This window comes from Denticeps clupeoides, unplaced genomic scaffold, assembly GCF_900700375.1.
Source record: "Denticeps clupeoides unplaced genomic scaffold, fDenClu1.1, whole genome shotgun sequence".
In the NCBI taxonomy this organism is placed as follows: Eukaryota; Metazoa; Chordata; class Actinopteri; order Clupeiformes; family Denticipitidae; genus Denticeps; species Denticeps clupeoides.
This window is the reverse complement of record NW_021629749.1, coordinates 3,765-75,853: the sequence shown is the minus strand read 5'-3', so window position 1 is coordinate 75,853 and position 72,089 is coordinate 3,765. Positions and strand designations below refer to the sequence as shown.

At 40.9% G+C, this 72,089-nt stretch overlaps 4 protein-coding genes across 5 annotated transcripts in view; all 4 read right to left on the bottom strand.

Annotated features, from left to right (window-relative positions):
• Positions 1-22,199, bottom strand: part of LOC114773265 (otoferlin-like) — a 64,204-nt gene extending 42,005 nt beyond the window's left edge. The window contains 4 exon segments of the mRNA XM_028965790.1: positions 301-400; positions 3,741-3,829; positions 19,955-20,013; positions 22,012-22,199. Coding sequence (XP_028821623.1) covers positions 301-400; positions 3,741-3,829; positions 19,955-20,013; positions 22,012-22,090 — 327 coding nt within the window. The 5' untranslated portion in view covers positions 22,091-22,199.
• Positions 22,200-30,105: 7,906 nt separating this feature from the next.
• On the bottom strand, positions 30,106-46,829 carry LOC114773266 (epidermal differentiation-specific protein-like). Of its 2 annotated transcripts, XM_028965791.1 has the most exons (2): positions 46,207-46,829; positions 30,106-30,530 (listed from the first exon to the last, which is right to left on the bottom strand). In XM_028965791.1, the coding sequence occupies exons 1-2, from the start codon at positions 46,799-46,801 to the stop codon at positions 30,106-30,108; spliced, it is 1,020 nt and encodes a 339-aa protein (XP_028821624.1). In that variant the 5' UTR covers positions 46,802-46,829. The 2 variants fall into 2 exon arrangements, with proteins under 2 accessions (XP_028821624.1, XP_028821625.1); XM_028965792.1 differs by lacking the exon at positions 30,106-30,530 and having other exon boundaries at positions 45,769-46,829.
• Positions 38,368-39,815, bottom strand: LOC114773267 (epidermal differentiation-specific protein-like). The gene has a single exon (XM_028965793.1). It carries the CDS (start codon positions 39,786-39,788, stop codon positions 38,778-38,780), a length of 1,011 nt encoding a protein of 336 aa, XP_028821626.1. The 5' UTR covers positions 39,789-39,815; the 3' UTR covers positions 38,368-38,777.
• A 16,155-nt stretch (positions 46,830-62,984) lies between the features above and the next one.
• LOC114773268 (epidermal differentiation-specific protein-like) lies at positions 62,985-64,373 on the bottom strand. Its single transcript, XM_028965794.1, has one exon. It carries the CDS (start codon positions 64,318-64,320, stop codon positions 63,301-63,303), a length of 1,020 nt encoding a protein of 339 aa, XP_028821627.1. The 5' UTR covers positions 64,321-64,373; the 3' UTR covers positions 62,985-63,300.
• Positions 64,374-72,089: the final 7,716 nt, after the last annotated feature.

Genomic DNA, 72,089 nt, shown 5'->3' with positions numbered 1-72,089 from the left:
TTAGCTGCTATTAATTAGTCTTTGAGTGTTTGTTTTTGGTGAGTATGAACAGACATTGTTCATAAGGTATGTTCACTGCACATCATGCTGTATACTGTATGAGTATAATGCGAATCAGACATGGTTTGATTTTTATTCTTTAAAACGTTTCATGAAAACCCAGTTTCACCTGCATATTTCTGTTCCTTGTAGTTACAATTTATAATAAAAAAAGAGCTGATTCATGGGTTAATGGGAGTAATTTAGAACTCTCTCTCTCACACGCAAACACACACACACACTGTCTAAACAAGTTCTCACCTGGATTGCTGCATTGTTGTCATCAATAAGTGTATCAGATACCTCTAGCTGGCCCTCTTCAACCACCTTTTGAAGAACCATCCGGAACGTCCCTATAAGTCTGTAAAAAACACACACACACACACAAATGTATTTATATTTATATACAAATATAGTTTTATGAACATACACAGGAAGTATATAAATATATATTTTCCTGTGAAAAAAGTCAATTCCGTCTTTTCATTTAATTTCTGACATGAATCTGTTTGCTCGCACAGACTCCCTTGTGTAAATTTCATTTCATTCCCCTTCAGTACTCCCCCGCTCTTTCTATTCATCTTCTATTTCTGTGGCCGTGTCTCTGCTGTGCGAAAAGTAAATGTTGAGCTTTAGGGACAGCATGCAGTTGGGTGTGGGTGGGTTAGTTCAATAACTGAGATGGATAGTGACAACTGCCGACTGGATTGGACCGTCACTGGGCTTCCATGATCCAGGACCTGCTGCTCAGAGCACAAAGATACAGAAAGGGACATCCACAAGCACTCCAATAAACACACACACTCACAAACATGCATAAATCCACATGGTGACATAGGGCCACGGTAACATTTTAAAAGCCTTTTTTGCTCAAAAGAGGACATAAGTTACCAAGGTCTGCACCCAAATTAGATGCGCTCATCTAATTTCTCAGTCATTCTCTCCTCAGCCTTTAGCCTCAGAGTTAAACATGGTGAATAATTTAGATCCAGTCGTCAGTGTAACAATAGGGCCTAAAAAACAACTGTGTCCCTCTATAATAGGTATAAAGCGTATTCTCATACACTCTTGACCACTCTACTTTCAGTCCGTGATCAAAGTTAGCTTGAGACATATGACTATGTAATAATGGCAATGTATGTTTTAATACTACTTTAACTATGGAGAGGGCTACCATAATCCTGCATCTGGGGTTAGGTTTAACAAAATTACAATGGCGCTATGACTGGTGCAGATAAGAAATTTTTCTCATATATCTCAAAGTACAAGTCCTCCCAAATGAACAAAAATACAAATATTTTAATCCAGCTGTGACTGTATGTGTGCACATATGCAATTGCGTAACGCAATTGCCTATCGACAGCGATCTATGTGACTGGTCCTTTCGGCTGTCAGCTGGCATTCAGCGTACTCCGGCACCTGAATAATTAACACTGAGGATCATGTTCTGGCTCGTGAAGGTCTTTTCAAAAGACCTTTCATTCAATATTGATTCATATCTCACAGGCCATATACTTTCTTCTGCTTCATAATTTAACTGTCCTCTCTTCACATGTCAAACGCCTTTGTTTTTGGAGGGGTCAGAGGCTTCAGATTATGGCTGAGAGAGATTAGGCAATGCACCTCACACCTGCCTGGAAAATTTCCAATAGAAAAGAAACATTTTTTAGGGGCAAAAAAAGTGAACACAGTACCTCTCTTTCCTCATATGACTCCACAAACTTGTGGAGGACTGGCTGTGTGAAGGACCAGTTCAAACAGACCGTTCCTTTTTCATGAATTTTTGTGCCAGAGCCATTGGCAGAGGTCTGTCAGGTCTGAGTTTGATCAGGTTTAGTCTTGAGACCATCCTCTCCCACCACTGCCAAAATCTGTACTCATGGATGGCAGCCACCCAGCTAATGACATCCTCACTCTGCTGCCCTCTATTTAATCACCAATCACCATTTTTCACATGGTCTGTGTTTCCGTCCATCAACCATTTGCATTTTACTCCAACCATTTGAACCTCATTATTTTATCAACACAATATTTTAGTGTTGGACTGCATTCTTCTAAATCAATGTCAAATGAAAGCCGCTTACTTTGGGGACTCATAATGTAATGCTGAAATCACCAAAAAAGGCGGGGTGGGAGACGCATCCTCATCAGATCTGGGTGAGTGTTGTATGGGGACTCAATGTTCATTTGACAGCCCACACATCTCATTTTGTTTTGGCAACATGACATCTGCCTTTATTACCTTCTGCTGGGCCTCCAAGTCCTACTTCCTTCAGCACACCATTTCTACTGGTCACACCTTCATGTTCCAGACCCACCCTTCTGCTGCAGCTGGCAGATCACAGACCAGCCTAAGGCAGCAGTGTTTGCTAATGTCATGTATCTGTACATGGTTTGTTTTTTTTCAACCAAATGTGCAATGGAATTTCACTGCTTTAAAATACAGTTACAGTGCACCCAACCACACCTTTAAAATCCACTGCTCCTGGAGACGCAAAATTTGCTATTTTGAGGACGGAACCACATGGAGAGAAATTAGCAAGACACCTCCAAACATTTGCTGGATCACTCAGAACACGTTGGAAAAAGAGGCCTTTGATCAACTAAATAGGGTCCTCCCGCATTCTGAGTACACGAATTATCCATGGATTCACTTCTTTCACCACCCTATGTACAAATTGTGGAAAATGCAGGAAAAATACACAATTCTAAGAAAATGACTGGAGTGGCCAACATAAAATTAATCATTAGCTTTAAAGGTTTGCTTCAAGCTTGCAGCCGAAACAATACTATAAATAAAATGCTAACTTGTAAAAATTGTCAACAGTCCCAACATGAACAATGCTGTATCTATCCAATAAGAATGAAGATAGCAACCTGCGGTAGAGTCACTGAGCACTGGGGTGGTGAACACTGAGTGTGCGTGAAAACCCTCACATATTGGAGGTTCAGCTATTCAAACTTATCAACCATAAACAAAGATCGGTTTCATCCTTAATTAGCTCTCATCTCAACAGATGGCCAAGAAATTAGGGGAGTGTTCATCCTACAACCAGGTCTGCATTATTCAGCCAGATCCCAGAGTAAGTAGGGTGGTGTAGGTAGGACACACAAAGGCAGTCCAACAAAAATTCACACTAATCATTAAACACAGTTTTGAACACATTGAATGCAGTTTTTAACAGTTTTAAGAACATGGCTGAAAAATATAATGCACTGATAAAGTATTAACATCGGTTTTGCTGATCTATGAGTGGTTGAAACTCTTCAATACAGTTGTTTAATTTAAAACTGCTAAAAAGACACTAATGATTTCAGGATCTGAATTGTCTGTCACCTTCATATATACTATAAAGCATGTTTCTGCTTTGGTCAAACAGCATGTAGAAGCAACCACAAAACTGTTAAAAGTCTAGTCAAATAGTTTGGATCTGTCATGTGAGGAAACCACATATGCCCTGACGTTCAGATTTTTGCAGTTAAAGAGGCTCAGGGTAGGAAGCATGTCAAGCCATATCAGGCCTGAGTGTTTATATGTTGGAGCTGTGACTACTTAGTGCTTGCTGGGTGACAAGCCCTACTGTTTGAGTGAGTAAAAAAATGGTAAAAAATGATACGTTTGGATGATTTTCTTATTATCTTCCATGAACCTTTTTACATAACTCATTCATAACATATTCTTCCTTGGCTGTATGGCTTACCTGTTGGTGAAAACTTTGCTGTGGTTCAGCACTTGGATCTCCAACATCTCACTGCCATCGACTTTACTTCCAATTGGCCAGCGGAATACCTTTAAAAAAAAAAAAAAAAAAAAAAAAAAAAAAAAAAAAAACATGCTATACAGCATGGCAAAATCCACTTATATACATATGCAGTACAGTTTGGACACACCTACTCATTCAATGTGTTTTCTTTATTTTCATGACCATTTACATTGGTAGATTCTCACTGAAGGCATCAAAACTATGAATGAATACATGTGGAGTTATGTACTTAACTGAAAACATGTTTTATATTCTAGTTTCTTTGCTCTGATTACTGCTTTGCACACTCTTGGTGAGTGTGCAAAGAGGTCGTCTCGATGAGCTTCAAGAGGTCGTCACCTGAAATGGTTTTCCAACAGTCTTGAAGGAGTTCCCAGAGGTGTTTAGCACTTGTTGGCTAAACAAGTTTCATTGTAGTGCTTGATGGTTTTAGACTAAGGTTTTTGCCATTTTCCGGACTGACTGACCTTCATTTCTTAAAGTTTTTCTTTAGTTAGCTGATTGCGTCTTGCCATAATATGAATTTTAACAGCAGTTCAATAGGGCTATCGGCTGTAAAGTAACCTGACCTTTACACAACGCAACTGATGGTCCCATCCCCATTAATAAAGCAAGAAATTCCAATTAACCCTGATAAGGCACACTTGTGAAGTAAAAACCATTTCAGGTGACGACCTCTTGAAGCTCATTGAGAGAATGCCAAGTGTGCAAAGCAGTAATCAGAGCAAAGGGCGGCTATTTTGAACAAACTAGAATATAAAACATGTCATTTCAGTCATTTCACCTTTTTTTGTTAAGTACATAACTCCACATGTGTTCATTCATAGTTTTGATGCCTTCAGTGAAAATCTAACAATGTAAATGGTCATGAAAATAACATTGAATGAGAAGGTGTCCAAACTTTTGGCCTGTACTGTATATGGTAACTAATAGACAAAAATAATCAGCATTAATAATTCTTTGTACTAGAAAGAAAACAAAAAAATGTGAATGTGAAAACGCACACAAAATAAACCTGAACAAATAACAACCACCATATCTTCTTTCAGCCAAGTCTGTCACAACTTTAAAGCGTTTAATGAGCACAATTTATTAATAAAGACAAACAGTCTGCCTTAGGTTGAGAATGATATTATCTCCCATTGAGAGACGAATGCTGTGAAAATGATGAAAGCTGCAGGGAGAAGGATGGTGCATGAGAAAACTGGTGGATTATGGGTAATTGGAAAGCAGTCGGCTTCAACATTCTCCTCCTCAAACTACGGCTCCTATGTGGCTGATGTACTGGCTATGCTGAGGATCACTGTGGGAAACCGGCTTCACTACTATATATCATTATCACAACCTGGGGTTCCCATATGGCAAAAGACTCTTAACTGATGAGTAACCCTTCCCCAAGGGAGTGGTGAAGTGGGTATGTGCTGACTCATATTAGAAGACGTCGTTTGGCCCGCCAACACAAAATTACCACCAGCTTCATTAGGCTTCACAAATGGGATATTTACATTTACATTAGCATTTTCATAACTAATAGAGACAGTTCAGACCACTGCACTCTAAATTTGCAACAGGAAGGAATATACATGTAGACTGCTGGTCTAACATTTTAAGCAGGTCAATGTCTCATTTTACTTTCAAACTATAGATCAAATAAATACGTTTTATAAAGCATTCTAAGCTGTTGACTCACCTTTGGCAGATATAACGGCTGAGCACACTTGCACACTGGCATTCGTTTTACAACTGTGGCAAAAAAGTTCCCATAAATGCTTAAGTTATTTGGCTTCCGCTCTTCTTTCCAGTTCATCTCAAAGTTTAAGACCTTGTCCACATGGACACTCGAAATGAAACACATCTGAACGCCGTCCTCATCTTTGCTGCATTTTGAAGCTGCATTCGATTGGCATTTGCTCATCGCTGTTTAACGCTCGTCACTGTTTAACATTCAGCAGAAATTGACGCCAGGAAAACGTTGCTTGTACCGTTTATGTGACACCATCTGAACGCACAGCCAAACAAAAGCTGGTGCTGTATGCCCATGTGGACACTTTGATTTTTCTCCAATGAGCAGAAAAACAGTCAGCGTTCAGCTCGCCATCACCTTATGCCATGAACTGCCTAAGTCTGGAGACCGTGCTGGTCACTCCATGTTTTCAAACTTATCATCTTGTTCTTTCTTCAGAAGGTAGTGAACATTTGGGTCATTATCTTGTTGTAGGATGAACTGAATTTACCAGTAATGCAGGTCTGGACAAATGCTTTCTGTACAAAGTTTGACCTAGAACACGTGCATTACTGTCTGAAAATGTGGATTATGATGTGGAATCACTCTATTCCTTACACATACAGTTGGTAATTAATTAACTTTAGCACCATATATAGGATTATAAATTCATGCAAAGATGCACCCTCTGACACGAATGAATTAAAAAATGTAATGGGTTTTCCTTGTCGCAGGCTAGATCGGTCCACCAAATCCCCTGGATATAATCGGGCCCACCGATAGGCCAACAGACAAGCAATCACCTGCTTGGTCAGGTAATTAATTTTCTGTTTTATCCTGTCTTATCCAGAATGATTTACACTCACTATATATAGGGTCATATAGGGTCAGTCTCCTTGGGGCAGCTCGGGGACACAATAGTAGAAGCAGGATTTACAAACAATGTAATTTATCACCCTTGGTAAAGGAAGCATTTTACCACTACAGAATGAAAGATGCTTTGAAGAACATTTTTTTACAGCTGGAGTAACCTGCTTTATCAATATAAAAAAAAGAAAAAATTTTAATGTGGAAAAGGTGGATAAGAAGACTAAATTAAGTTCCGTATTGAGATTATCCTGCCAAACTAAGCTGCTAGAACAAGGGAGACGCTGCTTAGATCGTATGCTTGCTTGTCTCTCTGTTGCTCTCTTCTCTCAATGCAACACACATGCTGTGACACATCTAATGGTGTAATCAATACCAAATTCTCCTCCAGGAGGAAGTACAAAAAAAAAAAACCTCAACCCTTTTTCCTGGAAAATGGAATTAAATGGAAAATCTTTCCATTTAATTCCATTTTTCAGGAAAAAAGGGTTGAGTTTTTTTTTTTTACTGGAAAGAGCTCAAGACAGTCTGAATTGTATAAAGTGCTATTGTAAGTGACTACACAGAAATCCCCCCTAAAAAAAAGAAAATAAATAAATAAATAAAACAATAAATAAATAAAAACAATAAAATGTGGAATTGAAATACAGAATACTGCCCCCAGCATGGTGTCGGGCCTGATAAAGCCCTAGGCAACATTATAAAGAGCACAGTGCATAAACACACACACACATGTAAAAAGCATGTCGACATGCTGTTTGCAGACATCCCTGTGGTGAGTGAAAGAGGCGATCTTTCCCTTATGACTGTAAAGTACCTCCAAGATCCTCATATAATGCCATTAAAAACACACTCTTGCAGAGAAACTCTGTGTGAAAAGGGAAAAATTCTCTCTCTTGGAATAGAGTGGAAAAATGTGTCTTTCCTCTCACATACTAAAGTCACGATTCATGAGTGTAACAGATATATTAACATTTTTTTTAAATGTCTCAGGTGTCACACACATCACACCACAGCCTGTTGGTTTTATTAATGTATCTGGCCAAATTTAGACAGTGCCTGTGGGTTCTTAACCCCCGACTGTTCTGACAGCCTCTCTTGTTCTGTTCATACAAGTCATTTGAAAGATGCTAAACTGAGGTAAGGAGTAATTTCTGGTCTAATGAGGCATTTCATCAAAAGGATTAATCCAGTAAGTTGAACGTGAAGATATGGGTATGAAACGGCTGTAGAGAAAACAAAACAGCAAAATTGTTAAAAATAATTACAAATATTTTCTGATTAAAGAATTTTTTAACTACAATTGTATAAAGCTTAATGTCTGGGTGAGTGCACTTCCCTATGGCCACAGGTATTGAAAATGCATGTTTAAAATAAAAAATCTTTACTCATTAGTTATTTAATCAATAATCAACACTTCAAAATCAATAATGTTTATAGAATTATATAATCTACTGCACCAGAGACCTAAATATGGACCACAAGCTGACTATTCTGTGCCCAACCCCAACGCAAACACATAAGGGCTGAGAATCCCTGGTTGTCATAGAAATACATTCTTTGTTGGCAAATGGATAAACGGACTGCAGTCAGGACCAAGAGAAACAAATAATAATCCCAGTAATTAGCATTTGAATATGCTTCCAGTGTAAGGTAGTCTTAACACACAGGAAGAATGGCAGCAGTTTTACCTGAAAAAGTGAGTGCGGCGGTCAAGAAGATTATAGTTGTGTTCATTGGGAGAATGGGTGATCACGTTTATTCAGACAAATTTCTGTTTAATAGTTCTTTTTTTCCCTAGACAGCACCACCGAGAGGATCTATTACTCTCACATATGCACACATACAGAAAGAAAGAGTCTGTGTTTAGATTTTAACTTATTTCATTAATTAATTTTTTGGAGATGCATAATTTTTGTAAGTCTTTTGTCTGTTTTCAGATTTCTGCTGTTCAAATAGACCTACCTTTAAAATGAAAGACTTATTTCTTTGTTAATCAGAAGGGGACTAAATATTTTTTTCCTGATTTTATTAAGCAGCCATAATTATGTGTATGCCAATACCTAATTCTGTTCATAACATAAACCCATGTTTTTTAAAGACGTTGAACTTGATCTGGTCAAAATCATATACATATGAAATCGGAAAGTAATCAGTGATCATGCAGGAAACTGAATACTAGGCTATTGCCTAGGCTACTAGGCAATAGCCTAGTAGCCTAGATAGAGTCCCTTTCATCCATACTGTATGTAAGAGCATGTGCACTGTTCATATTATATAATTGCACGGCGTATTAGATGATAAGGAAAGACCAGGCTGCTTTTTTTATTACTGCTCTGAGCTCGCGCTCACTGCGCTCCATGCTATAATTGGGTAGATACGGCATTCATTATAAATTTGACAGTAAGTCTCCTGCAGCCATGAGATGCTTGTGTTATTAAAGGAGTTAAGTGTTTAATTAAACAAAAAAAAAATGATATCCAAAGACATTTTCATGTCAACGGAAGTCAGATGGGCATGCCAAGAATCTACACTTGGGGAGCTTGTACAAATGACCCCTGTACGTCTCAGACACAGACAAAGGCACAGGCATTCAATGGGTAATTGTGTGTTATGAGTATTATTCTATTATTTCAATCAAAACTTTTTCCCTTGATGAGTTCCCAAATATTTTGCACAAATAGCATTAATAGATGACAAACATAAAGCATGAAAATATCACTGCAATGCATGCTGGGGTAATTAGTGTCCATCCATGCCCCCTGGTGTTGCAAAATGCCCACTGTGTGTTCCTCATTGCTGGGAAGCACGTTCATTGTTCAGCTTCCCAGAAGTCACTTCTGAGGGTGTTATGCCACCAATTTTCGTTAGTCTTTTCATCTAAAGCAGTTTTAAGGAGTCGTGCTTTTCCATGTGACTTTAAGGGCCACATTCTGCACAAGCTGTGATGTCTGATGAGCTATGGAGACCTTCAGTGCTGGATGTGCAGTGATCTTTACATCAAACTGCATCTCTAACATGCATTTCTTTCTTGCTCTTGTGCTCTCCCATGCACTTTCACTAGAGACAGGAGCAGGAGGGAGGCAGAGCAGGACGGGGCAGAGAGGGCTACAAACAACTACTAGCAATTTCTGACTCTCCGTCCCTCAACTGTGTTTTTTCCTGCACCACTCCGTTCCAAGATGCAGTAGGAGGAGAATGTTAAAGAATGTCAGAAAGATGCCACATCAAAAAGCACAAGCCTGCTTAAGAAGTCTTAATTACCACATGCCAGTTTCATCTCAGCTACCCATTGATCCACCAGGATCTTAAAAGCCTGGTTCTCCACAACAGTCCCACCTCCATCACACAGATGGGAAGAGCAGAATAATGGAATTGGATTCACTGGAAGGAACGGTACAGCCTCCCCACTCTCCTCTCTCATGATCCAGTCTCAGCACAGCCACGAGCCGACGAATCCCACGCCGCGTTCCCTTCATCCCACTCTTGTATTCCCCTTGGGGCAAATTCACATGGTCACTGCTGCGCCCAGAGATTCAAAGTGCAGGCTTGCAACACCTCAGGAATGACACAATGCATTCCTATTCAGTAAAAAAACCCAAGTTCTCTTGTTTATGGGTGGATGGCTTGAAAAAAAAAAAACAATTATATGAAAACCGTAACATTTTCTTAAATGTCCGATGTTGTTCAGCTGATGATTCTGAACACCGGGGCAACTATCTTTTTATTTCACACTCTTATTATTGAGATTTTTTTAGAGATCAAACAAGGCTGGAAACCACAAGCACCCCCATCTCCAGCGAATTTGTCTTGTGTAAATTATACATGGCACACTCACACTCATTCTGATATCAAAAGCTCAAGCAGAGACTCCCTCATACATAAACAATTACCCTGTCTGTTTCAATGCTAATAGCTCATAATGAGAATGATGTTGGATTGACTGAGGTTCACTATCAGAGAGATTCACCAGAAACAGCAAAGCTGCTTCCTATTATTGTATTTATAACGCTATCTTACTTACTTACTTACTTATTTGCAACTCTTACTTACTTATTATTATTTTGATATTTATGTAATTTCATACTGTTAGATTTACATATCTTCATATTGATATCATCCCAATACTGCATGTTTTATTTTGGTTTTGTAGTGCTTTTATGTTTTCTATGTTCAGTTTATATGTACTCAAGTAAGAATTTCATTGTGCTTTGTAATTTGTACATATGACAATAAACCTGAACTTGAAAATTGTCATGCCATGCCGGCAGGCAGAGATGGGTAGTAACGTGTTAAATTTAGTATCTTTTTGAAAATGACTTCTAAAAGTTGGTTTACAACGCAATCTTTTACTTTTACTTGAGTACATTTGTGAATGAGAAACTGTACTCAACAGGGTGGTAGTAGCCTAGTGGGTAACACACTCGCCTATGAACCAGAAGACCCGGGTTCGAATCCCGCTTACTACCATTGTGTCCCTGAGCAAGACACTTAACCCTAAGTTGCTCCAGGGGGACTGTCCCTGTAACTACTGATTGTAAGTCGCTCTGGATAAGGGCGTCTGATAAATGCTGTAAAATGTAAATGTAAATGTACTTCGCTACATTGGGCAACACTGTACTTGTTACTTTTTTAAACCATTTAGATGGGGGCAGTGGTGGCCAAGGGGGCAGGGGTGGCGTAGTGTTTAAGGAAGTGACCACGTAATCAGAAGGTTGCTGGTTCAAATCCCAATTCACCAAGGTGCCACTGAGATGCCACTAAGCAAAGCACCGTCACGCTGCTCCCCGGACGACCTGTCATGGCTGCCCATTGCTCACCAAGGGCGATGGTTAAAAGCAGAGGCAGAGGACACATTTCGTTGTTTCTCTGTCTCTGGTGTTTCACAATGACAACCACTTCACTTTATTTTGGCCAGACAGACCCACCAGTAGATCTAACATCTTTCAGCATTCAGACGTAGTAGCAAAAAATTATGACACCATTTTACCTATTAGACGTAACCATGCAGTCATGGCCGCACACAAACTGGGGCAGGCAGAGCGGCTCAAACAGTGTTGCCAGACGGTTGATAATTATCGTATATGGACCATAATTTTACCCTCCGTACCATGCCCAATCAATAATTTCAAAAATCCCCTAATGAACAATCATTTTACCCCTTCATTTAATGGCAATTAGCCATTATGGTTATTAGCATGAACAGGTACAGATTTCTGTTTTCATCAGGCTGCGCAGACATACTTGTTGATGTGCAGTCGTCTCACGTGCCTTTACAGCTAATCAATGCACGATGTATCCCACGGTGATGAACAAAGTAAACAATGATGAGTGGTTTAAGTGCAGATTTGCTGGGGAGTTGCCCAGTGGACCAGGTACTGGACCCCGCGACCCCAATGCCAAGAGTCAAGGATATGCTCCACGGTGTAAGACAGCTCACCATCAACGATCCGTGGAGGAGGAGGGTCAGGAGCAGGTGGAGGAAGGGGTGAAGTGATGGGTTTGAGGCGGCTGATATGGACAACAGGGTGGACTAAGATGGTAGGTGGAAGTTGTAGGCGATAGGTTTAAGGGGTTGATATGTCTGGTGATGCAAAATGGACCGATGTACCGGGAAGTCAATTTATGTGATTCTGTCCGGAGGTGGAGGTTCTGGGTTGAGAGCCAGACCTGGTTGCACACTCAGAAAAGCATGCGGCAGGGATGGCACTGGTTGTGCTGAGCAGTGGTGCATCGGGTAGTCCTGGTCCAAGCCCTTTTTCAGTCTTGGATCAGATGGAGGGCTAAGGGAACCCCGCTGGCCAATACCTGGTGGGCAAAGATGGCTGGCCATAACAGACTTTGAAGGGGCTATGGTCTGTGGCCAAGGAGGTCGGCAAGTTTGGCCCACAGCAGGTAAAACAGCCACGACTGCTAATGGTCTGCGACCAAGCAATGCAGGAATCGTCCCAGCTGCTGGTTGGCTCTCTATGCCTGGCCGTTGACTGCCAGCATTTCACGGTCCCCCACTCCGTGAACCGTCAGGAGAAGAAGCAGCGTGGGTGGCATTTCTGGTCTGGGCCACATTGAGATAAGACTGTGCAAGTGCCCACATCTGATGTGTCCACTTCAATGATGAATGGTAGAGAGGGATCAGGGTGTTTAAGAATGGACACAGTAGCGAATCATTGACAGAGTTCCTGGAATGCTATGAAATGGTCCGGAGGAGGTCTTAATGAGGGTAGTGAGGTGTGCTGTGACTGCACTGTAGCCTATGAAGCGTTGATAGCGTAGATGAAATTTGCAAACCATAGGAACTGTGTTGGACGCAGGACTCCAGAGTGGGTGAATAGACCAGGATGTTGTCCAGCATATCATTCAGTACGTTGTTCACAAATTGCTGGAAGAAGGCAGGTGTGTTACAGAGTCCAAAGGGGATTACCAGGCTTAATGACCAGTGGGGGTTATGAATGCTGTTTTCCACTCGTCACCCACACGGATGAGGATCAGATTGTATTCTGATCTCAGATAGAGCTTGGTGTAGTATGTCACACCCAAGAGGGCGTCAAGGGCTGTGTTGATGTGTTGAAGAGAAGTAATGTTCTTGACAGTGATCTTGTTCAGGCCTTGGTAATTCACATGGTAATTATTTCTTCGAAACGAAAAAGAAGGAGCAGGTCTATGGCCATATCTCCTGGTTGGTGTGGTATTAAAATGATGATCGGGGTGATAAGGAAGGTGATGTGTTCTATGTGAGTGTACACCAGGAGTATCAGTGGTGTGGTATGGTGAGTGATTGGTTCTGAAGCCGACGGAGGCCATGAATACCTTGGGTGTTGAAGAGGTTTCAGGTGCTGTTGGTGAGAGAATGTGCTGTCCATGAAATTCCCTGTTGCCCCGGAGTCCACTAAGGCACTGGTTTTGTTTCTCTTGTCTCCAGGACAGTGGACAGAACCAGAGGTGCCAGGGATGAGTGGAGTGATGTGGCCGAAGGGCCAGCCGACCTGGCCACTCCCATCAGCTCCGTTCAGGTTTGGCCCAGTTACATGGGTACCCCCTGGTTTTATGGGTGGCCAAGGATCAGTTGAGAGGGAGAAGTCGGTGGGTGAGTGGACGCGGCAACGTGGTGGTGTGTCCGTGGGGCTACACCATCTCCCCTGTGAACAGGAAGTGGGGTAATATCTTTGCTGTAATTTGAAAATCAATGACAAAGACGTTACGTGAGCTTCACCGTTCCCCTCCATCTGGTTCCAGTGCTCAGAAAGCTCCAGGCGGGGCTCTGGCAGAGTGGGAACATCACCTGAACGCACAAGGTGGCAAAGTGCGCTGTGTTCTGGATTTTTTTTCTGTCTGAATACATTGTAATATCTCATAATTTTTTTTTAGAAACAATGAAACAGTACTTGAGTAATCCTATCACTAAATAGTTTTGTACTCTTACTTCAGTAATTAGTATTATTATTTTGGAGTAACGCTACTCATACTTGGCTATACTACCCACCTCCGCCGGCAGGGAAGAACAGACACTTGACATTTGTGAAGCAAATGTGTTTTGATAAAGAAAAACAAAAAAACACAAATAAACTCGCCTCATTGGCTGGAAACTAGACACAGTGTCAGATGTCAGACCATCAAGCAGTGTAAATACAATCATAGGAAACTCTAGCTTGTGCAGCTGTTTTTGTTGAATCGCTCTGATAGTGAATCTCAGTAAATCCAAAATAATTATCATCACAACAAGTGAAAGTGAAGTCATTGTCTTTGTGATACACTGAAGCACAGCACACGGTGACACAACGAAATGTGTCCTCACCATCACCCTTGGTGAGCAGCGGGCAGCCATGACAGGCACCCGGGGAGCAGTGTGTGGCGCATCTGTTACATCCTGGTATTTTGGGTGTGTTTCTGTTGTGTGTTTTGTGTTGTTTGCAGGTGCCTGGTGATTGTAAATTGAGCCCACCAGTACCTGCTTTGGGACAGACTGAATAAAAGGAGCCTCAGTCTCCTTTTTCGGGGCTGCGCTTGCCGTGCCATCCACCCTTCCCGCCTTCCTACCATTTCCCTTTGACATCACTTCCGGTTTCCCCTGCGCTTCCCCTAGGAGGCGACGCAACTTGTTGTGTCTGCCTGCTTCGGTGTTTGTTTGTTTTTCTCTGTTTTGTTTGCCGTTTGTATTTCATCTTTATTTATATATTTAGTTGTTAATAAAATACTTGTTAAAATTCGCCGTTTCCTCTTAGTAGGTTTACGTTTGTGTCCATTCTTTTGTTATGGGCCGGAGCCCCTAGACCGGCTCGTAACAGCATCGGGATTTGAACTAACATTTAATAAAACAAATTTACAACATGCAAAACACTTTTACCAATCACCGAAAAAAAAATTAATCTGAGCAGCCAATCATTCAGAAAGGATCAGTGGACCGGAAGTTCATGTTTGCTGACCAAAATGAGCCAACCTGAGTCAACTAAAATGATAGAAACTGAGCCTGAACCAGACTTAGGCCAAGATTTATAGCCCTTGTCTATTTAGTCTTCAAGATTGTGAATGGTATAAATTTAATGTTAACAAACATAATTATATAACCTCAGAGCATAAAAAAATTGGTTGAACCACTGGTTTAGAAAACAAACTTTAAATGGGTTTTAAAATGGGAGGAGTTCGATGATTGAAAGGAAGATAGTGAAGGACCTCAGCCACCCCAACAACGGACTGTTCTCTCTGCTGCGATCAGGGAAGTGCTTCCGCTCCCCGAAAGCCAACACAGAGGGGGAATGAGAAGGAGCTTCTTCCCGCAGGCTATACGAGCTCTCAACAACCACAAAACTACATGGAACTCTAAAACACTCCAGCATAGGGCTGCATGATTTGGGGAAAAAGACATATTGCGATTATTTAGATCAATATTGCGATATGCGATTGCGATATGATAAAGGACACTTGCTTGTATATAAATGAAAAGTGAAACATACACACTACTTATAACAACCTGAAATGCCCAGTACTTTCAAAATACAATATTCTACAAAATTAAATAAATCACTAAAAACTCTTTTACATTACTGTCGAACGACAAACCCTGTTACGGTTAAACAACTGTTTTGATTATATTTGGCCACTATAAAATCCCGTATTATAGTTCTTACGTTTAACCAAAACGTTGTTTGGAAGCTGACTTGAACACAGGGATGCATAGCTTTGCTAAGGTTAAGATTTGTAAACTGAGGTAAATTTCTTTAGGAAACCTTCAAAGAAAAGTTAACTAAACAGCTAAGAACAGTCTAAATAGTTAATGCCTACGTTTAGCCAAAACGTTGTTTGGCGGCTGACTTGAACACAGGGATGCATAGCTTTGCTAGCTTTGCTAAGGTTAAGATTTGTAAACTGAGGTGAATTTCTTTAGGAAACCTTCAAAGAAAAGTTAACTAAACAGCTAAGAACAGTCTAAATAGTTAATGCCTACGTTTAGCCAAAACGTTGTTTGGCGGCTGACTTGAACACAGGAATGCATAGCTTCGCTATCTTAGCTAAGGTTAAGACTTATAAAACGGGATTTTACAATTGTCCAGCCTTACCTATGAAATGTAATCCCTGGTTTGGAGCATACAGCGGTTTGTACAGCCCCAAGCAGCACAAGAGTGAGGCATTTTTATGCACTTCTCTCCATAGACATGTATATACTTCACGCCACAGCAGGGCCTATCGCAATATGGTGGCGACGTTGACGTACGTCATGCGGCGTCTAACCATATGTCTTCGAATCGAAAGTCATTGGTTCATTGTTTACTTGCAACATTTGCAATACTGTGGTCTGTAGCAGTTGCAGAAAGCATTTCACTGCACATCATACCGTGTATGACTGTGTATGTGACAAATAAAATTTGAATTTGAATTTGATGTGACCAAACACGTCACATCCGACTGAAGTGAGACTTCAGTCAGCTCGCAAACTTTGAGAGAATGGATCGGATATGTTGCCGATCCAATCCATGTACTAATAATTTAAATCGCAGCTTTTTGCGTTCATGTAATCGCACAGACTGACATCGCGATTACGATTGTGATTAGATTAATAGTGCAGCACTACTCCAGCACTTTCACTTTCAATCACTTCTGGACCAGAATCCTTGCACAAACTTTTTTACTCTTGCACAAATGTTTTACTTTTTACTTTGACTTCACTTTTTTTGCACACCTTCACCCTACCTGTTACACATATTTTATGTTACATTGCAATATACTTGCAATATTTGCAATATTGAGATCTGTAGCAGTCGCTAAAGCATTTCACTGCATATCATACCGTGTATGACCGTGTATGTGACAAATAAAATTTGAATTTGATTGACAGCTCTCAGCTCTTTCGTTGCAATTTAAACCCCCTCCTGTCAATACATCACACATGCAAAAGATTGCAAGCAGTGTTGACCCTTACTCAGTCCACAGTCATCTGCAAATGCACCGAGAGACACACAGATCTGCCCAAAGTCTCTCTGAAAAGTATTTATCATCCTTTCCCAAAATATCAAACTCAAACCCTCACATTCTGAATGCAAGCTGGATAATTCATTGTAAATTCCTGTATAATGTGGATTGAAGGGAATCAGTCATGATTTGAAGACACGGTTGAATGGATGCCATGTAAATTATCGCCTTGTCCCTCACCCCAGCCTCAGAAAACGCCTTGTCTAGTGTTTATTTATTGATTTTGACAGTTGTGAACATGCTGCGAATTGACTCAGGATTTGTAACACAGGAAGCACAATGCCTTTCATTTGCCAGTCGCTCAATCAAATGCAATGTTTTTTTGTTTTTTTAACTCAACAGAACCACAAGCTGCATCCCCATGTCTAAATGCATAACATTTTACTGCCTCAGGCATAGACATTTCCCCAACTCAAGTTAACAAACACCAAATGAAACGAAAGGGACAGTGGTTGACCTAAAGGACCATAAATAACACTATGAATCAAGGGAGGCACATTAAGATCATCTTTCCTGATGCACATGGAGGCTTCTTCTTGATCAGTTCATGCTTGTACCACTGTGCAATCTCATAAGACAAAGGTGCATAATCATGTATTGCGCCCCATGGTGGTTTAGTGGTGAAGTGCATGAGTCTAATGTGCTGATAATACATAGTTATATATATACTGTACATGTGGAAATAATTTTGTAATTACCTTAACTGATAATATAATGTACATTTAGGAGTAGTTTCCATTCATGGAAAAATCTTCCCTGAAGTTCTCTTTTGGTCTAGGACTAGGCCAAATCCTCAGTGTTTATCTGATGTTCTCTTTTCGGCTTGCTGTAACTATCTCTTCTTTTTTCAGTATTGTCTGTCTCCTGATCATCTCCCACCCCCCTCCACACCAGCAGTGCAACATCAGTGCCTGTTTCAGTGAATATAGCTGCAGTCCCTTTCAGTGTTAAAAAAAAAATCCCTACAGTGACTGTAAAGCGCTTTTCTTTGGGAACATAATAATAGGCGTAGAGTCTGTTTATTAAATCCATTTGCGGAAGCAATTGTACATATCAGAAAGCAAAGAGATAAGATGCTCACTTTGCCTTTGGGGCATAAATTAAATATCTCTGTCTTTCTTGCTCGCTCTGTTTCTCGCCACCTCTACAGAGAACGCACCTGCTCTTATCTAGCGCTACCGTGGACCGTTTTTTTCTTAAGCTGTCCTCTGAGATTCATTTTCGAGTGCAGCTTCTTGCAACAAATTGCAGGAGTGCTGCATGGTTGTGCTGAATCCAGCCAGTCAGTGATAGAGCTAGTGGAGCAGGCAGAGGAGCTGATAACTGCAGGAGCAGGGAAAAGTGTGCCTCGGTCCACAGGATGAGGCCAAAGAGCATTTGGGTCAGCCAGTGAAGGCGGAAGGGAAGGAGGACGTTGATTAAGAGACTGTCAGAAGTCGTCACTTCTCACACGATTCAGTGAAGGAGAATTCTTCTCACAGAGCGTTTAACAACACACACACGCATTTATATATGTATCAAAAACAGACCCACATGGCAATAAGGATTTAAAACTGGAACCACATATACAGACATTGTCAAAATTTTCATGACAAAAACTTCTATACATTTGATGCATGCAGACTGGCTGCACAAATATTCATAATGCATCATGGAGCATGTGTGTGTGTGTGTGTGTTTGTGCGTGTGTGGGCGTGTACGTGCACTTACACACTTCCTAATTATCCAAAAAACAAAGAACTTTATCAGCGCAGGAAGTGGTCTGAGGGGGTGGAGTGGAACTCTCAGCAGAAGCCCGGACAAAAGCTTGTGTTAATCCAACAGAACACCTTCTAAAAAATACAACACGTGGGTTATCACACTACACAATACCATAGCTGGCTGTATGGTACAAATGTGTCCTATTACAGGTATGGCAGGTAATTCTGTCCTCTAACAAACAGCTGTATAAATTTTACAGTAAACCCAGCACAGTACCTGCTGTACACAGGTCTTGAATCTTGAAATTGATCTCTTCCTCTGTAATGCATGGTTATTTTGTTTTCTTTGAGTTACCTCTTCCTATGCATTGAGTGCTTCTATTTTTCTCCCCAGGACATTATTACTGAATTTAGACAAAAACAAAAAATATATATAAAATACATGTGACAGACTGACCTTTTCTGCAGTGGCTGTTTGAAGGGCATAAGCAAGCAAAATACAAAGGGCATGTATTCCATGGCACAGGGGCTTAGCAAAGCAATGAGTGGTGTGATGCATGTATGAAGAACTGGCAAGCAACCAATAAGATCACACGGCGACAAAGGTATCATAAACCCTTTACATTTTCTAGAATGTTCTTTACACAATGACCTGAGGTTGTAGTAAAAAATTGATTCTTCAAAAGGGTTCCATTTGGTGCATTCTGTATCCCACATGATTTTCTTATTGGTTAAGAAGATTATTTTACTGATTTAGATTAAAAGTATAAATACATATATGTCATATAAAACACAGAAAGTGTTGTATTTGCCTAATTTGCAATGGGTAAAGCCATTGAGACAAGCAAGTCCTATGCAGCATTCACATTTGATCAACTGGCGAGACACTTTCATCCATAAGAGGACAAACAAAAGGGAAATGCTTTACAACATCTTAATTGTGCAGAGACATTTTTTCACTGTATGTGGCACTTCATAAAAGCACCCTTTTACCCCCGGAATGGCACCCATGGGGAGCATCAAGTTGGTACTATTCTGAAGGTGCCCAACAGGGAACGGCATCAATATTTTTGCACCTCAGAGGAAAGTCAATCATTATCAAGCCCTCCACAGTTAAAAAACCCACTAGGTTAAAATAGGTCAAAATGTATCTGTTTCACTTTAAAGTGGCACAGATACATTTAAGTCATGGGTCTCTTATTTACTTTCTAATTATCACCTCAGCACTTCAACGGTTTTCCATGTTAATTGGGAGAAACGTGACTCTTCTCCTTCATATTACAGCTGTAGGAAAGCACTGAACGCATATATTTTGATGAATTTAGCACCACCGCATGCAGAAAAGCAAAGTTCTGCCTCAAAGCCACCAGGAGAAATTTGTGACAACAAATTTCACTGACCTCGTCAAATCTGGCCTCGTCCTCACAGCTCTCCAGCACCCGAGAGTAGAAGGACAGACCTGCAGATCAAACAGTCAGCGGAGCCAAAATTAGCATACATTTCAAAAAGCTGTGGAACATGAAAAGCCAACTGTTTAACCATGAAACAGAGCACGATAATATAATGTTGATGCAAGGCACTACCACAAGTGCATCAAAATGTTCAGATTTGATTTGTTGAGCCATGTAAATAAATAAATAAATTAGAGCTTCATCGTGCCCAGGTCGTTTTTTAAGGAAATTCTGTAGTTTGGATGCAGCACTTGACATTCTACATTAAATTCTGAATACAATCAATAAGATATGACCCAAAACACCCAAATTCAAGGCCAGTCTTTCAATCTGAACCCTGATCAATCTTAATGACCCAGAAGACAGGCTCAACCCCCACTTGCAACCCCACTGAGCAAGACACTTAAATCTGAGTGTCTGCAGGGGGACTTTCCCTGCAACTACTGACTGCAAGTCGCTCTGTGAATGTAAGCGGACATTTGTGAAGAGTGATCGGCGCCCAAAGGTGCAGTCTAAGGGCTCCCTCTGTATGTAAACACCAAAAGGTTCAATGCTTATCGGGAGATGACAAGCCAAAAGAATCATTGCCCCCCAGAACTTCAACAAATCAAATTAACAGGCATGTCCAAATACAATGGTGATGGTCCACAACATGAAAGATATGTTTTAATATTTATTTATTTTGTGTGTGTGGACAGCTGATGTTTACTCTGCACACAGAAAAGGGGGAGCGCATGTATAATAAGCATATACCAGGAAATTAATCATCGCTGGATATGTAGTACAGCGCTGTGCCAGTACAGCAGCAGCTAAAAAAAAAATGCATTCATTAGTACAGTACATGTCGGGAGGTGTATCTGCGAATTAGTTTTTCCTGTCACCGTACTGGACACAGAAGAAAATATTCTTCCTGAATGGAACTGGACACATGTTAAACACTTAGAATTGATAAATAACAGATCACACGATCACATGAAGCATAATAGCATCATAATACTAATAACTAATTACTTATTGATGTATTACTGAATGCCAGAATACCACTTGTCCGTAGATGCGGTGCATTTAAATTTGCATGCTCAGCTCATAATGTAGTCAGAAAACACTTTTTTTTTTTTTTACTTTTTTATGGAAACTGTCAAACAGACAATTAATATATATATTTTTTTTCGTATATTTTCCCCTTTCTACCTATATGTCCTGAATGAAGAACATTCCCCTAACACATTCAAGAAGATTGAAAAAAAGTCAAAAAGATCAATTCCACCCCAATTCCACAACAACCACGCGTAGAACGTAACTTTCTCAGTTCCGATGATACAGACCACAATCGTTACTGGGTACAAGCCCCAAATGAAGCTGGAAGCATTTTTAATCAGGCTGGTACAGATGTTCTTTAATGACGAGGGCCGACTTAATGACGGCTCTGTCCTTAATTTGTGAGAATTGAACATGGTGCCGTGCTCTCGATTTCTTTGTTTTACAATTACGGCATTTTTCAGACGCCCTTATCCAGAGCGACTTACAATCAGTAGTTACAGCCCCCCGAAGACACTCAGGGTTAAGTGTCTTGCTCAGTGACACGATGGTAGTAAGTGGGGTTTGAACCTGGGTCTTCTGGTTCACAGGCAAGTGTGTTACCCACTAGGCTACTACCACCCTATTTTTGTACCAGTCTAAAAAACACCGCCATTCAATTCCATTCTCCTGTATTTCAAACGTATTTTCCCCCCAATGCTAACCAGTGCCTGCAAGCAGGAGTGATTCCACGTGTAGAAAATCTACATATACAACATACACACCTGGAGGCTTTACCTTATCGAAACGCAAGAAGATGCGGTAAAATCACTACACCTTTTTTTTTTTTTTTTGGGCAAAAAAAAGGTGTAGTGTCCTCGTCCATAAAACAGGCAGACAGATTAAAAAACGAACAACTTAAGGCGTCAGCGGAGAACCGGCTTTTCCCAACTTTCCATATAAACCTCGGCACGCAAAACCCTTTTTACCTCGAAACGTCACTCTGGCGATCCGGTCGCCCTTCCCACGCAGGTCCGACGCGCTCTTCAGGTGGACCGCCAGAGCCATGGCAACTTCAACCAACAAAAGAGTATTTTATGTTTCTTCTTCTTTTGGTCGCTCCTGCTACAGCGCGGATGCTGAGGCTGGCGGACCGCCTCCCCTCCACACTGGTGCCCTGCCGCCGGAGCCAATTTGCAGAGCCACATGACGCCGCGTCGGGTGAAGGGTGTCGAACTGCTCTATGGGGGGCGCTCCACTGTGGGCGCACGCTTCGAGAGCCTTCTGAATCGGAACCTTTTTTTTTTTTTTTCGTTTACGGCAACGTACAGACGCGGCGGTCTTTGAATTCGTACACGCGTTAAAACGATGTGAGCCGGGTTGCCAGATTATGCCCAATTGTGTTCGGTGCGCTTGTGACCAACAGACAGACACAAATAATGGACGAAAACTTCACCATTTTTGACGAGGACACTGTCAATACTACAGGCATGTATGATAAGTTCTGAAGTTTTATCTTTAAAAAATACAATACAAGCCAATACAATTTGTTTACCCATACTCCGCTACAATGGATGAATGATTCTGTCACAGACAGAAAATTGTGGGACGTGACAATTTCTACATAGGCACTCTTAAATATTACAGGACTGAGCGACTTTAAGTTCCAAGTTTACATTAATAGTGATAAAAGAGACAAATTTAGCGTTAAAAACCCCTTTCCTGGCAACCTGAGTCCTAGCAAAGGCTCACAAATAAATAAAGCGCCCCGCGGTCCTGGTCTCGTAGGCCGGGTTCGTGCTCCTGTGGTCCGGGAAAAAGGATGTTTAGCAGGTTCCGGGCCTGACTTTCCAGCGAGTGGAGACCCTCATCACTCAAATCAACGCGACATATGAACGTTCCCCGCCGGGGTGACTATAGACACGACTATAGATTACGTTATTAGAGAGCTATCAATAATCAATAGATGACTAGTAAAACTCATGGACCGTGCGAAACCGTTTTTTTTTTTTTTAACCAAATGATTTATGAATGTTCCATAGGACCTTAAAATTATTTAATTGACATTTGTGGCATTGAACTGAAGCAGCTTTTCAAGACGACTTATAATCAGTAGTGTTGTGCAGATTACTTTACCCTATTTAAAATGTAATTATAGTGTAACTATTTTTTATATAGTGTATCAATTATAGTGTATCAATTACTGTATGAAACAGCACTAATGACTAGTATAGGTCTATAGTTATAACATGCTGTTTCTCTTTCATATATTACCAAGAATAAGCAGTGTTCACTGGCATACTGCCTTCCACAAGGTGTCATGGTTGAATTAAATCCCTATAATCAAATTATATTTACTTATATATCAACTTATCAGATCCAGTCATTGTTTACATGGTTGTGTCTCTTTAATTTAAAATGATTTACATGCAAAATAGTATAATTTGTATAATATATTTGTGTAATATTTGTATAATACTGAATAGAAATAGAAATTGGAAGGAAGTTAGGAAGGAAAGGAAGGAAGCTTATGACAAAAGATGATGATCACTTTAAGCTTTTGATGGCTTTTGGTTGCAGGATACATTGCTCTGAAAGTCCAGCTCCAGCATCTGAACAGACAGGTTCGATATCAGACACTGGCAGTCTGGCAGCTCATCACAACTAACTAACTAACTAACTATGGCACTTCAACTGACTAGCTACAGCGCTTCAGCAGGCACTGCATGCTGATTGGCTGACACAAATATCCATGGTTCAGTATGTATCACTATATTAAACATTCTACAATGTCAAGGGTGATGGGTTAAAAGCAGAGGTCACATTCCGTGGTGTGCACTGTGTTCTGTGCTGTGTTTCACAATCACTTTGCTTTCACATTTGATTACAATTATATTTTTTTGTAATTAAATTGCGTAACGGTTTTACATGTATTTTGTAAAAGCGTTGAAAAGTAGTCAAAGACACAGTCCCCCTGGAGCAATTTAAGGTTAACTTTTCTGCTCAGGGACACAGTGGTACTAATTGGGACTTTGTAGTTATCTGGTTTAGAGCCGGTGAGACTTTGATGAAAAGTGGGATTGTTTTGTCATACGTTTCAATTGGAATTGTGGCCAAAAATGACATTTTCCCACATGCTTTTCTTTTTTGCAAATTTGAGTCGGGCCTGGATGTCATTCTTTGTAAAAGGCTTTTTCAGTGAAGTGTGGTCAGTATTGAGTTCTCTTGAGGTGAGTTTTTTTATCCATCAACTTTGTTACATTTCAACCTGTCTACACAGCACTAAACTCAAAATATGTCTGTTACTGTAATGCATCATGCCAGGATAACATTTTCTAACTGCAAATGTGTGATTCAGATTTTCTGGCAAGTGTGATTAATTCAGAGGTTTAATGTGTTTCATGTAAACCATGTTTCAAAGCCAGCAAGTGTGGATTCTTTCAATTGGAAGTGTCCATAAAATGACGACAACTTATAGGATAAACCACAAGCATTGCCCCTTTAAACAAAATTATGACATTTCTTATTTTATGCTTAATATGGAAGCTATGCGGATCTGGGGAATATGCCTACAGTGATCGTGCAACAATTTTCAGAAACACTGCATCATTTCGATTCGTATGAGACCCGTTTGCCAAGCCAGAGATGAGTGATCTGTCAACTGTGGTCCTGGATAAACGTTTGGAGCGATGCTGGGTTAGAGTCAAGATTTGGCTCTTTCAGGTCCGAATTCTCAAATATCCCCAGCTGGCTGAGATGGCAGTTAAAACGACACCGGCTTTCCATTCCACATACCTGTGCAAGATCACTTTTTCTCAGAAGACATGCTCCGAGTGGCTCTTTACTTTTTACTTTACTTTACTTTATTTAGCAGACGCTTTTATCCAAAGCGACTTACAAGAGGAAGACACCAGCAATTCTCGTTCAATTTCTATAGAATATTGAGTTTACAAACTAAGAGCCCTGATAAGGCTCAGACTTGTCAGTGAAGAGCATGCTCAGAGATTGTTAGGTGCTAGACTAAGAAAAATTATAATGTATTTATACATTGTATTGTTTGTGCAATGTGTACGCATGTGCGTGTGTAAGTGTTAGATTTGTCTGTAATATTTTTTGAATGCTACCAGGAGCCAGTGGAGGGAGGTAAGAAGAGGAGTAACATGGGTGTATTTTGGCTGATTGAAAATGAGACGGGCTGCCATATTTTGGATCATCTGGAGTGGTTTTATGGTGACTGCAGAGGCTCCAGCCAGGAGAGAGTTATAGTAGTCGAGTTTGGAGATGACCATTGCCTGGACGAGGAGCTGCGTAGCCTGTTGTGAGAGTGTGTTGTCCTCATTTCTACCAGTTAATGGCAAGAAAGCAAGCACACAGTTGACATTGAAAGAACATTTTGTCCAGTGCTTGCAGTTTGCAAACATGTGAATATGCCACTTTGCAAGAGCCAACAGTCAGTAGGTTCCAGTGACTATTTCCAGATAAACACACTACACTGTGTTTGCTTTGTTTTGGGGGCTTCTACGGAAACATTGATGTGTATGTACTGTATTGTACTCAAAACGTGCTTTTTGTATGTACTCTATTGTGGATTCTAAGGTAGTAAAATCTGCCTTCCATTTCTGCAAACAAATATACACTGCTCAAAAATGGAACACAAAAATAAGACATCCTCTGAATGAATGAAATATTCTTATTAAATATTTTGTTCTTTACAGAGTTGAATGTGCTGACAACAAAATCACACAAAAATGTATCAACCTATGGAGGTCTGGATCACAGTTATAATAGTTAATTTTTCATTAGTTTTAGTTTTTATTTCGTTTAGATTTTTTTTCAAATTCAGTTAGTTTTAATTAGTTTTTAGAGGCAGATTTACTAGTTTTTATTAGTTTTGATATTTTGAAATTGCTTAGTTTTAGTTTAGTTTTTATTAGTTACAGTGTTATAGTTTTTTGTAAATTAGGATATTTTTCAGGTGCATGAATCAAAATCACCAGAATAGCCTTATCCATCTTAGCTCCGATAAGGTTATTGACTCTTGCAGCTCCGGGTGTTTTTAATTTTGGTTCGAGTGAAGTGGTGAACTTTTTGAAGGTAATCGAGTCACACAGTCGTGTAGACATTCCAGTCTTAATAAACATATTTACCAATGCTTCTTCTCATTTGTGGTGTTCCTGCGTATTTACTAGCCAGCAGCGGTGGAAGCAGTCCATTATGGATGCTGTCGAATCACGTTCCTTTCCAATGTTACCTGGCCTGGCTACCGCTTCTCTTTCGGGGGAGGGCGGGCGAGAGGCTAGCTTGTTCAGGTACTCTTGGTTCGCCTTTTTGTGTGAGCTTTTCAAATGGACTTTCAGATTCGTGGGGGTTTTCCCCTTGAGAAGTATTCCACATATTGTATCACCTCCTTCTACAACAAGGCACTTACTTTTATTTTTGCCACTGTCATAATCAAAGAAATCCCAAATAGGACTTTCTTCCGACTTTCGCTGCAGCCTTCACAGACCACGTGTTACCATAATGGTCAAAAACCTGGCTTAAAACTGGCAGCGTGAAGTAAATAGATTTTAATTCAACCCAAAAGGCTAATTACAAAGACGAAAACAAAGGACGTTTTTGCTATAATATTAGTTCGTTTAAGTTCGTTTTGTATACACACAAAACAGTTTCAGTTAGTTTTTGTTTTTTTTAACTCTTTATTTCAGTTAACGAAAATGCTTTTTCAATTTTATTTTTTCTATTTTTTCGTTTTCGTTAACAATAATAACCTTGGTCTGGATTTGGAGTCAAGTAATAGGAACACCAGAATTGTGTTATGTGTATTTCTATGTTAATAGAAAATGTACATGTGTTAGTTAGCCTGAAGGGGGTGCAAAAGAAGTTACGGTTTCTGAAAGAGAGATGTAGACTAATGGAAGAGGGCTAGCAAGAGTGCAGTAGAGTAGCTCTTTTTTTGTAAAAACACGATGTTCACAATGTTTTTTTCTTGTTTGCCATCTGTTGTAAATAAACGGAGGAAAGTATAAAAAAAAGTATATCTGTGGAGTATATTGCACCTTTTGTGTAGATACACAACAAAAACACTCAGTGTGAACCTGCTTTCATCTGAGAAGAGCACAGGGCACCAGTGGGGAATTTGCCAATCTTGGTTTGTTTCTGACAAATGCCAAACGTGCTGCATGGTTTTGGGCTGGAGGCATATCCCCCACTTCTGGAGGTCGGGCCCTCATACCACCCTCATGGAGTCTGGTTGACCGTTTGAGCATTTGTGCTAATTTTTTACATCCAATCACAGAGCAACTGCAATGCTTCGCATGTTTGCAAACCATGACAGTTGGTGGAGTTGGAGAAAGGGGAGGTAACCTTTCCCCTCATGACAACATAAGGGGCCGAATTCCATATACGGCCATCTGAGCAAAGCAGACTGGCCAAGGGCGATAAGGCGTCTGATAAATGCTGTAAATGAAAGCACTCTTTACACCACTGCAGGACCATAGACAGACTAGGGGAACACATATTAATGTTGCAAAGTGAAATTTTCATGTCTGGGGACCTTTAAAATGTTCCTTACCTAAATTATTGCTATGCATTGCAATTGATTTTGTTGAGTTTTTCATCATTAAACATCAAATAACATCAAGGACCATAATCTGAAATACAAACTGAAATGCAGCTTCCCTTGTGTGTGTGTGTGTGTGTGTGTGTGTGTGTGTGTGTGTGTGTGTGTGTGTGTGTGCAATGGAGTGTATTGAACTGTCTGGTGGATAGCTGGGATTTGCGTCTATTTACTGCCTTGACAGAAACCCAGAAAGACGTCGTACAGAGACAAGACTGGCACAGTCCTACCTGCTAATTACTTTGTCCTTCCTGTCAAAGAGAGTGAGAGCGAGCACCCAGAGGAGCCCCCGCATGCACACACACACACACACACTTTTGTGCACACTATTGCAATGAAGTTTCTTTATTATTTATGTACCGTTGTGTTTTAGCTGATGTGATCATACGATTCCTTTGTCTAGGGTTATGTAATTATGAATTATACTGTTTTTTTTTTTCATTACAAAACATTTCGTTCGACAGTACCATGAAATATTCAGGAGCCAGGGCAACACAAAAGGCCAGATGACATAACATTTTGCCCAGAGCACTTTAACAAAACACAGAGACCAGAAATGTCACTAGATACAGCGGTGTGTGTGTATGGGTAGGAGAGTGAGAGACTCAGGGTACTTAAACACACATCAAACTTAACCTGACACCTTAAATTATTGCAGATTCTGACACTTTTAAATAAAATTACTGGCTGTGTCTTGTTGCCGTTAATGGAATTTGTGAATTTCGACTAAAGTTTAGGTGAAGACTTGATAAAAACCTGAAAAAAGTACTCATTGGAATTTATCATGAGCAAATCCTGCCCTCTGGAGTTCAAACACTAGATTACCACACAAAGGCTGCCGACAGCTCTTCGTGGAAAACTGGTGCACTATTGGAAGTGCCCTCTTTCAGCAGGACACCTGAATAAAATGGTTTCAAGTAGGTTTCAGGTACACATTATGTTTGAGGTGCTGACCTGGCCTCCATATTCTCCAGGTCTAATTCCAATCAAACATCTATGGCAAATGCTGAAAAGGTCAGATCTTTCAAAGGTCCCTTTGTGAAAATTTCCCTTTGTGAAATTATTTAACATGAATAAAATTTCCCCCAGCTTGTCTATAGTCCTGTAGTGGCTAGAAATTGCGATAGGTGTAAGTGCTTTGGCTATTCTGTTTGACTGTTCACATAGTGGCAGCTCAGATGGTCGGATCTAGAATTTGTCCCCATAGGCCTCTATAAGACATTAGTGGATATTTTAGCACAGTACAAATGGTTTTAAGTCAACAATAATGAAGAATAGCATCCAGCAAAAAATTGGGTAACTGGGGAGGGTTGCATTAAGACTGCATCAAATCGAAAAACTTTTGCCAAACCATTTTTGCCACTGTGACGATCCCTATAGGAGAAGATGAATGGAAGAACAAAAATGGGGATAGTGCGGTAAGTGCAATTTGCAAGTGCAAATTCTGAATTTGGGAACCACTTTGGCAACCCTTTGAAATGTAAGCTCATTCTTGTTTTTTTATGGAAAAATAAACAATAAATTATTTATATCAGTGGTTCTCAACCTGCGGCCCGTCACAAATGCAAATGCGGCCTGCGATGCTGACCACGTAAAAATAAATAAATAAATAAAATAATAATAAATGGTTTTACAATTCATTTTTAAAAATGTATTAAACAAATAAATGTATTAAACAAACTTTGAACAATATTTTTGTCACATAAAATCATTTTGGTATTCATATGTTCAACTATGAACTGATGGATGTTCAGGCAAGAGGACACAGCCAAACCACGCAGCAGTCATCCTCAGTTGCAGAAATGTGGCGAAACATCTCTGGACAAAACCTCAGATTATTAAGTTCAAAAGTGCTTTCCATATTTGGATCCACATACAGTTGCGAACACTGCAAAAAAAGGTTGAGAACCACTGATTTATATATATCATAAAAATAATTGACTTTCTACATGACTGTTAGATTTAAAATATGAATGGAGAGCATACCACATGCCACACACGACTAGATTATGTGACTTTTTGGGATCTGTCTAAAGCCACCTCTCCTAGCTCAGGTTGCGTATTTGTGTGTGTTCAGTTGTGTTTGGCCCTCGTGCCTTGTGATGTTTATTTTTTATTAAAATCACCACACATTTGTGACAATATGGACAAAGGAATGATTCAGCATAACCATTGTTGAAGTGCAATAAACCAAAGTGTTTATTAAAGAAATAAATGCCTTAGTACAAGTAAGATTAATGTTGTATTATGTAATATTAACATGAGCATTAAGCTGAGCATCACTTACATCAAATCACCATATGAGTCTTAAAACACTGATTTTGTTATATAAGTATAAACAACATTACGATTCCACAATAAAATCCCCCCAAAATTAATTAAATGTTAAGGAATTACATTAGTAAATTAGATGAAAATTTCACTTCTGCAGTCTCAGTAATGGAACATGCTTGGTTCCGTCCCCAACTTAAATGTCCTCTTCTTGGTATTCAGCCAAGATCGAGTTACCAGCCTGGCACCTGTATTCCCCGTATTCAGTCGAAGAGGTGTAGCCTGACTGGATCGTTATTTTGACTGGAACCTTCACATCAACCTCTTTTCTCACAACATTCACAGTGAGCTTGGTGTGTGGATGGATGGTGGCTGGTAGGGAGATCTTCACACCCTTCTTTTCCGTCTTGGTGTTGCTGCTCCCCTTCTCCACGGTGAAGGTGTTACTCAGAGACACATTCACCTCTGATTTCACTAAACCAATATCAAACCCAAATGACATCCCCACACTTATCTGTGTAGCATTGCTGAAGTTGAAGCTCTCGGTGACAGAACCTTCATACTCCCGACTGAGCTCAGAGGAGAAGGTCTGCTCACGTTTTCCACGATTCACACAACAGAGGGAGTCGACTGATTTGGTGTTTTCTTCTTTCTTGTCCCAGAGGAGCTCTGCTGTTATCTTGGGTCTCCCAGGTTTAAGCGGAAGTGCATAAGAAATACAGTTATCATTCCAGCCCATATCGTTGTATGTTCGGCCACTTCTGACCACCATTGAACGTCCACTTTTGTCTCCATGCTGATACAGGACCCATGCTCCTCTGTCGACTTTGCAAGAAGAAGTCTGATCATTGAAATTGCCTAAACATAAGTTGGTCTCGCAGTTGAGGGTAATGCTCCTACCCCCATAGTTTGGTTGGTCATACAGTGTGATCTGAGGATCTGTCAGATCCTCTGTCACTTGTTCCATTGAAGAAATTACATCATGCCACTCCACTGATGGATATTCACCCTCCTCATAGAAGAAGTGGACACCAAAATAGTGGGTGTGTTCGTATAACACCCATGGCTGCCCTATGACCTTCACAGAGGAGATGCAGTCATTAAAATTAACATCCCGAAGGTCTGGAACATTCTCAGTGAACCCTCGGTTCACGCCTGTAAAGTTAGGATGCTCGTACACAAAGATCTTGTTTACTGTACTTGAAGCCATTCCCGTACTCCTGAAGGTTGTGAAAGAGGTGAGAGCGTAATCCTGAAAGAGGTGAGAGCGAAAGAGAGAGAGAGTGTGTGTGTGTGTGTGAAGAATTCCTGCTGTATTTGTAATGTTCTTACAGTGGGCTGAGCTGTAAAGAGCCAATCATCTTTTTCAAGCGGGTTTGCAATGTGTGCACTTCTTAAAAAAATACTAAAAACACATTCTGTTTTTAGTATTTTCATGTTTTAGGATCTTGACAACTTGCACAATTTCAGTTTTATTTTGCTATATGTTTGCAGATAAAGTTCCTTGAAAAAACATTCCTACCCATTGAACATTTGCACAGTTTGTGATGCCACAGCAGTCCAGGACTAGCAAGTTGCTGCACATCACACACACACACACACACACACACACACACACACACACACACACACACATTATTCCCCATCTGCAGCTTGTTCAGTGTGGACAATTAGAAACAAATAAAAAAAAGTCCCTCTTACTGTATTAGAATATCAAGACCCATTAAATGTAAGCGCTAATTTTTTTAGGCACAAAAATGATACAGTTCCATTAGAAATGCTTGCTTACATTAGTATTTGCTTGGTCAGGAATTTGAGTACAAGATCCAGGAACTATAGAACTCTAGATTTAATATAGAAACGGCAAGGAAGCAGCAGTTTTTATGTCACAATCATGACTTCCACAATATCAGAATATTTTTATGTTCTCAGGAAACCTGAAGACAGGTTACCACCAAACAGGAACAATCCATTTTAACATGGGGCAGTTTAAAAGGTCTTGACAAGAACATATGCATCGTGGGAATATTACAGTGTATTAATGAATTCTTTCATCTGAAATATAAAGAATTAGGTACACGGTTTACTGAGACCATGACTAAAGTGAGACATAGAGAGACATGGCATTAGGCATGCGCACAATCTACAAACTGTGTGATTATTAAAAAAAGGGTGAAGTACTTATCCAGATTCAAGAGAGAACCACTTAAACTAAATTTGATGTATTTCTTGGTATTTGGCATAATAAGCATTGATTTTTTTTTTTATCAGTAATTAAAATCTCATTTTGCTTTTTTGTTTAACTGCAGCTTTATTGTTGCTTGATCAAGACTTTCAATATGTGATACAAAAAAATAATTGTTATGTTTCAGGAATTTTTATGTTTTTGCACAACATCTTGCAAAATGTTTCAGTTTTGTTGTAGTTTGCAGATAAGGAACAGTTGAAAAAACATCCTACATTTTGTGATGCCACAGCAGTGCAGGACTTGCCAGGTGCTGCACATCACATATACCTACACAAACACAAACATAAGGGTTCTTATTATTCCCCATCTGCAGCTTGTTCAGTGTTGCCGATTAGAATCCTTTATGTTTTGCTTTTCTTCCTCACTTTTCCTGCATCCTTGATGCAGGAATGCATTCTTGGTGCATTCTTGTGTTGCTGTTTAGTTTCTGTGTTTCAGGACATTTTTGTTTTGCTGTTTATTAAAATTCACTTCTTCCACATAGAGCGTTTGTGCCTCCATTTCACCATGTTGCATAACACAAAGTTTAAATGTATTTTACTGGTAGTAGTGCATAATTGTCAAAAGGATATATTGTGATACATGGTATAGTTTTATAACCATGAAACCATGTGCAATAGGTGTATAAATCCACTCTGTACAAATAAACATACATGCTAAGTATTTACATGTTTTATTTATTTACATATACGTACTGTACAGGCCAAAAGTTTGGACACATTCAATGTGTTTTCATGACCATTTACATTGGTAGAATCTCACTGAAGGAATCAAAACTATGAATGAACACATGTGGAGTTATGTACTTAACAAAAAGTGGAGACCTGGTCTCCACAGTCACCGGACCTGAACCCAATCCAGATGGTTTGGGGTGAGCTGGACCGCAGAGTGAAGGCAAAGAGGCTAAACACCTCTGGGAACTCCTTCAAGACTGTTGGAGAAGCATTTCAGGTGACGACCTCTTGAAGCTGATCGAGAGAATGCCAAGAGTGTGTAAAGCAGTAATCAGAGCAAAGAAACTAGAATATAAAACATGTTTTCAGTTATTTCACTTTTTTTTTTGTTAAGTACGTATTGATGCCTTCAGAGAGAATCTACCAATGTAAATGGTCATGAAAATAAAGAAAACACTTTGAATGAGAAGGTGTGTCCAAACTTTTGGCCTGTACTGTGTAGATTGTCTTAATAGTGTACTTTTTTAATTCTATTAATTTTTGCTGTTTTTGTCTTCTACTGTCCACTTTCTGTTGTGACAATGCAAATTTCCCACTTGTGGGACTAATAAAGGATTATCTTATATTCAGGACTTGGGGCAACATTTTGACCAGGATACTAAAACAAACAACTAGTGAGAATGTCACATAGTGTGTGTGTTTGTGTTAGTTACAGAGGTGTGAGGGGGCTTTAGTGGGTACAAATGAAACGTTCTGGTTAGTGGCTGTGCTTTTGAAAAAAGGCAAACAATGATAAAGAAAAAACATTTATAACTTTGCATAACTTTGCCATATGCTGGAAGAAGCGAGGTGAGCTTTATTCATGCTTGCCTGGTTAAAAATCCCACAAATACAAATACTGTACTATAAATGCTTCCTCTGATCAGTTGTTTTGCAAATCACTGATGTACAGAATACTTAGCAGCATCTTTCTCAGCTCCACTGAGCTAATAGTCATTTAACTACAGTAGGTCTCAGTGAAGACGGACATGCAGCAGTCTCTCATATTTGCCACCAGGACCGAGTGCAGATCGTTCTGCAGGCGTTGGTCTCTATTATTTTGAAGCTGTTTAATACATTATAGGATAATTGCAATGTTCCTTTTTCACATTACTGGAAACACAAGTACACACACTAAAGTGTTTTCTGAACTGGAGCATTGTGTTTCCTTAGTCTCATTCCTTGAATATTTTAAATTATTCTCACTGATGCGTACATTTATTGAATCCAATCATGATATACTCAGATCTAGTCTGTCAACCAACATTCCTGCCCAGACCTGTGTGTGTATATTTGTCCTGTTAGTATTTTGTCTCTGCGCTTTATTGTGTTCAGTTATTGTTAAAACCTGTTCTTGTCACGGCTGTTTGGCATGGCGATGCAGGTGATCTGAAATGATGACAAGACTTGCCAATGAAGAAGGACGCATTCGCACGACATCACGAAACAGGGGTTTTAATCTGTGATGAAAAGGACAGGGGAGACATCCGGTAACAGGTGAACATGTAACAATGACCCGATGGTGAACAGACACAAACAGGGCAGCGTTATACAGGGAGTGCAGAATTATTAGGCAAATGAGTATTTTGTCCACATCATCCTCTTCATGCATGTTGTCTTACTCCAAGCTGTATAGGCTCGAAAGCCTACTACCAATTAAGCATATTAGGTGATGTGCATCTCTGTAATGAGAAGGGGTGTGGTCTAATGACATCAACACCCTATATCAGGTGTGCATAATTATTAGGCAACTTCCTTTCCTTTGGCAAAATGGGTCAAAAGAAGGACTTGACAGGCTCAGAAAAGTCAAAAATAGTGAGATATCTTGCAGAGGAATGCAGCACTCATAATATTGCAAAGCTTCTGAAGCGTGATCATCGAACAATCAAGCGTTTCATTCAAAATAGTCAACAGGGTCGCAAGAAGCGTGTGGAAAAACCAAGGTGCAAAATAACTGCCCATGAACTGAGAAAAGTCAAGCGTGCAGCTGCCAAGATGCCACTTGCCACAAGTTTGTCCATATTTCAGAGCTGCAACATTACTGGAGTGCCCAAAAGCACAAGGTGTGCAATACTCAGAGACATGGCCAAAGTAAGAAAGGCTGAAAGACGACCACCACTGAACAAGACACACAAGCTAAAACGTCAAGACTGGGCCAAGAAATATCTCAAAACCTTAGAAAAATCAGTCTTATGGACTGATGAAATGAGAGTGAGTCTTGATGGGCCAGATGGATGGGCCCGTGGCCGGATTGGTAAAGGGCAGAGAGCTCCAGTCCGACTCAGATGCCAGCAAGGTGGAGGTGGAGTACTGGTTTTGGCTGGTATCATCAAAGATGAGCTTGTGGGGCCTTTTCGTGTTGAGGATGGAGTCAAGCTCAACTCCCAGTCCTACTGCCAGTTTCTGGAAGACACCTTCTTCAAGCAGTGGTACAGGAAGAAGTTTGCATCCTTCAAGAAAAACATGATTTTCATGCAGGACAATGCTCCATCACACGCGTCCAAGTACTCCACAGCGTGGCTGGCAAGAAAGGGTATAAAAGAAGAAAAACTAATGACATGGCCTCCTTGTTCACCTGATCTGAACACCATTGAGAACCTGTGGTCCATCATCAAATGTGAGATTTACAAGGAGGTAAAACAGTACACCTCTCTGAACAGTGTCTGGGAGGCTGTGGTTGCTGCTGCACGCAATGTTGATGGTGAACAGATCAAAACACTGACAGAATTCATGGATGGCAGGCTTTTGAGTGTCCTTGCAAAGAAAGGTGTCTATATTGCTTGCTGATTTGTTTTTGTTTTGTTTTTGAATGTCAGAAATGTATATTTGTGAATGTGGAGATGTTATATTGGTTTTACTGGTAAAAATAAATAATTGAAATGGGTATATATTTGTTTTTTGTTAAGTCGCCTAATAATTATGCACAGTAATAGTCACCTGCACACACAGATATCCCCCTAAAATAGCTAAAAGTAAAACCAAACTAAAAACTACTTCCAAAAACATTCAGCTTTGATATTAATGAGTTTTTTGGGTTCATTGAGAACATGGTTGTTGTTCAATAATAAAATTATTCCTCAAAAATACAACTTGCCTAATAATTCTGCACTCCTTGTACATTAGACACAGGTGAACACAATCAAGAAAAATTACACAGGACAAACGTGAAACGACTCCGGATTTGCCAGCCAAAGCAGTCCACGAAGGAGGGAAGGAATTCCATACACTGAGTTTTTTGAACATGAGTGGACGATGAGGCCAGTTTGCAATCAGCACCTTGTTCACCTCCAGTCAGTCTCCGGCTCGCCCCACTGAATGGCTGCTTCTCAACTTCAAGGCCACCAGACATGGGAGTGTGGGGCAGGCGTCCTCGACCATCCGCAAATCTCATTGGGACCCTACGGAATATGATGATCATAAAAATATAGAAAACACATTGAATGAGAAGGTGTGTCCAAACTTTTGGCCTGTACTGTATAGATTTAGATTGTTTTAATAGTGTACTTTGGATATATTTTTTTATTCTATTTATTTTTGCTGTTTTTAGCTTCTACTGTCCACTTTCTACAATGCAAATTTTCCACTTGTGGGACTAATAAAGGATTATCTTATACTCAGGATTTGGGGCAACATTTTGCCCAGGATACTAAAACAAACAACTAGTGAGAATGTCACAGAGTATAGTGTGTGTGTGTGTTTGTGTTAGTTACAGAGGTGTGAGAGGGCTTTAGTGGGTACAAATGAAACCTTCTGATTACTGGCTGTGCTTTTGAAAAAATGAAAAAAAAAATTATAAAGAAAAAACATTTATAACTTTGCATAACTTTGCCATATGCTGGAAGAAGCGAGGTGAGCTTTATTCATGCTTGCCTGGTTAAAAATCCCACAAATAATACTTTAACTATAAATACTATACAAATACTGTACTATAAATGCTTCCTCTGATCGGTTGTTTTGCAAATCACTGATGTACAGAATACTTAGCAGCATCTTTCTCAGCTCCACTGAGCTAATAGTCATTCAACTAAGTTTCAGTGAAGACGGACATGCAGCAGTCTCTCATATTTGCCACCAGGACCGAGTGCAGATCGTTCTGCAGGCGTTGGTCTCTATTATTTTGAAGCTGTTTAATACATTATAGGATAATTGCAATGTTCCTTTTTCACATTACTGGAAACACAAGTACACACACTAAAGTGTTTTCTGAACTGGAGCATTGTGTTTGCTTAGTTTCATTCCTTGAATATTTTAAATTATTCTCACTGATGCGTACATTGTATGAATATAATCATGATCTAGTCAAATCTAGGCTGTCAACCAACATTCCTGCCCAGACCTGTGTGTGTATATTTGTCCTGTTAGTTTTGTGGCGGCAGAGGGCGGCCATGTGTTGGGACCAGCATGCCTTGCGGGTCAGATATGCGCACTCAGGGACTGTAAATAGTTAACCATGTTATGGGTAAATGTGTTCTGTTGGGGTTCGGGATGTGTGTTATGGGGATTTAATGTAGCGTAGCGTGGCGAGGCAGGTGATCTGAAATGATGACAAGACTTGACGATGAAGAAGGACACATTCGCTCGACGTCACGAAACAGGGGTTAAATTTTGATGAGCAGGACATCTGGTAACAGGTGAACATGTAACATGTAACAATGACCCGACGATGAACAGACACAAACAAACTGGTGCTAACATTAACATGAGATAATGGCATTAGGCTCTACTGATTATAATTTGAGATCCAACTTACTGTATCAACTTCTTTTTTTGAGGGGGGGCCCACACGACCCATAATCCGTCCCTGAGTGACACATGTATACACATGTTTCTTCATTCCTTTACATTCTGGCATTTATCAGACACCCTTATATAGACACAGTGGTAGAAAATGGGATTTGAACATGTGAATTTTTGTTTCATAAGCAGGTGTGTTACCCAGTAGTCTTTTTATGCCTTGTTTAATACAGTAGACTCTGCTCCTCTGGGTGAGAAAATGTTGACTGGGATGTGTGCATTTCATCTCATTTCAAATAATGCACATGCTTAGCCAATGGGTGGCACTAGAGAGCTCTATCACTTGAAGGTAGGAAGTGTCAGTGAATGAGAATGAGAGAGAGAAGCACACATGGAGAAAGACATAGATCAGCATTTTCTCGGAGTAGACCATTTCCATGTTCACAGAGTGCAATGTTTTAGTACTATAATAACTCTCATCACGGTGTGATGAACCACACTAAGCAATGTTAAAAGGGAGTCTCTAAGGAACCTGAGACTATTGGCGGTTTTTATATTATAAATGGTCATGAGTGGTCCAGGTTTATTAATTTGACCATTGTGTTAAAAAAATATCCAGCTGTCACATTTGTTAGAACAGCTAGCATATAAAAACCCCAGGTTACGTTATGTGTTTGTGTGCTTTGAATTTCTTGTGTGTGTGTGTGTGTGTGTGTGTGCGTGTATACATACTCATTGCAAATGAAAACTCTTCAAACAGAACTGTCTGCTCAACGGTCTTAAATTGTAATATATTGCATTATCTTAAAACACATGTGGGTAAACTTTTACTGTAGTCCAGGTTAATGCATCATAAAAAGAACTGTTTTATTAAAAGCAGTTAAAAGCTTAGCAGAAGTAAAACTGTGCTACTATTTTAGAATGTCACACCAGATTCATGAAATTACATGACCAACCTATAGATTCCCAAAGCAATACAAGATTAGAAGATTTTATTTTGAGCAGCGTTTAGTTCTTTTTTGATGTCATTTACAAGGGACAAACAGCCATATTTAAACGCCTAGTAGCAGTTTCAAACACTACTTGGCAGCGGAATAGAACATATTACTAGAACAATTTCTAGAAACTTTAAATGTCACATTTTCTAACATTTTTCTGATTCCCTCTACCATGTTAAATGTCCTCTTCTGTGTATTCAGCTAGAATGTTGTTTCCAGCATGGCACTTGTACTCCCCATATTCGACGTCAGCGATGAAGCCGGTGTGGAGGGATATCTTGACTGGAACCTTCACATCCACCTCTTTTCTCACAATGTTCACAGTGAGCTTGGTGCGAGGAGAGATGGTGGCTGGTAGGGAGATCTTCACACCATTTCTCTCTGTCTTGGTGTTGCTGCTCCCCTTCTCCACGGTGAAAGTGTTACTCAGAGAAGCAGTGACCTCTGACTTCACCAAACCAATATCGAATCCAAATGACATTCCTACACTGACCTGTGTTGCATTGCTGAAGTTGAAGCTCTCAGTGACAGAGCCTTCATACTCCCGAGTGAACTCTGTGCAGAAGGTCTGCTCATGTTTGCCATGATTCAAGCCACAGATGGAATCTATAACGACCGATTTGTTTTTTTCCTCCTTTTTGTCCCAGAGGATCTCGGCTGTTACTTGGAGGTTGCCAGGCTTGAGAGGAAGTGCGTGAGACACACGGTTGTCAAACCAGCCCAGTTCCTTTCTACTAACGCCACTTCTGACCACCATTGTATCTCCACCTCTGTTTGCATTCTCGTACAGGATCCATGCACCTCTGTTGACTTTGTAAGATGAAGCCAGATCATTGAAACTGCCAGAACATAAGTTGGTCTCACAGTTGAGGGTAATGCTCCTACCCCCAAAGTTTGGGTGCTCATACAGCGTGAGCTGAGGATTTCTGAGATCTTCTCTCACCTGTTCCATGGAAGAAAATGCATCATTCTTCTCCACTACTGCATGTTCACCCTCCTCATAGACGATGTGAGCACCTTGGAATTGGACATGTTCATATAACACCCATGGCTGTCCTATGACCTTCACAGAGGAGATGCAGTCATTAAAATTCGAATCCACAAGGCTTGCACAACTCTCTGTGAACTCCCGGCTCTGACCCTTAAAGTAGCAATGTTCATACACAATGATCTTGTTTACAGCCATTTCTGTGTTCCTCAAGGTTGTGCAAGAGCTGAGAGAGCGTGAATGAGGAGTTTGAATCCATTGTGCTGTATTTGTAATGTTCTTGGAGTGGGCAGAGCTTGACAGCGCCAATCCGGTTTTTCATGATTAAGTGTGTCGTTTTTACTGCGTGGTTAGATAACCATTCCAGGATAAGTGGAATAGTCTTGCACAGCCCTCAGCAATCTCAGTTACGGTGGAATGTGTTACATGATCTGAGACCTGATAATCAGTGGTCCATTGAGCAAGCCATTTTCAACAACTGAAACTTAAGGTTTTTATGTTCTTGTGCAATGCATTCCAACTTTATTTTCTAGCTACTTTTTTGATATGTGCATACATATCTGTTCATGTGACTGCAACTTGCCAGAAACCTCAACACAGCCATTTACTTGGGAAACCTGTTCATCCAGATTAGAGAGCATGTATGTACAGGGCTGGACAACATACTAAACGTTGTGCTGGTTGAAGTTTGAATACATTGGCATATAGAGTTTCTCTACATCTCTGACAAATGAATAATAGTTTTTTTTTCTTTTTGCTGCAGTGTCACTTCACATGCACTGTATATAATTAATAGTAGCAGGGAACAGGATAAATGTTTGCAATGACATACTGAAAAATACAGATCCACAACATTTTGTGCTTTTGTCCCCTGCTTGTTTCTTTGTCGTTACTGTCTAATGTCCCCCCAACAATGATGAGGGATTTTTGCTCCTGGGTAGACGCAAAGAGTGAATTGGAGAAAGACCCTAGTTTTACTGGGTGGTTAAAGCCAATAGCTAGCACTAACAAGTAAAGCTTTCTGTCAAATTATATTCTGGTCTGTTTAGTGTAGGGACTGCACTCCACACAGGTAGAGGCGTGTTCTGCCCAGAGGTAAAAGTTGCATTATACACTGTTATATGTGGAGTCTATGATAAGTTCTATTGAAGCAGATTTTCTGAGCAATGTCAGAACGGGAATTGGTGTATATGAAAAATTCTCAAAAATCTGATAAATTTAAGATGAAAAATAAACTTTTAGGATCTGGCAACACTGGTCACACGTATAAGCAGTACAACGCAGGCAAGGATGAAGTAGACTGAACATCGGTCTGGTGTCTGTTAATGTCTGTATGTGTTTGGTGTTTTTTGAAATTAGTAATCGTGAGAGTGTGATACACTGTCCTGTGCTTTATTTTATAACGCTTTATTCTTATTTATTGAGTTTTTTTCTATTTAAATTGAAGCATTCAAAGCAAAAATAGCATTAAAGAAAACTATTTTTTCATTTGTATTTGCTGTACTCCAAATTGGTGCATCCCTAAAAGAAATGTTGTTTTGCACTGGGGTCTTCCTCTTCACCTCTGTGGCATCACACACTTAGTCCAGGCACCCACAATCCATTGAAAGATGTCCATTTCATGAGACTCTGATCCAAAGGCATTATAAAGGTCCCATCTTCATTACCTCCTTCGTGCCTGATTGCATCTGATGCCAAATGATGTTGGGGTGTTCTAAGTTTTATGCAAAACCACACAGTCCTGTCTTTTGTATCGTCCACTAGGCTACTGCTAGGTATGTAAAAGGTATGGTGAGCTTGCACAATAAAGATTTTCCCTTCTACATTCAACAGGCTAGAATTTGTTAACCTTTTATTATTTGAATGTAAAAACACCGGTTTCTGGATGCTTGAAAGCTTTCTTTTGTCCGTATTGCCTAACAGCGACACGCACTGCTTTAAATGTCCTAAGGTCCTGGTACGCCAGGTTACAACATGAAGAGCTGTGCATATTTCTGTCAATATTTTTCCACCACTTAATTACAGACCACAGGTGATGAATGGGAAAACTTGCTGTCATCATTTGGGTAGGGCAATGAGTTCAGGTTATATAACCTGTTGATAATGTACAAATATTAACCATATATTATGAATTGTAATATTTTTTGTCAACAGTTAAGATGAATTATGGGTGTCAAAGGAAGCCTGTAAATGGAGCTATGTCCAAGTCCTTATCTGTGAGCTTCCTCAACAGTGTAGTCAGATAGGAAGGCCTGTGATCAAACAGACAGGTCCATAAGGTTGTGCCTTAGAAAACTAAATTGTCACGTACAGACAGAAGGCCAGGAGAGAACTCTGAGGTCTCTGACTTGAGGCTTTTCCCCCATATTTTAGAAAGTGCATAACTTCATTGTGGTGAAGATACAATTTTCCATTTAAATTCTTCATTACATTACATCCTTAAAAATGACGAAAGGTCATACTGCTTTCCCACTCTAACAAAAAAGCACACAAACCCTTTGCAGTACATAATATTGTTACACAGATCTGTTTTCCCCACTCCCACAGAATTACAGAATATTTACTAGTATACAATGTCTTGTAGCATATACCATGTGATGATGCCATGTTAAGTGTCATTGCCAAAGTATTCAGTTGAGGCTCTATGAACATGATTGCTGTGCATCACAATGACCAAAACGTAGCTCAAGTGCACGGAGCACACAACAAAATTTATCCTCTGTAATTTACCCATCACCCTTTTGTGAGCAGTGACCAGCAATAAAAACCTCCCATGGTGAAGTGTGCGGGGCAGTACCTGGTACCTCAGTGGCACCTTGACAGTTCGGGAACCCACGACCTTTCGGTTTCGAGTCAGCTTCCTTAGAGACTAAGCTACCATTGTTCCAGTAATTCCAGTGAAGAAATCTTGTTAATGCAGTCGATTTTGTGCATGGGTACCTCCTAAGATTAATTTTGTGTCTCACAGGTGCACAATCACTAATCCAAATTTTTAAGTCCAAGGTCACCAGAGACCTCTTAACTCAAGCCTGAGACCCACTTCAGTGCAGTACACACGCAGTAGTCAAATATTTGTATACTGGGACCTTTATGCAGAGTTTGATTAGGTCCAGCACTGCCTTTTACTGCCAACCTCTGGTTCCTGTTTGACGTTTTTAACATGGCGTTACGTCCCTGGACGTATGCTCCCACGTGTTCTGTGTGTCTGGCTGTGTTTTTGCGTCCTGTCCCTTTTAGGTTGACTTCGTGGGAGGAGTTGAGGCCTACCAGCTCCATCTGCCATTGGTCACCTCCACCTATTTAAAGAGACTTCAGATGGTGTTCGGGAGGTCCCCAGGGTCTGCTAGGCCCTTATGCTTTCGGGAGGTCCCCAGAGTCCACGGAGATCTGCAAGGAGCTCCGTTGGGGATCTCATTTGTGTTTCTTGTTGCTTTGTGTGATAGACCCTTTGTTGTTAGCCTGTTAGCCTATTATGTGCCGTTTTTGGTAACTTGTACGTGTTTTGAGATATCCCTGCTGTTATCCCATCCCTTCCTTTAGGCTGTTTTGATGTTAGTTAGCTGTCCTGAGTCCTCTGTCTTATTGAACCTGTTAGCACACTGTAAATAAAAGCACTGTTTGTATTGTTTGTTTGGTTGCATGTGTAACAGTGGACCTCCTCCTCTCCACACCCTTGTTGCGTTTCTTAGACCCCTAGACCTAGGAACGTGACACATGGAATAATCAGGATGTACTTGCTGAATAAAACAGATTTTTGTGCGATTTCTAAATCATTGCAAAATCACTGTTGATGTGAACTAGGCCTTCTAGTACTGGCAATCGCAGTTTACCTGAAGAATTTACCAGGATGTGAGCCCCAGCAAGTTCTTAATAGGCTGTGTGGAGGTGCAGGGCACTGCAGAGACTGATTTGAAGTGAAAGTGAAGTGATTGTCATTGTGATACATAGCACACAGTGTACACAAGATATTGCAGCAAAATATGCCAGAAACCTTTGCCCGAGAAGGACTGAGAGATAATGGTAACCATTTGGCTAATATAAAATGCAAAAATGTTAAATGTAAGCATACATTCAATGTTTTATTTTTAAAATAAATTCTGACAGGTTGTGATTTCAGTTGTTAGCAGCTGTAAATGTCAATTCCACAATTAACACAGAAAATGTGTAATTGCTCTCACTTTTTCAAAAACCTTTATGATGTGAAACATTTCAAAAATTGACACAGGACAAGCAGTTTGCTGTAATTTGCTGTATTGTGTCTGCTGAATTCAATTAAATGCAAGCAGGTGAAGCAGGTCGATCAGGACACAGAAGAAACAGGTGGGGAAGTTAATCACAAAAATGAGACTGTGATGCCACCTTGTGGGCCAGAAGTTGTCTTTATGCCTATTCCCACAACTTGAAGCAATGGCTCATAATATAGACAGTATACCTCATTTTCACTTGGTGCAAAGATAGGAAAGATATGTGTGCCATCAATGCATCCAACCACATTGGGAAATCCTGAAGGTCATTTTGAATATTAGGTTACTTTCATAGGGCACAGCAAAATGTCATTAACTGAACATATATATTTTTTCATATTAAATACATTTGAACACTACAGACCAGCAATTCTGTAAAATTCCTCTTTGATGACTCCCAGGGGTTTGTGGCCAGGAAACACTACACAAATGTGAAGCATTTCAGAGCGAAGCACACGTTCTGTACAGCTTTGCATACAGTGGCCTTACTAATATGCTCCGCATCCCCGATATTCTACAGTAAGCTTCCATTAGCAAAGAAACGTAAAGCTGCACATAGTATCTGCCTGGATGTAAGAGCATGGCCACGATGGGTGATGTTAGTAATGTAAGGACGGATTAGATTATGGATTTATGTAATTGATTGCAATGAAAAACAGTAACAATCAAACACAAATGTGTGGGGAAAAGGCAAGAAATCTACTCTGGGTCTCAAAATCTTTGCCTGTCGTAAATGTAATTCTCTTCGAATTAATACAGTCTTCTCATCCAAAAAAGGACATTCATTTCTCTTAACATTGTTTTTTGTGTGACTGAAATGTAGACAACGAATGATTAAGGGTAAGGCGAGAATTACCACTTCGTCTTTAAAAAGGGGAGGAGACCAACAGAAACTCATAGTTTAGAGAATTAAACAGGTTCCTGACCAGGTTAGGTTCACTGAGTAAGTTACCACGGTAAATGACTCTAAGTAAAAGTTACCTCTCTTTTCATTTACCCTGCTTTCTCGAGTTTGACAAACTGCCACTTTGAAACGGAAAACCCAGAGTTTCTCTCATTTCAGGCTTAACATTTTTCACTTGTAACCTCCTTTCTGAAACAGGCCTCTGGTGTCTTAAACCACTGGTGACTCATTTTGAACGTAAATGAGGATTTTCTTTCTTTTATTTGCTTTTAGTCACTGAGTTCTGAGAAAAGCCTGAACTGTTCTGAAATTTGTAAAGACAATAATGCTTCTGATGTCTAAAAAGACAATGCAGTTATGACGTTTCCACACATTCCAAAAATTAGATGTTTGTTTTCATTTCTTTAATCTGTATATACATATGTGTTATTTTATTCCATAATATATCAGTGATCTCATGATCCTCATAGGCATTGCAAATCTGCTTATCCAGAATATACATAATTATTGTGTATTGTCGGTTCATAGTCACCCTTTGATATCTCCTGTTAGGGGAGATCACTGCTGATCAACTTGTGTGGTTGTCTGCATGAGTTTTTTTATGCTGGACGCCCCTCCTGATGCAGCCCTCCCTGTTTACCGTGGCCTTGGACCAGCATGAACAAATGCACAGTAACATTCATCTCCAGTGGCATGGGATTGCATGTGGATAAAATAATTGTTCAGCTTGACCTTAGTTAATGCATAACTACAAGAAATTAACATTTTATGCATCAAACACAAAAAAGCTTAGTTTAATAATGCTAATCATTTAATAATAATAATCACTTCACTTGTACTTTACGCAAATCACATGAGGTACACCAATATATAAAGACTGACAGACTTACATTTTAAGCATTTTAAAATCAAGAAATGCTCAATAGGTTATGGTGTATAAGATTACAAAGTAAAAATTAAGTATATTATTAATAAGTAGTATTTAGTTTGCTGTCTATATGATATGGTTATAATTTTTTTTTTTTTTTACTTTTACTGCAGCCTTAAATGTCCTCTTCTTGGTATTCAGCCAAGATCGAGTTACCAGCCTGGCACCTGTATTCCCCGTATTCAGTCGAAGAGCTGTACCCTGACTGGATCGTTATCTTGACTGGAACCTTCACATCCACCTCTTTTCTCACAACATTCACAGTGAGCTTGGTGTGTGGATGAATGGTGGCTGGTAGGGAGATCTTCACACCTTTCTTTTCCGTTTTGGTGTTGCTGCTCCCCTTCTCCACAGTGAAAGTGTTACTCAGAGACACATTGACCTCTGATTTCACTATACCAATATCAAACCCAAATGACATCCCCACACTTATCTGTGTAGCATTGCTGAAGTTGAAGCTCTCGGTGACAGAACCTTCATACTCCCGACTGAGCTCAGAGGAGAAGGTCTGCTCATGTTTTCCACGATTCACACCACATATGGAGTCAATGACGACTGATTTGGTGTTTTCTTCTTTCTTGTCCCAGAGGAGCTCAGCTGTTATCTTGGGTCTCCCAGGTTTAAGAGGACGAGCCCAAGACACTTGGTTGTCAATCCAGCCTATGCTTGGAAATTCTCTTCCAGCTCTGACCAGAATTGAACGACCACCTCTGTTTGGATGCTCATAGAGGACCCATGCTCCTCTGTCCACTCGGCAGGAAGAAATCATATCATTGAAACTGCCAAAACATAAGTTGGTCTCACAGTTGAGGGTAATGCTCCTACCCCCATAGTTTTGATTCTCATACAGTGTGATCTGAGGATTTGTCAGATCTTCTTTCACCTGTTCCAGTGAAGAAATTGCATCATGCCACTCCACTGATCGACATTCACCCTCCTCAAAGTAGAACTGGGCACCCTGACAGTGGGGGTGTTCGTATAACACCCATGGCTGCCCTATGACCTTCACAGAGGAGATACAGTCATTAAAACTAACATCCCGAAGGTCTGGACAATACTCAGTGAACTCCCGGCTCACTCCTTGAAAGTCAGGATGCTCGTACACAAAAATCTTGTTTACAGGATTTGAAGCCATTCCCGTACTCCTGAAGGTTGTGCAAGAGGTGAGAGCAAAAGTGTGTGTGTGAGGAATTCCTGCTGTATTTGTAGTGTTCTTAGAGTGGGCTGAACTGCACAGAGCCAATCATCTTGTTTAGGAGGGTCTACCAGGTGTGCATTTTTTTCTGCACGTTTCCTCATAAAATTAGAAAGATATTTGTTTATTACTATTATTATCTTTTTATTTCATATCTCAAGTTTGGCTACAGGTGGGTCCACCTGAGGTGGGCTATTTAACATCAGGTCTTTTCTGTTTTAATAGCTTTAATTTTCTGTTATTTATACAAGTGATCTTATTTCATGGTGTTCATGTCATCTCATGGCCCACAGGGGGCACTGCATATACATTTACATTTACATTTACATTTACATTTACTGCAGTGCTCAAGAGACCAACAACCCAGAACTGGAAGAAAACAGTTTATCATCCAATATTAAGTCCTGTCAGCCATGTTGGACGCTGCTTCCTCATTTTTGATTATTTCATTTTGCAGCTAAGTCTTACACAAAAAACCCAAATTGCCCCAAAATTCTGTGTTTTATAAAAAAAAATACATTTGAATGCGAAAACAGTTGTTCTTTAACATTGAATTATTTATTGGGGTTGTCAGTCTAAATATTTAAAATAATTACTGACAGGATTAATAACACAATGATTTTAGTTTGAAATTGTTTTATATCGTTTTTATAGTGTGTTCAGTTGGGAGGAATATATGATTCTGATGACACACCCCAAAATGCAGAAAAACTAGTGTGACAATGTACCGTGTGTATTTAGACTGTCATGACTCCATGTGCGTAAGGGAAGGAGGTGCAGAATTTTGACAGAGCTTTTTTTTTATATCTGGTCACACCTGGCATCATGTATATATTATGGCAAGGATGAATTTGGCCTAAGTGTCATAGGTCAAACCCAAAGATATACAATAAAGAAAACACAGTCATGTTAAAGTTATTTTGTTATAACACTTTAAATTTATATCTATACATGAGGCTTTTGTTCAGCACCTAACAATCTACTTGAAATGTGTGCTCATTGAGACAGGAGACTTCTATAAAATCACCCTTAATGTACACTTCTACACCTCCACCCACAAATTGTTGAAGATGAACTTTATTGTCATTTCAGCTATATACGTGTTAGATGGTACATAGTGAAACAAGTGATCATTTCTCTGGAACCTGGTGCTACATGTAACATTTGAACAATGAAAAAGTTACATAGTGACAAAGTGCACATGTGCGACAAACTGTGCTACAGTGCAAACAGGGGACACAGGCAGTGCAAGAGTAGCTTTAAACTAAAACATGTAGACAACAATGAGACACACAGCGCTAAACTATAGAAATGAGTAATAAATGCACAAAGTAAAATAGTGCAAACATTGCATTTTGATAATATTACAGATGGATAATATCACTCAATATAACAGAGGTAGTGTGTGTGTCAGAGTCAAAAGTTCCTGTGTGTTCAGGTGTCTGATGGCCTGTGGGATGAAGCTGTTGCACAGACTGGCAGTGACTTCCCAAATGCTTCAGTTCCTTTTCCCAGATGGTTGGAGGGTGAAGAGTGCATGTGAGGGGTGTGTAGAATCGTTCACAATGCTGGTGGCATTCCTGATGCAGCGTGTGTAGTAAATATCCATTATGGAGGGAAGAGAGACTCTGATGATCTTCTCAGCTGTTCTCACTATGCACTGTAGGGCCTTGTATTACAATTCCCAAGTTCCCAAACCAGACAGGGATGGAGCTGGTTAGAATGCTCTGAAGAGTCCCTCTGTAGAAGGTGGTGTGGATGGGTGGTGGGAGATGGGTTTTCCTCAGCCTCCGCAGCAAGTAAAGATGCTGCAGAGCTTTCTTGGCTGTTGAGCTGGTGTTGAGAGTCCAGTTCTCCTCTTGATGAACACAGAGGAACTTTGTGTTCTTGACTATCTCCACACAAGGTCCGTCGATGTTCAGTGGTGAGTGGTCCCTCTATTGTCTTCTGATGTCAACAATCATCTCCTTTGTTTTGTCCACGTTTTGTCGTTGTCCTCTCTTTATGCTGACTCATTGTTCTTGCTGATGTGACCCACCACGGTTGTCATCGGCAAGCTTGATGTGGTTGGAGCTGTGCATCACTGCACAGTTGTGGGTGAACAGGGTGAACAGCATTGGACTGAGCACACAGCCCTGAGGAGCTTCAGTGCTCAGTGTGGTGGTGCTGGAGATGCTGTTCTTGATCCGAACAGACTGAGGACTCTCAACAAGTCCAAGATCCAGGGGTCACTGTCACAGTTTTTAGTCCTGTTTCAGTCCAGTTCACATACCTGTGGATGACTTCTTGTTTGATCATGTGGTGATGGACTTGAAGACTGTAATGTCATCAGTGCATTTGCTGATGTAGCTGTTTACTGATGTCGTGTACGCCTCCAATTTGATGATGTTGTCACCGTTGGTTGCAGCGTCTCTAAACATTGGCAGGGTTTGCGGTACGAGAGGAAGCAGAGAGAGCTGGCATTACCATGGCATAGCTGTACTGGAACTTGGTGGGTAGTAGAGGCAGCATGAGTCAGTGGAGCACCAAACAGGTCCATCCAAGGACGAGGCAGGGACAGGGACAGAGTGAAAGGTCAGCAACATCAGATGTGAAAAAAAGGGCATACAAGGTCAACTCGAAAAAAGGAGTCAGGAGCAGGTGGATGGCATGGAGCATTATCATTCTTGAGCACCGCCTTCGCATTAGCGCTGGGTGGAATGTACACTTTGATAATGAAAAGTGAGGTGAATTCCCTTGGTAGATAAAAAGGTCTGCATATCAGTCACAAAGTCCACCAGCGATGCACAGAGTTCTGGCACCATTCTGGCACCGCCGCCGCGGGCCGCACAACGCCGCATTCCTGTCGGCACAAAACGCTGTAAGCTGAGCTGAGCCACATCTCAGTAAAATCAACGACGCAGCACTCTCTATATTCCGCTGTAGTTTGATGTAGTCCAGTTTATTGTTCAGGGAAGAGACATTGGATAATAGGACGGACTGGAGAGCCGGTTAACTGGGATCAGCTCTTAGACTAGCATGCAGTTGTCCTTGAAAGTCCGGAAAGTCAATCTGTAGGTCAGAATGATGAAGATGGAAGAATTGTTTCTGATAGACATGGTCCTTGTTTTCCCTGATGTCCATGTGTCTTTTTCTAGTGTACAAAAAAGCACCATTGCGAGCTGTTGCGCCATCGTCTTACCGGAAACAGGCCAACAGGCTAAAAATCACCCCCCCATAGAGGTAAAAAGAAATTAATTCACAGCTACACTGTTTAAGGTCCGTTACAGATCTGATTTTTGTCTTAATGGACCATGCTGCTGTCTTCTTATGCCTGTTTAAAAACGGAGGCCAAAACAAGGTTGCACAGTGGACTGAAGACTGGGACAAAGGAAGTGTAATGTCACGGGGAGAGCAGCAAATGCACAGGACCCAGATGCAGTTTTGTCAAAGACTAAAATTTAGTCACAAAACAAATATAACTTTCAACAGAACCACTCAGCCACATTACCAGTTGAAATTCAGACAGTCATTAACGGGTGTACCAGAGTTTTAAAGGTGTGTGAGCAGACTGTGCACAGGTGTGGTGCATGGAGTAGGATTAGATGCATGTGGTCCTCAGATTAGATGCTCAACCCAATAGTGCAAGTGATCTGGTGCAAGGATGTATGGCAAGTGTGAGTGGTGCAGTAGCATGAAGCTGCAGGGAATCTCAATAACACTGTATTAGCCCCCTCCAGATTACCCAGGGAGCTGTTTCTCGCCTTCTTGTCCTGTGTTGGCGCAGAAAAATTTAATATGGAGAAGAGGTCAAAAGCACACCGCACATATGGGTGTGGGTCCTCCTCGGACGTCCCAGAGACAGAAAACACGAGCAGCACCTCCCATGGAATTGGTGGCAAAAGTTTGTTTTATTTAGGTTGATATTATTTAAAATATTTAACGTTTTTTTTTCGTTTTTTTTTTTATTGAAGTGATTAAATGAAATACATGGTGCACACAATGAATTGTGTCCTCTGAAAATTCACGATTTTGATAGAGCATACCCTTGTTGGTTTTATCTTTGTTAGCTTTTTTTACTTTGTAGCACTTAGCAGATTTGGTTGAATGGAAAGTAGAACCACTGGGGGCTTAACAGAGGTCCTGGAGGTGTACATGACAGTTGACTGGAGGTGCACATGACAGGCCCCTTCTGTTCATCTACTGTCTCTGCCCTTCATGCAGAATCCTCTGTTGACCAGACAAGAAGCCTGCCATTACCTTGCTGTGTTGTAATCTGTCCCAGTGGCTCTTGTCCATGTGGTTCCTGTGCTGGTGGTGGCCACTTGAAATGATTCTCTCAGCGACAAAGAATGAATGACCCCAGATGTTATTGACAATTTAACTTATCTACTGCTGGGCTAATTTTTGATGCTTTATCTCTGTATCTCACAATGAAAAGAGTAAACCAGCCTAAACAGGATAAAAATGGAAGTAATCTGTCACACCTAATATTTTAGCATATTGTAAAGGTATATTTATAACTTAAAACTATTTTTTTTTTCGATAAGAAATGATCTTATCTCCTTGTTCCCACAAGGTGTGTAACTGATAACAGCAATACACACTGCTTTGATTGTCCTAAGGTGGAATAGTAGGAATTGTAAATCTTGCTGTCATGATTAGGGTTGGGCTATGAACTCTGTTCAGAGTTCAGGTTATACAGCCTGTTAATACTGAAGAAGAGATATTAACCATAAGAAGGGTTGGGAAGGTTACTTTTGAAATGTATTCCATTACAGATTACAGAATACATGCCCCAAAATGTATTTTGTAACGTATTCCGTTAAGTTACTCAATGTGAGTAATGTATTCTGAATACTTTGGATTACTTAATATATTGTCATGCTTTTTACAACTACATGAATGTTGCAATCACAGATAATAAAAATCCCTGTTTTTCACCAACCATTTCTTTATTTATAAAGCTGAAAAGTGGAAGAGAAACATAAAATATGCCATTGAAAAGTATTTACTGTTATGGTCACCAACATATTACATCACTTAGTTAAAATAAAAAGTAGCCTTGCACAAGAAAAATTACCCTCTTTTTGATTAGGACCGACCTTCCTCATGGCAGAAAGCGGCCAATTACAGCCGTCTCCGTTCCACCCTCCGAGCGGCGAGGTTAAACTGGGTGAAGGCGTGTCACCTTACACACACTCAGTCCATGTGCACTGTAACAGTATAAAGAGCATGGTGTAATAGTGAATCAAATCATATTTATTTACAATTTCAGGGGTAGCATGGATTTATGGGCACTTAAACAGAGCACAAACATGACGAACTGCGCATGCGCAGATCTGCTAGGAAGCACAACTTGATAGGCAGCATGTTTCGACAGAACACAGAACACGCTGCGTGGTCCACTCATTTAAACTGTAACGAAATACAGTTACTCATATTTTGTATTCTAAATACGTAACGCCGGTACATGTATTCCATTACTCCCCAACACTGACCATGAGCTGTTCTGTGACTTGTACATTTTTATCAACAGCTATGGGTTGTTTGTGTTTGTGGGCTGTTCAAGAGTGCTCTGGAGCAAGTTTTCATCCAGGATGTCTCTGTACATTGCTGCCATCATCTTTCCCTCTATCCTGACTAGTCTCCCAGTTCCTACTGCTGAAAATCATCCCACAGCATGATTCTGCCACCATCATGCTTTCCTGGAGGGATGGTATTGGTCTGGTGATCAGCAGTGCCTGGTTTCCTCCATTCACGGATGATGGAGGCCACTGATCTTAAAAGCAGCAAAAGATTTTCTGTAACCTTCCCCAGATTTGTGCCTTGAGACAATCTTGTCTCAGAGGTCAGCAGACAATTCCATTGACTTCATGCTTGGTTTGTATTTAAAAATATTTTTAGTCACATGTAAAGGTTGGTGTACTTGTACCATCTATCCTACTTTGATTCTTTCAGCTTTTGCACCTGCCAGAATTTTTTTTTGTCATCCTGACAATGGACTCTTTCTCTTTTGAGGTTAGGAAAGCACTTCTGCTCCCTTAAAGCCAAAACAGAAAGAACGAGGAAGAGCTTCTTCCCTCAGTCCATTCTGGCCCTGCATCAGGTGCAGATCTGGTCTCTGTAATTCCACCCTTAATAAATATATAACCTTTTAGAGGTTGCATTGTATATAACTTTGATATTTTGTTATTTTAGTATAAAATAACAGGTTTCTGCATGCTTGAAAGCTGCCTGGTTTGGAAGAATGTGAAAGTGATCTTATCTCTTCATTCATCTTTCTTTTGAAATCTTTCTTTGAAAGTGAAGTGATTGTCACATGTGATACGCAGCAGCACAGTGAAATTTGTCCTCTGCATTTAACCCATCACCCTTGGTGAGCAGTGGGTAGCCATGACAGGCGCACGGGGAGCAGTGTGTGGGGACGGTGCTTTGCTCAGTGGCACCTCAGTGGCACCTTGGCAGATCGGGATTCGAACCGGCAACCTTCTGATTACAGGGCCGCTTCCTTAACCGCTAGGCCACCACTGCCCCATTCACACAACATGTATAAAATATAACAGTCATACACACTGCTTTGAATGTCCTAAGGTCCTGGTAAGTCATGTTACAACATGTAGAGTTGTGCATATTTCTCTCATCAGTATTCTCTTCATTCTCTTCAGTCCACAGGTGATGAATGAGAAAACTTTCTGTCAGTAGGGTTGGGCTATGAACTCTGTTCAGAGTTCAGGTTATACAGCCTGTTAAGAATGACAAAGAGATTTTAACCACAAACTGTCCTGTGAATCGTACGTTTTTATCAAAGGCTATGGGTTGTCTGTGTAAAATGAAGTTTATATCTATTGAGCTATATCTTAACTTCCTCAACCTTGGGGTGTGATAGGAAGGCCTGTGATATAAAGTACAGGCTGACATGCAGCAAGGTCTGTAGGAAACTCTCCCTTTTCTGGAGAAACTGAAAGTCAGTCAGAATTCCAACGTTTCCCATCAATTAACACAAAAGAACAAAAACCAATTTGTCACAACTATGCGGGCATGATGAGGCGGGTGTACAGAGAGGAGGACGAAGAGTGACGAGAAGACGAGGAATGAAGGACGCAATCACCTGACATCACGAAACCGGGGTTTAATGGTGAAGTACAAGCCAGGGGAGACATCCGAGACGTTGACACTGGTGAACATGGAACATAACTTTAAAGACCTGACAGCGAACAGAAACGAACAGGGCAGCTTTATACATTTTACACAGGTGAAAACGATTAGGGAACATTACACATGACAACAGTGAACCCCTTTTCGGACCGGATCGTGACAGGCTATTACAGTGCATCCGGAAAATATTCACAGTGCATCACTTTTCTCACAGTGAAAACAGTAAACACCTAATATTTTAAGCATATTGTAATCATATATTTAAATCTTAAAACTATATTTTAAGTTTAGCCTGCCTTTAATTTTTTTCAGTGTACTTCCAGCAGCTCAGTCCTGCCTCTGTGGCTCTCTGTCCAAAGTACACTGAACAAACCGATAAATGCAACACTTTTTGCTCCCGTTTTCCATGAGCTGAACTCAAAGGTCTGAAACATTTTCTTCATACACAAAAGATCCATAAATCTCAAATATTGTTCTCAAATCTGCCGAAATCTGTGTTGGTGATCACTTCTCCTTGGCCAAGATCATCCATTCCATATTGAAAAAAGTGAACACTGGCCAGACTTAAAAAAAAGTAAAAAATTATCTCCATGTTCCCACAAGGTGTGTAACTGATAAGAGCAATACACACTGCTTTGATTGGTGGAAGGTGGAATGTTCACAGGTGATGACTTGGAAGTCTTGCTGTCATGATTAGGGTTGGGCTATGAAGTCTGTTCAGACAGAGTTTGAATCAGAGAGGAGCAGAGAGAGCTCTCTGTTCAGAGAGGAAGCAGTGCAGATCGTATGTTTCATTAATCAGCTGTCACAGCATAAGGAAAGACAGGACTGCCACCAAGAGCAGCTTGAACATATCTCTTCTTTTCTGAATGAAGAAAAAGAGTTGTTTAATGACCAGAAGGTCCCTGATATTGTACCTCTACCAAATGCCACAGACATTTGGCACTCCACCAAGACACTTGGAACATCAGATCAGAGCCCCTACTGCAGTGGACAATAACATGCGACAAGGGAGTGAATATGAAAATGGAAAACATCTGCCAACAGCAGGGACAATGCAGTCTGGACATATACATACCCCCTCAACCACAGCCCCAATACAAGATGCCCAAGCTCATCCTGTTCAGTTATTTCCTCTGAATCTATTATATTCATCAATATTCCCAGGTTAAGAATACCACTACAGACTCCAGCACCATCCTGCATGTCTGAAACACAACAGTACTTAGCTGCTCCTGCTTCACATCCCACTGTGCTTGTCTCAGAGGTCAGCAGACAATTCCATTTACATCACATGAAAAGGTTAACTTTCAAAGGTTTACTTTACTCAGGTGCAGGTGCAGATCCGGTCTCTGTCTCTGTATTTCCACCCTTTATAACTATGCGCTGTGCTTTAAAATCTGCACTATCCATATTACATTATTTTTTTTTGCAAAAAGCATTTAACTGCATGACATACAACATATTATGGCGTAGGTGACATAAACTCTGAATCTAATTTAGAGTTTGCATTGTATATAACTTTGCAACTGTGTATGTTATTTTAGTATAAAAAACAGGTTTCTGCATGCTTGAAGAATGTGAAAGTGATCTTATCTCCTCATTCACACACTTTTTCATCAGTGCATCAACTGTGACACTATCCATATCACTGTCATGATCCGGACCGGCAGGGGTTACTCCGGATCCGGAGTCCGGACCGGAGTTTCATGTTCGTCTCGTGTAATGTTCCCTGATCGTGTTCACCTGGTGTATATTTGTATAATTGTATAAAACTATCCTGTTCGTGTCTGTTCATCGTCGGGTCATTGTGCGTGTTGATGTTCCCTTGTCTCGCTTGTAGTTTGTATTAAACCCCCTGTCGCGTGAAATCGTGCGAATGCGTCCTCCTTCATCGCCATGTCCAGCCCACCCATGACAATCACATTTATTTTCGCATTAATACTGCACTCCATATCATGCTTAAATGTATGTCTTGTTGGCTTTTGTCATTCCATCATGTGACTTGGAGCAACACGGAAACGAGGTAACGTGACTCCTATAAATTGGCTAGAGAGCAGCTGCCAGCTGCATGACACACGTCATTAGACTCGGCTCCGAAACCCTCAACCAAAGTACGACCGTACCTGTCCAACATCAGTGTGGTGTTGTGGCTCACGCCGTCCGCGTTCGCAGATTAACGCGGAGGAACTTCCCGCCGCACCGAGGTCTCTTGTCTGATCCCGGTTTGTGTGACAGAATGACCGAGCCCGTACGCGCTTCAGATTTCGCTGCTTTATGTGATCGAGTAGTGCGGCAAGAGAATCTCATTGAATGTCTGTCACAGGAGGTTCGCTTCCTGCGGCAGCCCACCGAGTGCATGAAGCGACGAACGCTGCGCAGAGCCCTCGTCCCCCCGCGGTTCCCGAACCCAGTTTGGCGCTCGCGGAGCGCTGGAACGGGACCGAGGGTAGCGGCGAGGCGCTCCTCACCACTCTCTCGTTGGTTTTTGAGCTGCAACCTCGCCGCTACCCCAGATCCCGGTCCCGAATCGCCCTCCTACTCACCCTGCTCGTTGGTCCCGCGGCGGAGTGGGCGGCCACGCTAATCAGCTCCCCCAACTCAGCATCCATGTCATATTCCGAATTCGTGGAGGAATTAAAAAACACCTTTTGCCGTCCGGACGGTGTGGAAGACGTCGCGTCACAGCTTTACCATCTACGCCAGGGTTCTTCATCTGTCAGCCAGTTCACCGCACGATTTCAGACCCTGGCTGCAAAAGCTCTGCTGGACGCCCACGCCCTCCGGATGATTTATATTGAAGGACTGGCCTGCGCGAATTCGTGGGGAGATGGTAAGCCGGGAAATGGCAGCAACGTATGAGGCCCTCATACAACTCGCGCTGAGGATTGATCGCTGGCACTCCCGAAAACTGCGGCCTCCACTCCAACCCGGCACCGGACTCCCCGACCGCCTTTCTCACCACCTCAGCCCACCGTCACTCCTCCGGAACCATAGGGGGGAACCCATGCACCTGGGACGGACAACCCTGCCTCAGGAAGAAAAGCAGCAGCGGCGTGGCGTGGTGTTGGAGTGGGGAGCGCACTGCCATCGCCATTGCCTTCTGCCACAGCTCTCCCCGTCTGCCACCTCAAACCCAGAGCCGACCCGTCCAGTGTTGGACAACATCCCCTCCTGTTATCATGACCTAGTCACCGTCTTCAGCCCAGCCAAAGCTGCCCAGCTGCCTCCCCATCGACCAGGCGACATGACCTGCTACCGGGAACCACTCCCCCGAAAGGACATCTCTACTCCCTCTCGAAAGCAGAGCAATTGGCCATGGAGCGGTTTGTGGCGGAGGTGCTTCAGAACGGCACCATCCGCCCATCGACCTCCCCGGCCGCGGCAGGGTTCTTCTTTGTTACCAAGAAGGATGGTGGTCTGTGACCGTGCGTGGATTATCGTGGACTCAACATAATCACTATAAAAAAAAAAACGCCATTTCCCCTAACCAACACCGCCCTCGACGCCGTCTCGGGAGCGAAGTACTTTACAAAGCTGGATCTCCGTTCGGCCTATAACCTGATTCGCATCCGAGAGGGCGACGAGTGGAAGACAGCCTTCATCACCCCCACTGGTCCTGTCTTGTGCCTTAAAACGCGAACGACAACATCAGTGTGGTGTTGGTGGCTCACACCGTACGCGTTCGCAGATTAACGTGGAGGAACTTACCTGCCTCCTTGCGTCCCGCCGCACCGCGGTGTCTCGTCTCCTCTTACACGTCTCTCTTGTTCTGATCCCGGTTCGTGTGACAAGTTTATCCTTACTGTTTTTTTGTTGTACTGTTTTTGCAATGTCCTACTTTAAAAAACATTTCACTGCATGGTGTACTATGATTGATTGTGTATAAGACATAAAATCTGAATCAAATTTAAAGGTTGCATTGTGTTTAACTTTGCAACTGTGTATGTTTTTTAATGTGTTTATTAAGAATGTAAAAGTGATCTTATCTCCTCATTTTGATGGACAATCATATCTGTGCTTGCAGTGTCTCACAATGACAATCACTTCAATTTCATATCAGGCAAGCAATATCAATCTTAACAGACATCTTCACAGATATCTTCAACACATCGCTGAGTTCAGCCGTCGTGCCTACCTGCCTCAAAACTGCCATCATCCCAGTGCCAAAGACATCAACTGTGTCCTGCCTCAATGATTAGCAGCCCATAGCACTCACACCCATCATGATGAAATGCTTTGAGAGGCACATGAAGACACAGAATCTGGACCGTTTCAGTTCGCTTACCAGCCAAACTGCTTTCACACAACCCTCTCCCACCCCGACAAAAAAGACACTTACGGCAGAATGCTGTTTATTGACTTCAGCTCAGCATTCAATATGGCATATTTTGAATCCCATTGTATGTTTGTGGGCCTGTGCAGCAAGCACAGAGCATGACTTTCCATGCGAGTTCAGTTTAAAACTTTATATGCCCTTTCGATGAGCTCCTATCCTCACATGCACACAACGCTGCGAATATTTTCCGGATGCACTGCCATCGCAGAGATAAATTGGCTTTTGTTCTTTTGTGTTAATTGATGGGAAACGTTGGAATGCTGACTGACTTTCAGTTTTTCCTACAGACCTTACTGCATGTCAGCCTGTACTTTATTTCAAAAGCCTTCCTATCACACCCCAAGGTTGAGGAAGTTAGGATGTAGCTCAATAAATATAAGCTTCCTTTTACACAGACAACCCATAGCTTACAATTCTTACAAAACTTACAATTCACAGAACAGCTTATGGTTAAAATCTCTTCATCATTATTAACAGGCTGTATAACCTGAACTCTGAACAGAGTTCATAGCCCAAACCTACTGACAGAAGGTTTTCTCATTCATCACCTGTGGACTGCAATGAAAAGAATACTGATGAGATAAATATCCACAACTCATTATGCATTTATATTTTAAGCTCTTAATTGTAAACTAAAATCATAGAAATGTAATATGAATTGATATGCCTAAGCACACACACAAGCACACAGAGAAGAGCTGGAATTTTGGGAGTGAGTGTGAATCATTTAAACCAGCCTTTGATATAAAATACCCGAGTTTTAAATATTCACACAGTCTAGGTACCTTTTATTATCGTTGGCACGCTTGGTGGAGCTCAAACTGGTGGAGAATATGTGTGTTGAGTCTACTCACAACTTCCTCCAGTACTGTACCCACGATCGATGGCCCTTCCGCCGTCTGCAAAATAATCCTGTAGTCGGTGCAGTTCTTCATGTACCTTTATGCATCAGAAGTCCTCGCTCCTCGCGTGGTCCAAGGCCTCAGCAGCACCGTGCCGTCTGCTGCCGTGCGGGTTTTCCCGGCCTCCGCCACGTGCACAGAAATACGTGCACTTCTGTCCTGTGTAGTAATTGCTACTTTTCCAGAAAGTCGCCGAACCTCCGCCTTTCGCTATGCACCTTTATGCATGAAAAGATTTTCATCTCCGGAATCAGTAAAACTAAAATACGTGTGCAACCACTTGTTCTTTTAACTCAGCAGGCTTAAGCGAACTCCAGCTTCGCTAATTAAATTGCGGGTAAACTGTAAAACACGGCACCACTACATTGTCTCCTGTCTAGATAGATAGATAGATAGATAGATAGATAGATAGATAGATAGATAGATTGGGTGCGGTGCTATTATTTTTAGGCCCATATTATTATTATTATTATTTTATTATTATTATCATCAGTTGCGGTAGGTAGTCCTATCATCAATACTAGGCTATTGCTATATAATTATATGAGGTTACATGCTTTATTGTTGTTATGATTATTATTTTTACCACCATCAGTATAGGTCTATTATCTTCACTAGGCTATTGCTATAATTGGGAATTATATCTGATATTAATTTATGCTTTATTATTGTTGTTATTACTAGGCCTAATAGTAGGCATCATCTGCATTTTTTACAGAAGCTTGCAGGTAGGTGTTGTTAATGAGAGACCTGAGCCTGCTTTGCCTTGCAAAGATCCTCAATTCTTGGCTCAATGTTTGATGAACATAGCCTCAAATCATCCTCGATTTGTGCACGATTGTGGTATTTAGTTTTGAGTGCAGTCATTTTTGAGAATCCTGCCTCACACAAATATGTTGACGCAAAAGGAAGGAGAATCTTAAAGATGACGTCACAGAGTTCAGGATATTCCAGCATCAAGGCTGCGCAGAATGACAAAATAGGGCAGGAGCTAAAGACTTCCTTCAGTCTTCTGTCACTCTTCAGCTCAATAATATGTTCCTGCATATTAATTTAAAGCTCATTTGCTGTGCACATAAAGGCTGGCAGAGGACCCCAAACAATCGAGTGTTAAGTGGCTGTGATTTGATGAGACTTTTTTTCATGGATTTGTTAAGCACGGAGTCAAAAAGAAGTGCTTCGCAATAAACCATGCAATGTGGGCACTTCAATTTCACAAGTGGAGCTACGTGCTGAACGCGAGCAGCTAGACCACGCTGACGCCCCGTCATTGCCTGTGCACCATCCATGCATAACTGCGTGATTCATGCTTTCGAGTCTCCAAACACCACAAATGTCTCCAAAAACACCAGTAAAAGTCACTGGATTGTCGCTTTTGACAAAAAAGTTGCCAGGAGGATGAGTTGTTTGTGTTATAATCAGTGCTTGAAGTGGGAAGAAAAGGTGCCGGTACTCTCTTTGCATTGGCAAATCATTACATTTTTACAGTGTAAAACAAAACTTGCATATATTACTGTTACAACAATTTATTGTTATTCATTTATTACCAACATAAGTGTATTTAAACATGTTTGTGTGTGCGTGGCTGCGTGTGTTTCACAAAAACTAAAGGAAAGCTTTAACTGTAGCCTATATTCTGATTAGTTTATTTGTTTTATGCAGTTAACAATACAGTTCGACCAAGAGAGCTGACAATTGACCACCACTTAATTTACCATCACCTCACTAATTTCACACTGATTTCATATGACAAACAAGTTAATAATAGTCACTTACATTTTTGATGAAATAATCACTGTTTTGGTCTATTTTAGCAGCGAAAATAGATCTGATGAATCCAAACAAAGATCATAAATTAGTTTTTTTTTTTGCCTCCCATCATGTGGTCCACTCGCACCTACTTGCAGCGGTTGAGAACCACTGTTTTAAACTATCAATTGTATGTTTTATGAAGCTGACAACATTACTGCTGTAAGTAATAATAATTATAGTAACCTTGGGTGGGGCATTTGTATAGTTTTTCAACTGAACATATTCTTAGAGGCTGTGATTTCAGCTGTAAAGGTCAATTCCACAATTAACACAGAAAATGTGTAATTGCTCTAGCTTTTTCAAAAGCCTTTATGATGTCAAACATCATTGAAAATTAAAAAATTGACACAGGACAAGAGCAAGAGAAGCATTTTGTGGTGATTAAGAAGTGCTGTAGTGCATCTGCTCAATTCAATTATATGCAAGCAGGTGAAGCAGGTCGATCAGGACACAGAAGAAATAGGTGAGGCAGTTAATCATAAAAACGAGACTGTGATGCCACCTTGTGGGCCAGAAGTTGTCTTTATGCCTATTCTAGTATTATATTCTGCAAACAGAAAACAGTCTCCCACAACTTGAAGAAATGGCTCATAATATAGACAGAAAACATACCAGAAAGATCTCCAATATGATGACATGAAATTCATTAATTTAATAAACAGACAGACAGTTTATCCATCTGCTCCTCTTGGTTGAGAGCCAGTTTCTGGACTAATGCAGTCACCTCTGTCAGTACGGAGATCTCTTTTACTTCCACCACCTTCACATCTACAGCACGCTCTGATTTCACGTGAACCTGGGAGTGAGCTTTTTTTTGATGTAGGTGTGGAACTTTCTAATTTCTCTTGACAGGTGCCGAAGCACAGCCTGCAGCTCACAAAAGCTCAAGAGCCCAGGCTTCATGGGAGCAATACTTGGATACACTTTATCTATTTACATTTAAGGCATTTATCAGTGGGTGGTAGAAGCCTAGTGAGTGACACTTGCCTATGAACCAGGAGACCCAGGTTCAAATCCCACTTACTACCATTGTGTCCCTGCATACAGTGGCCTTACTAATATGCACAGCATCCCCAATAATCTACAGTAATCTTCCCCTAGCAAAGAAACGTAAAGCTGCACATAGTATCTGCCCGGATGTAAGAGCGCGGCCACAATGGGTAATGTTAGTAATCTAAGAACGGATTAGATTATGGATTTATGTAATTGATTGCAACGTAAAACGGTAACGCTCAAACACAAATGTATGGAGAAAAGAAAAGAAATCCACTCTGGGTCTCAAAATCCTTGCCCGGCGTCAATGTAATTCTCTTCGAATTAATACAGTCTCCTCATCCAAAAAAGTACATGCATTTCCCTTAACTGCTTCATCTTTAAAACAGGGGAGGAGACCAACAGAAACTCACAGATTAGAGAATAAAACAGGTTCCTGACCAGGTTAGGTTCACAGAGTAAGTTACCACGGTAACTGACTCTAAGTAAAAGTTACCTCTTTTTCAGAAACAGGCTTGACTTACCCTGCTTTCTCGAGTTTGACAAACCTGCCACTTTGAAACGGAAAACCCAGAGTTTCTCTCATTTCAGGCTTAACATTTTTCACTTGTAAACTCCTTTCTGAAATGGGCCCCTCGTGTGTTAAACCACTGGTGTCTCATTTTAAATGTAAACGAGGCTTTTTTTTTTTTAACTGTTCTGAAATTTGTGAAGACAATAATGCTTCTGATGTCTAAAAAGACAATGCAGTTATGACGTTTCCAGACATTCCAGAAATTAAATGTTTGTTTTCATTTCTTTAATCTGTACATACATATGTGTTTTATTCCATAATATATCACTCTGATCTCATGATTCTCATAGGTATTGCAAATCTGCTTATCCAGAATATACATAATTTTTGGGTATTTTGTTTTTGATGCAACAAAAACAAAAATGCTTAGTTTAATAATGCTAATCATTTAATAATAATTGTCACAATGATTATCGCTTCACTTTCAGTAATACATTGAGGTTAACATATGGGATAAAATCACACCAGTTTCACCAAATCACAAGAGGTACACCAATATATCAAGACTGACAGACTTACATTTTAAGCATTTTAGTTATGGAAAAATGAAACAAAGAAATGCTCTATAGGTTATGGCGTATAAGATTACAAAGTAAGAATTCTGTATTTTATTAGTAAGTAGTATTTAGTTTGCTGTGTATATGATATGGTTATAATTCTTTTTTTTACTTTTACTGCAGCCTTAAATGTCCTCTTCTTGGTATTCAGCCAAGATCGTGTTACCAGCCTGGCACCTGTATTCCCCGTATTCAGTCGAAGAGTTGTAGCCTGACTGGATCGTTATTTTGACTGGAACCTTCACATCCACCTCTTTTCTCACTACATTCACAGTGAGCTTGGTGTGTGGATGGATGGTGGCTGGTATGGAAATCTTCACACCCTTCTTTTCCGTCTTGGTGTTGCTTGTCCCCTTCTCCACGGTGAAAGTGTTACTCACATTCACATTGACCTCTGATTTCACTATACCAATATCAAACCCAAATGACATCCCCACACTTATCTGTGTAGCATTGCTGAAGTTGAAGCTCTCGGTGACAGAACCTTCATACTCCCGACTGAGCTCAGAGGAGAAGGTCTGCTCATGTTTTCCACGATTCACACCACAGATGGAGTCAATGACGACTGATTTGGTGTTTTCTTCTTTCTTGTCCCAGAGGAGCTCTGCTGTTATCTTGGGTCTCCCAGGTTTAAGAGGACGAGCCCAAGACACTTGGTTGTCAATCCAGCCTATGCTTGGAAATTCTCTTCCAGCTCTGACCAGAATTGAATGACCACCTCTGTTTGGATGCTCATACAGGACCCATGCTCCTCTGTCCACTCGGCAGGAAGAAATCATATCATTGAAATTGCCAAACATTAAGTTTGTCTCACAGTTGAGGGTAATGCTCCTACCCCCATAGTTTTGATCCTCATACAGTGTGATCTGAGGATTTGTCAGATCTTCTTTCACCTGTTCCAGTGAAGAAATTACCTCATGCCACTCCACTGATCGACATTCACCCTCCTCAAAGTAGAACTGGGCACCCTGACAGTGGGGGTGTTCGTATAACACCCATGGCTGCCCTATGACCTTCACAGAGGAGATACAGTCATTAAAACTAACATCCCGAAGGTCTGGACAATACTCAGTGAACTCCCGGCTCACGCCTTGAAAGTCAGGATTCTCGTACACAAAAATCTTGTTTACAGGATTTGAAGCCATTCCCGTACTCCTGAAGGTTGTGCAAGAGGTGAGAGCAAAAGTGTGTGTGTGAAGAATTCCTGCTGTATTTGTAGTGTTCTTAGAGTGGGCTGAACTGCACAGAGCCAATCATCTTGTTTAGGAGGGCCTACCAGGTGTGCATATTTTTTCTGCACGTTTCCTGATCAAAGCTGATGCCATAGCTGCTCATACATTTTGAAAGATATTTGTTTATTACTATTAATATCTTTTTATTTCATATCTCAAGTTCGGCTACAGGTGTGTCCACCTGAGGTGGGCTATTTCAGGTTTTTTCTGTTTGAATAGCTTTAATTTTCTGTCATATATACAAGTGGTCTTATGTCATGGCGATCATGTCATCTCATGGCCCACAGGGGGCACTGCAGTGCCCAAGAGACCAACGACCACAAACTGGAACAAAGCAGTTCATCATCCAACATTAAGTCCTGGCAGCCATGTTGGACGTTGCTTCCTCATTGTTGATTATTTCACTTTGCTGCTAAGCCTTACCCAAAAACCCCAAATTGCCCCAAAAAAAATGACATTGCCCAAAAATGATAATGCTCCATGCCATCCACCTGCTCCTGACTCCTTTTTTTCTGGTTGACCTTGTATGAAATGGGCTGGCCTTGGATTTTTGAGCCAACAAACGGAGCAGTTGTCTTGCGGGGTCTGCCTGACCTGGGCTTGTCAAAACCGTCTCCAGTCTCTTCAGATCTTTTTTTTAATCCTCTGTGCTTGACGATGCGACACATTGAAGGTGTCTGCCACATCAGCAGTGGATCTGGTCTCCAGCCTCTTGATAATCGACACTTTAGTCTCAGGGTGAATCGTAGGCGTGTTTACAGAGGTCTAGTTGCAGTTGATGTGAAGGTCTAGTGTACTGGGTTTCTTTTTATACACCTGAGACCTAATTATTCATTATTAGTCAATGAAGCTCATATGACAATGCGACAACACTTATGTCTTTGCAAAAATTGACTCAATGGGCTTTAGCAAGCTTTCACTATTCAAATACTTTTTGACCATTTTGTTTTGCACTGAAATATTATTACAAAAGCTGTTGGGAATAAAATTAGCCTTTTCTTGTAAAAAAACACCCAACTTTTTGCACTTGAGGTCAATTTGTACACAAGAGACAAGACCTTTGTCAGGGACTTTACGCTACATGTGACATGACTTGGCATGACTTTCTTCAAATTGATTAAGTCAAAAAAGTTGAGTGCGACACCAGAGATTAGTTAAACTACATATTTATGTATCAAAAAGATAATAAAGGGCCATAAACGTAGTAAACACTGAACAGGATAGCACATGCTATGACAAGGTAAGGATGGCACCTGGTGGTGCTGTGGCCCCATGACCTGACACTTGACTCGATGAACTAGCCTAAATCAGTAGCAATGAGAGCAGTCCAGGCAGTGAGTAAAGTACTAGAGTAATCCCATAGAGCTACCAATGCTTTGTTAATCAACTTCCCTTACACAGTTTGGACAGGGAATGATCCCTCTGATCTTGTAAAGTAAAATAAGGCCTTTCTTAAATCTGAGATGAAGGGTGTCAGGGTCCAACCTAAATTATTTTTGGGGTGATTTGTTGCCTCTTCATTGACATGGTGAAGAAGTTCCATGTGTGTCAGATTGTAGTCTTGAGGCAACAATCTGAGTCTTGAGACTCCACAACCCACTTCAGTTTGCCTACAAGCCTGGCACTGGAGTGGATGATGCCATCATTCTCCTCCTACATCGTTCCCTCTCTCACTTGGAGACCGCTGGGAGCACTGTGAGAATCGTGTTCTTTTATTTGTCTCCCACTGGAGAACACAGGAGTGAATCATCACCTCACAACATGTATTACCTCACCAACCCACCACAGTATGTGAGAACTCAGGGTTGTGTGTCAGACAGGGTGGTCTGCAGTAAGATGGGCCCCACAGGGAACGGTTCTGGCACCGTTCTTCTTCACCATCTTCATCTACACTGTAGACTTCACCTACAATCTACAAGATCTCTGATGACTCTGCAATAGCTGGCCTAGTCACAAATGGGGATGACGAGGAGTACAGATAACTGACTCGGGACTTTGACTAGTGCCAGCAGAACTACCTCCAGATCAACACTGGAAAGACCAAGGAGTTGGTGGTAGACTTCCGCAGGCACAAACTTCCTCCATTACAACCACTGAACATCCAGGGTAAGGACATTGAGGCTGTGGAGAGCTACAGGTACCTTGGTGTTCATCTGAGCAATAAACTAGACTGGACTCACAACTCTGATGCCCTCTAAATGAAACGGCAGAGCAAGCTGTACTTCCTGTAGAGGCTCAGGTCATTTGGGGTGAAGGACCCACTCTTTTATGACTCTGTGGTGGCCTCAGCTATCTTTTATGGTGTGGTCTGCTGGGGAGGTAGCATCTCTGCTGGGGTCAGAAAGAGACTGAACAGGCTGATCCGGAGGGAGAGCTCTGGTCAAGGATGCCCTCTGAACCCAGTGGAGGTGGTGAGTGACAGGAGAATGGTAGATAAGCTATCATCCCTGTTAGACAACATCTCCCACCCTATGCAGGAGACCTTGACAGCACTGAGCAGCTCCTTCAGCACTAAATTATAGAAATGAGTAACAAATGCTCAAAGTAAAATAGTGCAAACTTTGAATTTTGAATGGTGCACTAATAGTGTGCAGTGGTGGAGGAAGTACAGAAGCTTAGTACTTAAGTAAAAGTACAAGTAACCTGCAAAATATGTACTCAAGTAAAAGTAGAAGTGCTACATCAACAATCTTACTTAAGTAAAAGTCCTAAGTACTTACTTTTAAATTTACTTTAAAGTATATTTTTTAAGTAAAAGTACTCACACAATGGTTTGTCTCAACATCTGGGGTGTGCCATTTTGTAAAAGCATAGTACATATACTGACTTATGCCTGTACTGATGTCATTGCTCGGAATAATTACAAGCAATTATACAGTATATGTGTATTGGAAAGTTTGGTGTGCTTATTGTGCATGCATCTCGCAATACTGTGTGTACCTTAGAATTATATGGATGACAAGTTATATACTAGGTATTACCCACTAATATACCATTAAGATAAACCAATCAGGACATGATATATCTTTAAATCATTTATGTACTTGCAAAACTATTCAACACTTCTGTTAAGAGCGGTAAAAGGGCAACACAACAGTAACCAAACAGCAGTGGTGGGGTGGTGCTCTCAAGAATATGGCAGTACAAGTGGCATTGCGAGCCCTTTAATCAACTTCATATCATCAGCACATTCTGTTCAACAAGAGTTGCCCTGGCTTGCATGAAAAAAAAATGTAGCGCAACTGTAAAACTAGTAAATACAAAGTTTATGCTCCAATGATTGCAGAAAAGCAAAAAGCATTGGCCTAATAATGGATAACACAACACTTAGTCAATACAAAAGGCAGATGTTAGAATGAGAAACAACAAAAATTTTGACCGTTGACTGGGGTGTGGCTCTCTTAAGACCCCTAATCAACCTAGAATTATCAATACTTTTTGTTTAGTTTTTTCTTTAACAAAACACGAGTCTATATGAAAAACAGATGTAATTGTAAATCTTGTCAATGATCTATTATTTGCAGAAAAAAACAATATTGTGTAACTCAACACTTACAATACAAATACAAAAGGCAGATCTTAGAATAAGAAACTTAAAATGAAGGACCATCAAATGAAAACTTTACCACTGGCCAGGCAATCAAAGATCAGAGGGTGAAAATGGCTCTCTCACGAACATGAGAGTATAAGTGCCATTTGGTGCCCTTATAAGCACAGCATTACCAGTGATTTTTGTTCAATTTCAAGTTTTTTGACCCTAGCCTGCCTCTTTTTGCAGAAAAGATGTGCCCTGCTGGACTTTAGAGTATCTATGGAGGCAGCTGAGTTGGCCAGGTAGGCATCCAGCTGTCTTGTGGTTTCTTGGACATTTCCCTTCATATGGCCAAAGAAGTCCTCCTCCTCTGACCCAGAATGGCTATCTGGTGATGAGGCTTGGTACTCCTCCAAGTGACTCTTGCTGTAGTCCATGCCTACTGTAAGAATGGACATCGCGGGAGCCTGCTTTGTCTTGCATAACAGATGTCTGCAGGGGGAGGTGTAACATTCCTGTGTCGACGGTTGTGGGTGAAGATTCGACACCCCGGTTTTTACATGTCTTTTGTCCGACGTCAACGTGCGAAGTATCAGCCGTCAGGACCGCCCACCCTCTTTGTCTTCACCAAATGGGAGGCACCGGGGGCGTGACATCAGAAACAACAGGTTCTGATTGGTCAGTGACAACTTCCTGTCCGCCAGTGACAACTTCCTGTAGGCCAGGGGTATAAAAGCCTGCGCACATGTGGAAAATGGGACTCTGGGCTCTCTTGCTCAGAGGTTTTTCCATCGGAAACCGGAAGGTTTCTGAGTCTCTCTCTCCTCCTCTTTTTCACTTCTCCCTCTTTACTCTTTCTTCTCATTTTTACTTTCTCTGTAACCTTGGTACCTTTTTACATTCAATATTCACATGTAACCACAATAATTATTTACCGGTGTTAATAAATTAGAAACTGTTCATTTTTAACCTCTATTGTGCCATGCCTCTTTCTGCCAGGTAACATCAAATTGGAGTGGTTGAATACAGTGCTTTGTGTGGAGGGAGAAAGAGTTTTTTTCTACACACTCTATTCTCTTCTCCAACACCACATGGTCTTCATTGTGCTTTTTACACTACATAACAACAACCCAAACACAGAATACAGGAAACATTAAGCTTATATGAAGAGTACTGTCTCTCTAACCTTGTAAAAACCATTATTATCACTTTGGAATTTCCTATGATCTCCTAGATGCAACAACATATTATTTCAGATTAACTGGCAGGATCAGAAAAGGTTCTTTGCAAGGTTTCCTTATCAATTAAACACTTGCCAATGAAATGAATGATTTAAATTACTTACCCAACCTTAGCAAATCCTCATTGCTTGTCCACGATGTGCGAAACTTTGGAAGTAAAATTGCAGCAGCATGAGTTCAGGGTCAGTAAGCATGTCACCAAACCGCCATTTTATTCCTTCTTGAAGAGCAGAGATCAGTGGCTGGCAGAACTTGGATGACTTTTGGAGGCGGTCCAGCTTCACAGTCAGGACGGTTATAGTTGGTAACAGCCATCACATGTGGACATCCACCTCTGCCTGCAACATGTTGACTGCCATGGATACTGGGTTCATGGTTGATGCATATTCTGTTAAGAAAGCAAGTTCTGCAGGGCTGAACCTGCAATAAACATTATTGGAATATGCAGAATGTCAACAAGTGATATAAGGAATTTGTCACACACCTAGATATACATAATGTTATTACACACATCATTCGACAAACTATTTTTAATTATGTCAGATTGTGTCTGCAAAAAGTTGTTAAAATATGAATTTGTGGCCTGTCAGCATAGATATGAAACAGACATGACTGATATGCTTATTGTGTACTAAGTTATCTAAATAATTATAGGCTCTACTACTGCAGTTCAATTAAACGAGGTGTAAATGATTAGTGAACAACAATATTATGGCACACAATCCATAGCCAACCACATCATAACTGTGCATCTGCTCCAAGTCAAACTTACATGGGGACTTTAAGTGCAATGGTCACTGCTCTGACAGCTCCTTCCCCACTTTCTCTAAATATCCTCAGTAGCCGCTCAACTGCAAGGAAGAGAGAGTTCTATCTGGTATCAACTGGACAGATGAGTTGCAGTTTGCACTCCCTTTCAAAAACCTCCGCAGTGATAGATGAGCGGGCACTCTTATTCCAAAGAGCTGAGCACTTGGCAAATGCTGCACGAGACATCTCCTGTACACAACATTTGATTCAGCTTTTTTAGCATCCACAGTTGAGATCAAATTCAAAGATGACAGGCACAACAGTGATTTTTGGGAGTTGATATTCAGAGCACTCATCTTTCATCAAAGCCTCAACTTCAACACCCTCTGTCTCCTGCTTCTGGATCATCTTCCTCCACAGTCATTTACATTTTCCCTCTGTTCTTCAGTTAAACTTCCTTCATCTTCACATGCAAAAACTCTGAAGGCCTTAATAAAGTTTGAGGTATTATCTGTAGTGGCCCTAACAATTTTTTCATGGACGCTGTATTCTGTATGAATGTCATTGAGAGTACTGGCTAGCATGTCATAAGTATGTGCCCCTTTCAGCCTTTTTCAAGATAGAGCAACAGACTGTCTTTCTAGGTTATCTGAAATAAATCTAGTGGGCAGTAACCCGAATGAAGCTTTGCCTATGAGCTGTCCAACAGACTGTAGTTGTGGCGATGTATTTAGCAGTCTGCATTGCATTCTTCACTCCATCTTTCATTCGCTTTGTGTGCTAATCTATTCTCTCTCTCAATGTTGTACGTGACATGACTGGGTAATCTGGGTGATTATGCTGCATTAAATTAACGAACTCACGCTGTTCTACTACACCAAAAGGGTGCAAAAAAAAAAGTTGACCACCGCAAGGTCCATGGTCTTCTGAGAGGCTTTGGTGTTGTCAAGTTTCCGCTGCTTTATTGAAGAACCCTCACCAGCAGACGATGTTCCCCTCTTTTTAGTTGCAGTTGCAGCCAGGTACTCCTTCAGAAGTGATCTGTGCTTTCACTATAATAGATAGCAAAAATAACAATGATATACTGTAAGTGTTAATTATTCATTCTTACAATTTAATTTAAAACATTTGTAATCCTAGATCTTCGAACAAAGTAACTAGCACAATCAAGTATATTATTAGGCCTATTTACTGTGCTAAACTATGTATATAAACCTTATAATTACGAGAGAAATATGTGACAAACCCAGGAAATACAGGAGTGTTGGTCTATTGTGATCACATCTCTAGTCTGAGAGGACTACTGATTGTGAAACAGGCGGAAAGCACCCCTTCCAGCCAAGCTGGACCAGTGTTGTGCATGAACGGTTCATTGAACGCGTTCCTGTTTTTCGTGAACGCTGAACTGAACGAATCAGTTTACAAATTATGAACGTGAATGTGAGTGACGTTCACTCTGGCGAGACTGAACGGCGCTCACGTTTTAAAGTTTGCTGATCACAGGCTAGCATGGCTGGTGCTTCGAGTCCGAAAAAAAAAAATAAATAAAGAGCGAACGTGAACTAGTTCGTTTTTTTAGCTGTGAACTGGCACAGCTGTGAACTTCAAAATTGTAAAAAATTAACTATGAACGTGAACTAGTTCTTTTTCAGTGTGAACTGGCACAACACTGAGCTGGACACTATGCTAGCAAAGACATTAAGCTATCTTCTCCGAGCTAATAACCAGTTTATCCTACCACCGTGTTAAAAAAATGATGAAGCTACACTGGTGTGATGTTTATACTATTTCTGTAAGTCAACATACATTTCGCTAGATAATAGTATCATAACATGTCATAACATACCCAAAAGCATAGCATAGCTTACCTCTATATGTTTTTTCAAATTTGAAGGGGAGTTTTTAAATGCCAACAATTCTTTATGTTGAGGCTGCATGGGATGCAAAGAAATCGCAAGGACTCATTCTTTGTACTCAAATAAATTTCTTAAATACAGCCAAGGATTTCTTTGTGATTCAGAGCTGCAGGGCTCGTGTTTCACGCTCAGTTGATGCAGGTTCTGGGTCCATGTTGAATGTCTCGTCTTCTTGAAATCAAGCGTCTACCAGCTCGTGCTGCAACTGACGCGCGCTCTGCCATCATTGGAGCTAATAAAGCC

What these genes read in the sequence shown, in the direction of transcription:
- LOC114773267 (XM_028965793.1), bottom strand. Translation starts at nt 39,788, where the DNA reads ATGGCTGTAAACAAGATCATTGTGTATGAACATTGCTACTTTAAGGGT.
- LOC114773268 (XM_028965794.1), bottom strand. Translation starts at nt 64,320, where the DNA reads ATGGCTTCAAATCCTGTAAACAAGATTTTTGTGTACGAGAATCCTGAC.
- LOC114773266 (XM_028965791.1), bottom strand. Translation starts at nt 46,801, where the DNA reads ATGGCTTCAAATCCTGTAAACAAGATTTTTGTGTACGAGCATCCTGAC. An exon ending in ATCAGTCGTCATTGACTCCA is followed by an intron (nt 30,531 to 46,206) that starts TATGTGGTGTGA and finishes CAGTCGACTCCC; the next exon opens with TCTGTTGTGTGAATCGTGGA.